Source organism: Rhodamnia argentea, chromosome 7, assembly GCF_020921035.1.
Source record: "Rhodamnia argentea isolate NSW1041297 chromosome 7, ASM2092103v1, whole genome shotgun sequence".
NCBI lineage: Eukaryota > Viridiplantae > Streptophyta > Magnoliopsida > Myrtales > Myrtaceae > Rhodamnia > Rhodamnia argentea.
This window is the reverse complement of record NC_063156.1, coordinates 20,642,702-20,714,790: the sequence shown is the minus strand read 5'-3', so window position 1 is coordinate 20,714,790 and position 72,089 is coordinate 20,642,702. Positions and strand designations below refer to the sequence as shown.

The 72,089-nt window shown below is 39.4% G+C and overlaps 4 protein-coding genes across 5 annotated transcripts; 2 read left to right on the top strand and 2 right to left on the bottom strand.

Moving 5' to 3' along the window:
- The first annotated feature begins 17,981 nt into the window (after positions 1–17,981).
- LOC115734671 (phosphatidylinositol:ceramide inositolphosphotransferase 1) lies at positions 17,982–24,737 on the top strand. Of its 2 annotated transcripts, XR_007199101.1 has the most exons (13): positions 17,982–18,223; positions 18,379–18,468; positions 19,285–19,371; positions 19,458–19,526; positions 19,872–19,952; positions 20,112–20,183; positions 20,309–20,369; positions 20,454–20,556; positions 21,174–21,269; positions 21,355–21,401; positions 21,496–21,620; positions 21,715–21,846; positions 24,496–24,737. XR_007199101.1 is itself a non-coding variant. In XM_030665554.2 (12 exons), exons 1-12 carry the CDS (start codon positions 18,191–18,193, stop codon positions 21,793–21,795), a joined length of 945 nt encoding a protein of 314 aa, XP_030521414.1. In that variant the 5' UTR covers positions 17,982–18,190; the 3' UTR covers positions 21,796–22,053. The 2 variants fall into 2 exon arrangements, 1 of the variants encoding a protein (XP_030521414.1); XM_030665554.2 differs by lacking the exon at positions 24,496–24,737 and having other exon boundaries at positions 21,715–22,053.
- A 9,752-nt stretch (positions 24,738–34,489) lies between these two features.
- On the top strand, positions 34,490–41,483 carry LOC115734810 (serine/threonine-protein kinase BSK6-like). Its single transcript, XM_048281713.1, has 10 exons — positions 34,490–34,709; positions 34,821–35,053; positions 35,171–35,306; positions 35,697–35,830; positions 35,908–36,013; positions 37,040–37,125; positions 38,444–38,632; positions 39,106–39,267; positions 40,608–40,721; positions 41,110–41,483. The coding sequence occupies exons 1-10, from the start codon at positions 34,610–34,612 to the stop codon at positions 41,350–41,352; spliced, it is 1,503 nt and encodes a 500-aa protein (XP_048137670.1). The 5' UTR covers positions 34,490–34,609; the 3' UTR covers positions 41,353–41,483.
- A 106-nt stretch (positions 41,484–41,589) lies between these two features.
- Positions 41,590–45,600, bottom strand: LOC115734809. Its single transcript, XM_030665746.2, has 2 exons — positions 44,511–45,600; positions 41,590–42,283 (listed from the first exon to the last, which is right to left on the bottom strand). The coding sequence occupies exons 1-2, from the start codon at positions 44,963–44,965 to the stop codon at positions 42,043–42,045; spliced, it is 696 nt and encodes a 231-aa protein (XP_030521606.1). The 5' UTR covers positions 44,966–45,600; the 3' UTR covers positions 41,590–42,042.
- A 12,451-nt stretch (positions 45,601–58,051) lies between these two features.
- Positions 58,052–61,854, bottom strand: LOC115734827 (transcription factor MYB1). The gene is made up of 2 exons (XM_030665778.2): positions 61,429–61,854; positions 58,052–59,283 (listed from the first exon to the last, which is right to left on the bottom strand). Exons 1-2 carry the CDS (start codon positions 61,742–61,744, stop codon positions 58,538–58,540), a joined length of 1,062 nt encoding a protein of 353 aa, XP_030521638.1. The 5' UTR covers positions 61,745–61,854; the 3' UTR covers positions 58,052–58,537.
- Positions 61,855–72,089: the final 10,235 nt, after the last annotated feature.

Sequence of the window (72,089 nt, the reverse complement as noted above, 5' to 3'; positions counted from 1 at the left end):
TTGATAATTTAGTCCTTTTGATCAATTTTGCCTAGAAATTTCTAATATGGTGGTCCGATCGGCGTCGATTATTCTATGTGGCATGATTAGCGCCGACGTGACCATTTTTTATAATTTCTATTTTATTAAAATTTTCGTTGTTTTTCTTTTTTTGCCAATCCTAAGCCAACTTGCTCGCATCTAGGCAAGGGTCGCGACCCTTGCTTGTGTCCGCCGATGGTCGAGCGGGACCTTAGAGCTCTAAGTTGGAAAATAAAAAATTAAAATAAAATATAACTAAAACATAAAAACTATCAACATTAGTATTAGTTGTACCACGTAGGATGATCGACGCTGCCTAGACTATCATATTAGCAATTCTTGGTCTAAATTGGCGTAAATAACTAAATTGGCATATTGACAAAAAGTTTAGGACTAAATTGGCCAAATTGAAATGTTTAAGGCTAAATTGACACAAGATTTATGATTTTTTTGGTAATTTTCCCAATATTAATATTTTCTAAGCAAATCTAGCATTCATTACTTAAATTCATAACCGATACCAAAAAACAAAATCCTGCATATAATTATACTTGTAAGTATCACTTCAACCATGGTTTATATCATAAGTACTTAGACATGGCCATGGGCCGATTTGGGCCCCGAACCAACCCGGATCAAAATCGTAATCGGCCCGTTGACCGAGTCTATCGGGCCCAAATCGAAATTGGCCCGTGTCATAGGGGCCGGTTACGGGTCCCTCAGAAGTTGAACCGAAAAAGAGCCAATACAAAAAAATAAAACAAAAAAAAAAGGAGAACAGACTCTTTCCCCAAAGCAACGGTCACTCCCCCTCCCCCCTTTTTTTCTTTCTTTATTAATTTGTAAATTCTATCCTAACCATTATAAATACCCCTTCCATCTCTCATTTTTTTTCACGATCTCTCTCAATTCTCTCAATCCTCTTAAGTGGAAGCAGAACTAATGACAAATGCAAGAACAAGATGGGTGAATCCGATTATCCTTGTGATTCTCATGATTATGCATGTTGGGAATTCGATGTTGATGATATCAACATTATTCCCAATGCAGAGCACATCCTAACTCAAGAAAATCTTCATCCTCCTACCGGTATCGAAGAAATGTCAACAACAAATGAGCCGGAACGAGAGTTTACATCCGACATATGGGACCACTTCACGAAGAAAGAAATATTTGATATTGGTCCGTAAAAGTATGATGTAGTTTGTAAACATTGTGGAATAATATACAAATATACAGGTGGAGCCCGATATGGAACATTTAAATGGCATCTTAAGGCGAAACATCCAACCCAAATGGGAATTGACACCAAACAACAACAAATTTTCGAGTACGCCAATCCTAACACTCCTCCTTTATTTCGTTATAATGAAAAAACTTATAAAGAAAAATTAGGTAAATTTATTTTCGTTGAACATTTATCATTTAGTTTTGGTGAAAGATTTGATTCTAATCAATTTATACAAAATGCATGTGCTTCACAAGCAAAATGTGTTCCGAGAAATACACTTAAACGCGTAGTTTTTTATCTTTGTAAAAATGGAAAAAAAAATTTACAAAACTTTTTTATGAATTTTAATGGACGTGTGCATATAGGTAGAGATATTTGAAGTGATCATTGGCAAACTCATTCTTATATGAGTATAACATGTCATTGGATAGATGATGATTTGAAGATTCAAAAAAGAGTTATTGCATTTAGAATTTTTTATATAGGCATACGGCAAATAATATTTATAAAATAATTATGCAAATTTTAGAAGAATATTATTTACTTAATCAAAAAATTTCAATTTTTTTGATAATACCGCGACAAATACCGCTTCAATGGCCAATTTAGAAAAGATTTGTAAATCCGCTTTTGGTGGAAACTTTTTTCACTTTAGATGTACTTGTCATGTTTTAAATTTATGTGTACAAGATGGTTTAAAAACTCTTGATATTTTTCTCAAGCCAATAAAAATATTAATTGAAATTTTATGGAAACATTCCCAAATAATGAAAGAATGGTGCAGATTTTGTAAAATAAATGGAAAAAGATAAAAAAAAATTTCAAGAGATGTTCCAAATCACTGGAATTCTACTTGCAAGTTGCTTAATGAATCTTTTGCATATAAAGATTTATTATGTGCATTCATTTCGGATAATATTACTCAAATTAATTTATATCCACAAGAGTGAGATATTTGCAAAAAAAAATTAGATATTTTAAAAGTTTGTAATGATGCAACTTATACTTTATCTGTGTTTATTATCCTACTATGCATTTATTTTTAATAGAGTGTATTAATATTGTTGGAGTTTTAGAAGAACATGAAAATGATGATAAATTACGTGACACTATCATAGCAATGCGAATAAAATGGCTACATTATTATACCGAAATTCTTATTATTTATTTAGTTGCTTGTGTTTTTTATCCACATTGCAAATTAGATGGTTTAGGTGATTATTTGAATACGTATTATGAATGTTTACATTTAATTGAAATGGTAAATGTTAGAGCTATACAAATAATGGTTAAAAACACAATAGTAGAATTATATAATGAATTTTGTAGTAAATATAATCTAGGTGATAGTGGATCTTTTCAATCTAGTGACATACAAAGCGGAAACCTAGGTAAAATTAGTAGAGAGTACAAACTTCTGTTGAATAGGCAAAAAAAGCAAAAAGGAGCAATAGGAAATATTTCTAAAATAGAAAGCTATCTAACCATTTCTTTTGAGTTTAATGAATCTGGAGGCAGCACAAATTTCACAATATTAGATTGGTGGAAGAGGCATTCAACCCAATACCCAATTCTCGCTCTCATTGCAAAACAAGTTTTAGTAACCCCTTGTTTAATAGTTACTGTTAAAGAAGCATTTAGCGCTGGAGGCAAGATTTTGGACGAACGACGTTCAAGATTAGCTCCGAATTCGGTAGAGGCTCAAACTTGTATCGATGATTGGACAAAGGCACAACATCAACAACAAGAGATAAATCGCAACAATGAAGCCGAATTCTTTGATGATGGCGATACCACACGCCACGGTATCGATGCCGAAACGGGTAGAGACGATTAACGATGAGGTAAGTATAGGATTATCAAAGGTAAAAGAACTACATGGATTTTGATTCTTATATCCCCAAAAAGATATGTAGGCGCTTAATGATAATTCATTAAGTTCGAGCCCCTCCCCCCTTCCTTTTTTTCCCCCCAAATTTGATTACAATTTACAATTTGATTACAATTTGTATTTGATAATTTATTATTTCATAATTCATTATTTTTTTTTATTTCATAATTCATTATTTAAAAATTAAATTCAAAAATCAAAATCGAAACTCGCAGTTCCATCTTCGATTTTGAACCTAAATCGGGCTTGAAATCGGCCAGGAATCACCGAGTTCAAAATCGAACCGGAATTGCCCCTTAAGGGCTTGGTTCCGGTTCCCCCATGGCCACGAATCGGAACCGCCGGCTCCGGCCAATGGCCATGCCTAGAAGTACTCATTCAATTAACCTATCGAAGCAAACATCAAATCGTTCACTATGGGTCGACAAAAAAGGCCACGCAATCATCAAACTTGTTGCAACGAACAGCACAACAAGCTCATAATACGAGGCGAATTTTGGTGCATCATATTTCTTTTGATTGAACTCCGATTCAAGTGAACTTATAGTCAAAAGAAAGCTCTTTTGTACTAGAAAACCCAAGGATCCTCCGACTCAAAATCTGGCTGGCGACTAATAGAAATTCGACACGGAACACTGGAAGTCATAGTTACCGTTATAGTAGTTTTGAAAAGTTTCGAATAATTAATTTCTCTCAAACGGGGAGCTCGAACCGCAATCGGAAAAGTTCTACGCGTTCCTTGGGATGTTAGGGACCTAATTGTCACTATCGGGCAACCCGAATGGCTTCTCTTTCAGCTGCGCAAAGTGGAAGAGGAGCTCAATTTTTCTCTTTTGATTTCACCAGATGGGCCGAGGGGCTGAGTTGGGCCTTTGATGGGCCCAACAAGCTCTCTTGTTTTTTTAAATTTCTATCGCGTTTTGGGCCTTCGATACTTTTGAAAGGCAATCGGAACTTCTTAAAAATAAAAAATAAAATTGGGACGTTTGCCATTCGGAGTCATTGCTGACGTATAAAAGATTACTTGGGCTTCTTCACCAAGATGCTTGCTTAAAAAGCTCAAGCCCAAATTGAATCCCTCCCTCATAAGAAAAGCAAAGCCCAAGTCAACTCCGCATTCTAGAATCATCAGATTCCTAACTTCACTTCTTTTATATATTTTTCAAGCTTTTGCGTGTTTGACTACAAATCGCTATGTTTTGTTCCTTTTAATCCCGTCAAAGGATTGATGAACTCTAATAAAATCGAATCGATGAGCCGTTCCCAACCCTCGATGAGACAAACCGAATAAACTTTCGACTTGATACGCTTAAAAATCCCTAATCGGTACCTCGGTGATGACATTCACTTCAAGTTAATTTTCCTCTCGCAAAGAATCGTAAGTCGATATCCAAAGGAGGGTAGATTCTGCTCGAGAGATTTTTCACGAGAGGAAACTTAGTGTGGGAGCGAATGTTCCGTGGGGCATTTTAGTTTAGGTTTTTCCGGGTGATGAAAATTATTTCTAGAAAATATTTAATAACGTCGATGTAGGATTTTTTTAAAACAAAACGACACGAATGGTCCTTGAATTTTGATCCAATGTGCAATGGGGTCCCCGACCTATTAATTTGTTCAATGTTGTTCTTGAACTTTAGCTCAATGTAATGCCCGAACTTTTAGTTTGTTCGATGCAGCCTCCGAACTTTTGGTACATGTCAATTTAGTAGTCCCTAGATTATATGAAAATGTTCAATGTTGTCTCTGACATTAAATTAATAAAATGACGAAATTGAATACTTTCATATAGTTCGGAGAGTACATCGAACATGTACTCATAATCCAAGCGAACAAATTAAAAGTTCAAGGATCACATTACACATCACATTGCTCATTGGGCTAAAGTGCAAGGATTGTACTGAATAAAATAAAATTTGATAATCACATTGTATATTGGACCAAAGTTTACGAATCGATTGTGTTATTAGCCCAATTTTAAACAGTGCTAACCTAATTTCCCCAACGGGACACTCCTTTGACGGATTCATTGTTCCAACAAGTCCTGCAATTGAATTCACATGGACCCCACATACCCCGTTGGCAACGCCCAAATCTTCGACACTCGGCATCAATTGGCGTGAGCAATTTAACACGAAACTGAAAAAGGCCACAAAAAAAAAAATCAAAACTCGTCAATTTAATTAATCCAATTAAGGACCGGAAATCGTTTAGCCTAAGCGCGAGGGTGCCGAAAGCAATATGCGAAACGCGGAGGCCCCTCCCCGTAAAACGACGAGCTCGTAAGGCGACTTGAAAACGACGCGAGGGCCGAAAGAGAAGCTTCGCCAAAGGCGTTGCCGTTCTGTACGGCTTTGAACGCGGAACGACACGTCGTCGTCGCGTTCAAGAGGGGGGCCGCCTTCGGCCGTTTTCCACTCATCCTCATCTCGCACTCCCGAAATTCGCTTTGCCAATCGGCATTGAGATATTGACATCTCTTTCCCCACATTCGGTATAGTTGCGGTCGAAATGTAATTATACCATAATACTTCCGTTTAAGAAACTTTTAGTTGCGATTTAAGGTAACGTTCGAGATTACATAGGTTCGGAGTATAAAAAATATTTGGAACCTTTCGGAGTTCGTCCCGCCGCTTTTCTCGTGAATCGAAAAAGCTACGGGGTTCCAAATAGAATCAAGAATGCGAATGTCGCATGTGAAGCAAAAACGATTCCATACACGAGTAAAATCAGTCGTTATCACTAGAGGTAACCATTAGGCGAGTCGAAAGTAATGCCAAAACCTACTCTTGAAATAGGATTCACATGTCAAAAAACACTTGAACGGCCAACCCCAAGCCCTTGATAAAAGTTAGGTAGGGACTCTCGCCCGTGCCCAACTATTTAACACAATTGAAATAGCTAAATAACTTCTCAATTTCGCATTGTCTAGCAATACTTGAGCTTGAAAATATCGCTGCTCTTCAATTACTCGCCGATGTGAGTATGGATGACTTCATTCCTACATAACTGATGTTTGCTCTCACAAGTTGCACGTCGATATCAATGACTTCATCCCGGATAACCGATATTTAGCAGCACTTATCTTTTTTTTTTGGGGGAAGGGGGGGTCTAAAGCAGCACACTTATCTAAGAGCTCAAAAATACTATTACTCATCAGCTACATGTCGATATTATCCATATCTATGAAATTTGTTGTTCACCGAACTCTGCTAGTAACGACTAAGTTTATCATTTGTCGATTATGAGGGAAAAAAAAAATCGATCATGACCAATTCAAAAAACTTGTGAGGTGACGTCTTTCTCCTAATGCGATTCTTTTGAAAGTTCAAAATTCAAAACAAAAGCACCCCCACATACACATCATGTGATTTTTAAAACTCGCCACCTCTTACTTTAAGTTGGAAACTGGCGTGTTGGTTTTCAAACACTTCTTTATTTTCTCCTTTTATAAATTTGAAATTAATTACGATTTATTGAATTAACGTATGGTTTTTTTTTTTTCTCCCTCCATTTGACAACGAAATCAAAAGGAAAGGAAAGGAACGAAGAGAGGACCGTCTCGTTGACCGGAGAAGTACAGAAGAACGTGGGACTCCCCGACGATGTCGGAAACTGGCGGTGGCCCCCTCCCCCAACAAGCGGCGCTTGACCCAATCCCTATCGCCTCGTCGGCAAAAGCGACTTTGACCATTGACTCCACCTTCCATTCATTCATTCATTTAAAAAAATAATAATATTCAAAGGAAAAGTCCAATCTGGGATGCTCCCTCTCCATTTGGCCAAATCTCATCATGTTCTCCACGTCACCATCCAATGCAATTTCCCTTTTTCTTTTTCAACCTCACTTAACACAATCACCTAAAAATCTGGACCCCTCATGTCGATGGACGTAATTGCCCCCTTGCACAGTGCCCGTTAACGAGAGTACGCTATCAATAAGTTAGTTAACAAGCATTGTGCGAAGCACGGACCGACAAAGTAGTAGCTGAAACTCCGATGATTCACTTCAAGCGCAAATCGCTATTATATGAACATGCCCGGTAATAGCTATCCAAAAATGATATGAAGTCTTCTTGCCCTACCTGCACCCCTCAAATTGAAAGAAAATATTTTTCTTCTCTTTATCTCAGGAAATATCCCGTAATTTTACAACCTATAATTCATAGAAAGTTTCGACCCAAAAAAAAAAAATTCATATAAAGTAGTTTATAGACTTTCTCTCTGGACCCCTCATGTGGATTGACGTAATTGCCCCTCGCTCTTAGTTTCTCATTATTATTACAATTATGATTTTTTTTTACCTCTTCCCCCTTTGTGGTTTTTAATTTATTTTTGGGTGATGGTAGAAAGTATTTCGTTTTCTGAGGTTAGTGGTACCTGGGCATGGTTGTCTCGATGCTTGGCTTTCAGGACAAAACATGGTGAAGGTACGGATCGCTTGTCTGGTGCAAGTTCTTTCTCTCTCTGGGTCAATAAGTCAACAGCCTCTCTCGACTTAGGTGAAATCACGGTGGAAAACTCCCCTTTGGTAGTAAGTGATGAACACAAATTGCACTAGAAGCGATGTGAATCGTAAATAGCACCCATAGGTATGCATTATTTATAAATAGAAACTTTAGCATTAGTACATAATCCTTCCACAAGAAGAAATCTTGACTTGGTGCATGAATGGACCCCCTTTCTCTATTTGATTAGCAAAATATGGCAGAGACTCGATACGTGGGTCATGCAAGAGTTAATGATAAAAGGGTAATTGAACCCCCGAAATAGAGAATGGCGATGACATAAATGGGTCTACGATTTTTGGATCTCATGCGCAACGTTGTCCCTAAACTTTCAATTTATTCAATACGGTCCCCGAGATATTGATAATTGTTTGATACGACAAATTGGATGTTATGTGTTGGCGTGGATTATTCTATGTTGAGTTGAATTAAGAACGATGGATCGGCATGTACATCTTTCTATCCATCTACTTTGAAAAAAATGTAAAATGAAGGAAAAGGAAAATTGAGGCGTTGTCCATGTAGATTATTATATCCCAATTTGAGTAATTAATCCACATGTAACTATTTTGCAGTCCACCGTTCAAAACTTAGCGGATTGAAAGTCACATCCGGAGATTTCGTTAACTCGGATGAATGGAAAGACGGTATCAAACATTTCTTATAGCTTGGGTTGAACAACTACTAATAATTTAGGAGCTGCATTGAACAAAATAAAAAATTCATGGACGATATTACACATTGGATCAAAGACCACCGGCCCATCGTGTCATTTTCCCAAATAGAAAAGGATAAAAGACAAGAGTGACGAAGGGTCGATGGCCAAATTGACAAATGTCACCATCGTCTAGAAGGGCACATGATCAAACAACCCAATTCTTCATGACCCTGTTGACAAATTGGCTACGCCTGCTTTACTCCTCACCTAGATTTATTAAATTCGAGGAGATTAGTAAATAGAAAACACGACCAATCGTATGAAAGTCGAATGGGAGATTATTGAACGTGTCCTCATCGGCAGTTGGTGAGGAAAGAGGCGTGGATACGAAATCGATGGGAAAGCACGTGGATTTTCAGGAGCCAATCCAGCGGAAAGAAAGGTGGGGTGCTAAAGGTGAACTAATTCATCGCACGACGGTGCCCCCATGTGAAAACTGTCACGAGCATGACAAGTTGCGACTTAAGATGTGCTTTTTTTTCTCAATAGTAAATGATTTCCACGGGCCCTTCTCTAAAAGTATCGGACAAAGTAAGTTTTGTCGCCGTAATTTTGTGATCATTCACTTAAGTAGCCGTTGTCCATGCACGAATATGACAATAAAGGACATCCGAAATTTATGTTGAGTCTCTTGTAATTTCTTGAACTTACTGATAGTGTAAGAGTTTCCTAACATGGATTTACATGGGGTTGGTCTATTAAGGTTAGGTATATATATAAATTCTTAATTAGTTTAATATGAGGCTTGCTGGTATGAGCCGAGTTGGGTCCGGCCTGTAATGAGAGGGCATGCGGCCGAAAACTTTATAAACATGGATCAAGTCTATCCTCTAACCCTCTAACACACAAATCGTCTCACATAAGGAAGAACTTATCGATTCGTGAGCAACACTCCGGTTGGCCGGTGTTTCGGCGAGGGAATAGAGGGTAAACACTTGAGTTTCAAATCGTCGTTGTTCCGTATCATGTTCGATGGATTCCAAAATGGGTGTGCCAATCTCCTTTCATTTATTGTATTGTGTTTCTGATTCAGGTTATGGTGTTCCCGGGGTGTGCCACATTCGTGGCCTAACATTTTGTATCAAAGCAAGCTTCTAGACAGTGGTACTTAAAGTTTCACAAGAATGTTACTTCATTTGGTTATGTTGAAATAAAATGGATCGATGTTTTATGTAAATGATATCTTACTTGCAAATAGTTATATTGGATTATTGCATGAGATGAAGAGGTTGTCTTCAAAGCATTTGACACGAAGAACCTTGATGATGCATCTTTTGTCATAGGCATTGAGATCCATAGGGATCGTTCGAGCCGTGTATTGGGTTTGTCTCAGAAGGCATATGTTAATTGTATTTTGGACAGATTCGATATGTAGGATTGCAAGCCATGAATTGCTCTTGTCATTAAAGGTGATAAACTGAATTTGTCGAAATATCCTCATTTAGATATTGAGAAAGCCTAAATGAAGGGTGTACCTTATGCTAGTGCAATTTGATGTATCGTGTATGCTTAAGTTTGCACTAGACTAAACTTTATTTTTGCAACAAGACTTCTAAGCAGATATAAATTAAATTTGGGATATGATCACTAGGTTGCTACCAAGAAGGTTTTGGGATACTTAAAGAAGACAAATGACTATATGATGATTTGCATAAATGTTCGGGACCTGCAGCTGTTAGGGGATTCGGATGCAGTCTTTGCTGACTGTCAAGATGACTTGATGTCGACAACATGATACATTTTCATGTTAACAAGAGGTGGTGTATCATGGAAAAGCGAGAAACATAAATTTATATCATCTTCTACCATGTAAGCGGAGTTTATAGCACGCGTTTTGGCTTCTACTCGGGCTATATGGCTCCAAAATCTCATTAGGGGGTTGGCCATATTTGATTATGTGAAAAGACCCATATAATTGTATTGTGACAATAAATATACAATGTTATTTATTAACAACAATAGAGGTGTATAGGGGTATAAACATATGGTGGTCAAGTTTTTGACCATAAAAGAAACAGTTGAGAATGGTAACATTTCAGTAGAGCATATTTTCACAGATGATATGGTTGTTGACCCGCTAACTAAAAATGTCCACTTTTGTGTATTTGAACGGTATGTCGTTAACATGGGCTTAGAAGCATCATTCATGTTCTTATTCAGTGGGAGCTGTTTTGGTTTTGCTCCAATAAAGAGTACATATATGTTTGTTACATTCGTAACATTTTGATATGTATCAACTCTTTTGTATTACTAGACACAAAAAAAAAAAAAAACTCTTTTGCATTATTGGACCAAAAAAAGAACTTTTTTGCATTTAATAAAGTATTTTTGAATATATTGTTATCTAGTTGAATACACATATCCGGAGAAAATTTCAAGGCATTGTGTAAACCTTGAGTAAAGGTTAGGGGTATTTAGTTATTAGCCTTGAGAATATGTCTTGTTACACATAAAGTGAAGTGAACTATAAGAATAAGACATACGTAGGTTCGTTGGAACCATAAAAGAGATTCTCTAGTGGCACATTAGGTTTCATGACATATAAAGAGAGAGAGAATATGATTGACAAATGAGATGACACATAAAGGATCACTATTTTGTGAGGTATTATCCATTTGCCACGCTACCAAGTTGAATCCATATCGGTAGAGTTAAAGACATTCGTGACCATGGATGGCTATGTATCTATTGATGTAGTTGCGTAATAGTTCGGTGTTTAAAAATTTATGGGATCGGATTGATTGTTAAGAATATTTTTAAACCAACATAAATGTGTGCACACACAATACAGTTTCAGCCCAAGTTGGAAAATATAAGAGTTTTCCCAATGTGGGTTTATAATAATTGAAAATTATATTTATCATTTAACGGAGTTGGTCTATTAAGGTTAGATATATAAATTATTAATTAGTTCAATATGGGACTGGCTAGTGTGGGATGAGTTGGACCCGACCCGTGATAAGAGGGCTTGCAATCAAAAACTCTATAAATAGGGATCAAGTCCCTCCTCCAATCCTCTAACACACAAATTGTCTCACATAAGGAAGAACGTATCATTCTGTGAGCGCCACTCTCATTAGCCGGTGTTCCGACGAGGGGAACAAATGAGAAGCACCCGAGTTTCGAATCGTCGTTCCACATCAAAGTTCGATGGATTCTAAACCAGGCGTGCCAATCTCCTTTCCTCTGTTGTATTATTTTCCCGATTCTAGTTATGGTGTTCGTGGGGTGTGCCACATTTGTGGCTTGACAGATAGGGCTAAGGCCGGATGTTTATCGCGGGCAACGGCGCATGCGCACGACCTATTTAGGGATGACCTCGGGTTAGTGGTAGGAATCCGACTCAGCCCTATCGGTAGGGATGTTTTAGAGAATTTTGACTCGGTAAGGCTAAAAAATAAAATAAAATTGCTCATTAAGAAAGGCCTAGCATCCTCTACCACTAAACCTCTTGTCGCAATTTTGACGTCGCGTCCTTTGTGATGCATGATCACTTACCGTTGGCCCGTGTTCTCATGACTTGAAGCCAATTTGCTGATCCCACTACAACGGGGTTTTTCTCACGGCAAGATGATCACCCTCACTTGCCATCCTAATCAAATCCTCATGAATGCCTCCCTTGTTATTTACTTGGGTTAAGACGCTGTCGTATTACTTGCCATGCTATTGTCAGGCTTTGGTACTTCCATGCACCAAAACACTTCGTAAAATATATTTTTCTCTCATGGAATTCCTCCTTCTAGATTCTTTCCTAGAGCACGAGATCTTTGGTGGGAGTGGTGATTGGAAATTACAATTGCGGTCTGAACTTAACATCTGGATGTTGTTAACAGATGTTTTCGGAGCGGTGACGAAGCTAATTGAAAAAAATGGCGAGAACGCATGTGCGGATTTTTTGAATATTTTTGAAACGAAAAGCAACACACGCATTCTCGAGAGTAATTGAATCGATCGAAATTTTCATCGTATGATCAGTGAGACTCATCAATCAGCGTCTCGAAGACACTTTTTACGTAGCTCTTCCCATTTCGAATACACATCAAATTTATCGTACCGTGTCATCACGTCGGCGATTTGTGTTATAGCCCGCAAATCGTCATTCGAATAGAGCAAGGGAAAGAAAGAAAAAGAAGGCGCTTTGCGCTTTTTCTCTCTTATTGTCTAAAAGCAACGACCACGCTCATTAGGTAGCACGATTTAGGATCATCATTGGGACAACTAAGATGAAACCCCATAAAAATTTCAAACTTGAGAATATCGAGAGCCGCACCAATTATTTTTAAGGTTAAGACTCCATCCGTCTTGCGAAAAATAAATAATTTACAAAATATTTACTTGAAAACAATGCTTAAATTGTTCGAAATAATTGGCCAAAGAAATTTTTTTTCACTGTCGATAAGAACTTATCTATAAATATTTTTATGGAAGATAAAAATAATATTTATTTATTTTTATAAGTAATATAAGTGATTTTTTTTTTGAAAAATAGCTTGTAAATTATTATTATTATTTCGCGGAATATATGAAGAAGATCCATTATTTATTACTTAATGCCAGAGAATCCTAATGACAGGGTCGTTAGTCGGAACGAAGATCCCTTGACGATAGTACGAATCAATCTGGAAAAATGATTTTTTCCCTCAGGAGATGGAGCCCACTACGCAAATCTTTTTTTTTTATTGTTTTTTTTTTAAATTTTCTGGCCTTCATTTGATTTTTTTTTTTTTTTAAAAAGAAAATTTGAAAGCAAAAAAACTTTTTCAAAAAATTGAAAAGTCAGACGAGGGAGTCAGTTAGCCTCGTTATCCGAGCCGCCCCCGTGACTCGGTCCCTGTAACTCTACCCCCCCGTCCCAGAGAGTCACGATTTTCAATCGCCTTTCGAGCGGGAGGGGGAATGTCGAGGGCATTTTCGTCATTTCGCGGTTACATTTTCCCTTCAAATTTCTTCAACCGCTCCAAGTTGGATGGTCCCACTCCCATGCGCCGGAACCCCGATCCCATAAACGAGCTCTTTTTCTTTTCGTGGGAGGAATCAGAAGGAAATCATACATAAAATCTCGGGGAAAGTAAAAAATAAAAATTGGACGGTACTAATTCAGTTCTCACCCTTTTAATTGGACCAATTCAGTCTTATTTTTTAATATTTATATCAATTCAGTTCATCCGATCAATTTTGATCGAAAATTACTAAAGTGGACTGGCACGACCATCAACGATGTAAACTTTTTTTTAAGGAAAAATTCAAATCAAGGGTCCGAAGTGGTCATTGTTTCAAATAAGTACCTGAAGCACTCTCCACGTTTCAAATAATGGCATGAAGTGATTATGTCTATTTCAAATTAGGGGTGAGCAAATCGGATCGCCTAGACCGGACCGGGATCCGTGGGCCGGTTCCTGGTTCTAGAGGGAGCGGTCAAGTTCCTTATTCTAGGGTTCGTCGGGATAGGATCGATCGAATTTTTTTTTTTTTTTGATAAAGAAAACTCCATGCGCATGGAGTTTTCTCGATCTTGCCTTTTTAGTCCCCAAACGAAATCCCCATCTTGATCTTGCCTTAGCTGGTTCCCGGGCCGTTTTTGACCCGAAGGGAGATTGTTTCTGCTTGAATCCCATGTGCATTTTGGAAATAATCTTGCAAAAAGTTCTCGACTTTGCTTTGAAAAATCCGTTTCAGGAAATGAACTCAAAATTTTTTTATGTCCAACTTCTATATTTGCTGGACTAGGACTGTCCGAGAATGGTGCATTTTTTTTTTTTTGCATGTGTTCGATCCAATGGAACCGCCTAGGAACCAGACCGGGAACCGATAACCCCTATTTTAAATAAGGGCATCGCCTCTCCGGTTGGGCGATCGGGAGCATTTTTGTCAAAATTCAATTTTTAGTTAAATTAAATTAAAAAATAAAAAACTAAAAATTCAAATACAAACAAACGAAAAAAAGAGAGAGGAAACACAGCGGGGAGACGATGTGTTTTTTTTTTTTTAGTTTTAGAAAACTAAAAGTGCAATAAACAAAGCAAGAAATAAAAATTTAAAAAAAGTTAATGACAAAAATGCCCCTAATCAATTGGTGAGAGATCCTTTTTTGAGACCGATATGGCCACTTCATGCTTTTATTCAAAACAATATTCACTTCAAGCCTTTATTTAAAACAAGATCCATTTCAATCTCTTATTTGAGAAAATGAAAGCAATTCGTGACCCTTAATTTGAGTTTTTCTTCTTTTTTATATCAAAATTTAAAGAATAAAATTTTAGAATTTTTTTATTGTTTTTCATTTTCTATTCTTTTGCTGAGGGCCCACGAGGGCGACCATAAGTAAGGGCATCCTGGCCCTCAGGAAAAGAAGAAGTAGTAAAGCATAGAAAAGGAAAAATTTTCAAAATGTTATTTGAAATGTCTACTTCAGCCCTTATCGTGTCACGTAGGACGATCGTCCTCCATGTCAACAATTTATTGTCAAAATTAGTGGGATGAACTCAATTGACATCAATGCAAAAATATTCAAAACTGAATTGATTCAATTGTAGGGTTTTGGATTACATTGATACCAATATAATATGATTACAACATTTTAATTTTAATAATTTCATTTTCAACATGTGATATCTGACTTTTTTTTTCCAAATATCGGCTACTTCGAATTTTCTGAAAATCTACAAAAGCGGGTATTTAACATAATCTAAAAACAGGCGATGTTTTAATTATTTAGTAACTTTCCGGCTTTGTCCAATTTTGATTTCTCCAGTAACGAGGTCGTAAGAACTTTGCCTGAAAATTGCGGGATAAACGCGTTTACGTTCTCGAAAATCACGATCTGGAATAGAAATACAAAATAATGTTTATGTTCTAAATATATTTCCAAAAACAGAAACGTTACCATATATAGCCTTAATATCCACGTCGGGGCGATAGTTACCATGTCCGATGGCATATGATCAACTTCCGTAATCTTTTGGTGCTTGAACGCCGCCACGTGGACCTGTTAAAAAAAATGTTCGAACTTTATCAATTTTTTTTTCTAAATCAAATAGACAAGAAAAACAAATCAGTTTTCGGAAAAAAAAAAGGCATTATCCTTAAATAAGACGGCGGCGATTACGATGAAGTGATAAACCCAACTTCGTAGCTGCTCACCGAAGAAGACAAGGCTTTGAATCTGAGGAATGATTGGGGAGGAGGATGAGTTTCGTTCGACCTGAATTCTCGTTGTGCTGCCGACACGTGTCCGGTCGGACTATTTGCTCTTCCGATTATGCTAGGTCTCGAGAAAACAGAAGTTAAAATAAAAATAATAGCAGTGATAGATGTCGCCCTCCCGACAAATCGTAGTACTTTCCACCTAGGGAATATATGCTTTCCCCTCGCTCCGCAAATTAAAAAAAAAAAAAAAGAAGAAGAAGAAAGCTATACATTATGATATAAACGATCCACGTATTTTTGTCATGATTGTCTTTGTTAATAAGTGTCTCGAATGCACTGATTAAAACTCGGTAAAATAGAAATGTTCATACTTTCATAGCACTGATAACCGAGCAGTTATCTTATGGAATTAAATAATTACTCGACGTTTTTCATAAACCGATGTAGAGACCCAATTATCTGGAAATTCATAGAACCAAACAAATCGATTAACTTTTCTTGTCTCATGATTGGTTAATGCTGTGGAAGATAAGCAAAAAGCAATACCGTGAAGTGCTTAATGTATTTTCCGAGCGATTCCTGACATGATTGTAACCTATAAGGGTAATGTTAACAAGTTGTGACGCTTGTTAAGTATACTTGATTAGAAAAATAAATAATTTCAAATGCGCTGGTTGTCCGTAACACGATGTCAATCACGTGCATTGGAAACTACAAAAGTTTCCTCGCTTAATTGCCTTAATAAGTGTGCTCGAGATACTTGTTAACAAAAATGAGTAATGCTGGAGATGCTCCGTTTCATATACTACACGAAAATGATGTGACAAATGTCGAGTAGTAATTTAATTCCATAGGTCATTTTAAATAACCAATAGAAAATATGCCACATCTTTTGTCAATCCATTCAATTTCGGGATCTTGGTATCCCTAATATAATTTCCACGAAATCCTTATAATGCACGACATTTTCGAGACTCGGCGTACTTGACTAATCCTCAATAAAATCCCTACAGGCCGTCACGCATAATTGTCCCGTGACACCGAAGTAAGATAAAAAACGATACTAATGCAAGTGACCACATTTCGAAAATCGAAATAGAAACATCATTCAAGAAAACGGTGTATAACTAATGAACCTCAAACAAGCACAAAGTGCGCATCCGGTTGTTGTGATTACAACCAAAATTGAGGGTTTTTTTTTTTAGGGGGGCGAAAACTCAAGTAAAAGATGCTTAATTAAGGGCGTGTCTTCATAAACTTTTCGTTTAATTTAACTTTGTGACGAAAGCATTTCGACTTCCTCAACCCGGATTATATGTAAATTCACATATTTTCTGTTGTTTAGATAACAATTTAAAATCGGGGAAGAAAAGCAAAATTTAACTTTTTGCCTTTTAAAAGGCTTGGGACGCGAATGACAACCATTCTCATACCGTGCTCTATTTCTATTCTATGGACGAGTTTGTGAGCAATGAAATAAAATTTCTATTCCCCGAAATAGAAATTCGTTTAACATCAACATAAAATTTCTATGGTTGAGTGAACAGCCAATGGCGCTCGAAGGCCGACGAATGGAGACTAGCGGCTAGCGGAGGGCGACTAGCGAGCGGATATCAAAGAACGGTGACCGGCGGCAACGACGCAAGAGAGGAGGCCAATGGATCGCGACGGGCGACAGTAACTTGAGAGAGAGAGAGTGAGCAATGAGAAGAGTTATTTTTGTTTCATAAATAAATAAAAAAAGTAGGCAATTTCTACTTCCAATTTTTGTTCAAAATCTAATTCTAGACAAAGAATTCGCCCCAAAATAAAATAAAATAAAAATGAAATTGCGTTATCGGGCGAATTTATGTTCCAAATCCGTTCTTCGAAATAGGAAAATAGAAACATTGTCGAGGGCGGGGTCGTAAAAACTCAAGTAATCACGAAGATGCTTCAAGGATCGAGTACTTACAACTTGCAAGAGGAGGTCACTAGCGGCGAACTTTCTCGCCATTTTCTTTTTTTTTTCATTTTTCGTTTTATATATTATTATTTTTTTTTTTTTTTTGGGGTTGGGGGCGAGTGGGGTGATTGATGTTATATAAAGAAGCCCTGCTCCTCTGCCCCGTTCCTCCTTCAACTGTCTCTCCGTGTAAAACTCGCGTTTCAGCAGACAAACAAAAAAACAAAAACAGGGCCGAGAAAGCACATTGAAATCGCAGCCGAGCCCTCCTTCTCTCTCTCTCTGCTCTCGATTCGTCATCCAAGCCACGCGTTTCTCGGTTCTGCCATAGTCGTCGTCGCCATTCTCCTTTCCTCCTCCTTGGACAATTCGTCATCCTCTCGCTCGCTCCTCCTCGCCCCGCCCCGCCCCGGCCCGCCACCAGATCCTGATCTCTCCCCCCCCACAGATCGTGCTCCCATTCGCGGTTCGTGTCGGAGTTCGAGCCACCGCACCCTACCCGGGATCTTTAGATACGCTTCGGGTCTCGTTTTCTTTCTTTCGGGTGGGTTTTTTCTTTTTCTTTTTTCCCCTCGGGGGAGAGCGGTCGGAGTTCCGGATGGGTGCTTGAAAATTGAGGTCGCGGTGATGTGTGGTGTGGTGGACCTCGGAAACATGGTTGTGAGGGCAATATGGAACTTGTAGTTAGTTACTCGACCACGACAACGACGACGAGAGGAAGAAGGGGAAGAAGATGACGATTTACATTGGTCGCGAGGCTTCGAAGGTCTCTCTCTCTTTCTCTCTCTCTCTTACATTTTTGTCTGATGTCTTCGTGCATGTTGGTTTGCGATGTTCATGGATGTTTGAACTCTGGATTGATGTGATTTTTTTTTTTTTTTTGTGTGTGTCTCTGCGCTTTTGACCATTGCGTTCGAGAAGCTATGGAAGAGAATTTCCGCGGAGATAACCACAGAGATCAACCTCCTCGCAGAGAACTGGAGATACATTCTTGCCGGTCTCATTTTTCAGGTTCTAATCGCTTGTAATTGCTCAACTCTTTACCGAATCTGATGATGCAGACTATCTTTTTTTAATACTTAGATTGCGTTTTCGTGTTCCTTTTCCCAAATCTGATTGTCGAATGTCCCAAGTTAAATTTGTCAAAGTTTTGAAGAATGTTGGGGTGGGGTGTTAAAAAGGTATGCTTTTGGGGTCACCCTTTTCGTTCAAATTTGGCCAGTACTCTGTTCGGCATACCGGCACCAATTCCTCGCATTTGAACATTGATGTTGCCGGGAATTGTCCACCGGCCTTTTCCGAAAGGTAATGAATGAGCGAGAGAAGCATAGGATTTGGTAATGTGTTACAATTGCTTTCTGTTACTTCAAGGGAACTCCTGTAGTCCATGCTTTTCACTTAAGGGAGAGTCATCTGCTTGCATTAGTGGCCTTCTTCAATGAAAAGGACTTGGTCTACATGTATCTGAAGATTCAGTTGCTGGGATTTGTGTTTCTTTTTGGTTTTGCTGGATTAGAATTTGGTGTTGGGTCTCAGAGTTCTTATCATGGACATGTTTCCACTTAGTTGCATAATGCCATAGTAATATATCAAGATTGACAGACTATTGTTTCTTTCTAGCATTGCTTAATGAGGTTACTTTAATTCTCTGTTTTAGGTGAAATTAAGAACTCAACGGCGTTTCTTTACTCTCAATTTGTTGGCCATTAAATTTCATTGACTAAAGCTCTCTACACGGATTTTCACTTTGATTTTTTATTTTCAAATTTCAACGAGGCTCGATTTTTTTTCTTACCTTATTTTTGATTTATTATTTGTCTTCTGCAGTACATACATGGTCTGGCAGCTCGTGGAGTACATTATTTACATAGGCCTGGTCCCACACTTCAGGATGTTGGATTCCTTCTGCTTCCGGTTGGTTCAAAATCACTCTTGTATGATATAGTCCTTTGATTCTCTGAATCACATGTTTTGCTTAGAGTTTGTTTTTGTGTGTACAGGAGCTTGGCCAGGACAAAGCTTACATCAGCGAGACTGTATTCACTTTCGTCTTCATATCTTTCGTATTGGTAACCTTTTTGTTTTTCAAGTCTCAAGTAGCTTGATCATTTTTTTATCCATTTATCCGAACATTGGAACTGCTTAGTAATTTGTTGGCATCTCGGGGAAGATGCAAAACCATAATGGCACACTGGATGAATCTCGAATGTTTGTTACTTTACGCCTTTAGTAATATGAATTCTAGTGATGCCTAATATCACCGAGGAGATGTGAATAGAATGCAAATCTTGATTATCAATCGAAAGGAGTATGGTCTGCAATTGTTCTTGTGCATAAATAGATTGAAGAAGGCTAGTCTTTGTTTGTTTTCTTTCGTGGTGGACATGAACTAATGTGGGCCATATTTTTTGCAGTGGACCTTCCATCCTTTCATTCTGAAGACCAAAAAAATCTACACTGTTCTTGTCTGGTGCAGGGTCTTAGCTTTTCTTGTTGTAAGTGCTGTTTTCATTTAAATTGTCTCATTTACATTAGTGTGCGCATTTTTTCGATTGTAAGAGTGATTGGGATGTCAAATGGGAAAGATCAAGCAGTTAGCTCTTATTGCATTGTTATTGCTAAACCTAAATTTTATTTTTTGACAAATAATGCAGGCTTGTCAAATTCTTCGGATCATCACATTTTACTCTACACAGCTTCCAGGTCCAAACTACCACTGCCGTGAGGTAGAGTCTCTCATCTTTCATAGAAGTTTGTTCCAGCTATTCACAAATGTTTGTTATTTAGAGCCAAGGAATCATTTACTTTGTTGATCTACACTTTGTTGACTTCTTGGTGCAATACTATTCAGGGATCGAAACTTGCCAGATTACCTCGTCCGCATAGTGTAGCAGAAGTTCTTCTAATCAACTGTGAGTGACTTCATTTTTATGGCTTTCATAGGCATTATCCTAAGTTGTTAATATTCTTACTCCTTTCGTGTGCTAAATATGCAGTTCCTCGGGGAGTGATATATGGTTGTGGTGATCTGATATTCTCATCTCACATGATATTTACCTTGGTCTTTGTGCTCACGTACCAGAAATATGGCACAAAGAGGTAAGGCATCTTAATTTTGGAAGGAATTTGTTTTGCAAGCTGCCATAAACCTATAACCACTTCCATTTAATTTTCCCGCGACTACTTTAGTGACCTCAGTAATTTTCTGACTGGTGTTATTGTTACAAATACAATTGCCAAGGGCACAGATGCAGTTGGTCTCTGAGATGTTAGCTAAAAAATAATAGTGATGTGTTACATACATACATCTACATATATATATATATATATATATATATATATATATATATATGTAGGTCTTGGAACTTAATTGAGTTCTAAGGAGCAAGGAGAAAGTCTCTTATACATCTACTTCTTCCTCATAAATCTGATTTTACAGCAGCCACACAGCCTCTTTGAATTCTTTTCACACTGGGCAGAAAATTGGAGGAATATTTTCAGGATTCGCAATTTTAGTGGGTACTATAACACTGGGACTGGGAAATGGCCTCTGGATATTTTGGTGGAAGATGTTTGGTCATGGCTAATTTTTTAGTGGATTAGTTTTTATGAGTCGGACATGTAATTGTCAAGTATCCTCTAAATCCATATTGATGAGTTTGAACGTTCTACGAACTTGTATTTACACGTCAAATTCATATCTGCTTTTGTTGCAGGTTTATAAAGCAGTTTGCTTGGTTGATTGCTGCGGTACAGAGCTTCTTGATTGTTGCATCGCGAAAACATTACACAGTTGATGTCGTTGTTGCATGGTAAAATTCTGTCTTATTGTCAGTATCTCTCTTCAGCACTGCTGATGCATTTCTTGCTGAAGCTCTTATTGTGCTTAATCCGCAGGTATACTGTCAATTTGGTGGTATTCTTCATTGACAAGACATTTCCAGGTTAGCCTGTGTAACCTTTGCATCTATCTGTGTCTTTTGTCAATGCAACAGGGCAGTAGATATATTGTAATGATTTCTTCTTTTGTTCATGCAGAACTTCCTGACCGGACTGGTGGCTCATCACTGTTCCTACCAGTGAGCACCAAAGATAAAGATGCTAGAAGCAAAGAAGAGAATCACAAGCTCTTGAATGGGCATGGCGGAGACCCTGCTGATTGGGTAAATTCAAGTGAAAAAAAGGATAACCTCCAACTCCCGACTGCACATATCGTGCATTAACTGGAATTGACATGTCCTCTTGATCTTTGTTCAGAGACCGAGAACACAAGTCAATGGCAAGATTATGGAAGATGGCAATGCTGTCCTTGCTGATAATGCAATGAACGGCGCGTAGATGATAGGAAACTGCCACTGGAGCCGACTTGAAGAACTCCAGCGCCTGGAGGTGATGAAAATCAATCCCTAAGACGTGCAGTTGATATTGGAGCATGGTTGGCTCTTATTTTGAAGATGGGTAAACATGATTTTTATTGTAGTGAAGGTGGAATTCGGCTTAAGCTTTTATGTTTTGGCCATCGTGCGCTACCATGCATGGTTTAAGACCATGGCATGCACATTGGGAATTTTCAGCAATCTTATATCCATTTCTCAATCCGGCGAAAGCTGTCTTGGTTTTTTTTCCTTCCGCTGGCACTGTTTCGATGTGGGTCAAATATTCTTCTTTGGTCTTGTATGGTGGTTATCAATACTATATATCTGTTATGCGAATAAAAGACTAACGAAGCGAGAAAATGCTTGCAGATGCAATTCTCATGCTTTCGGTCAGAAATTCGACTCTTTAATTGTTAGCACTGCCAAAGATCTTGCCAGACAGAGGGGAAACAGATTAGCTTCTATTTGTTAAAGATGGATGACATCGCATGCACCTTTTATGCCTGCCACTGATTGAATGTCCTTTTGCCTGTGTTATAAGATTCTTGTGCTGGGCAACGAGCATCCCCATACACATGATATAACAGGTGGTGCTGGATTTTAAACTTTGTACTGTTTGTCTGTCGTCGACATCTTTCTTGTTTTTATGTGTGGTTTTTCCAAATCCATCTTAGAATCTTTTTTTGGTCATGGTTTAGTTCCTGTCATATGCAAAAAGTCTTGTGAGGGACCTCTACCTATGACCGAACGAAAAGCTCATGACATGATCCGATATTCAAAAGAAGAGACAGGGATGGTACAGCTAATGTTGGGTGTGGCCATGTGGGCATTATTTGAGTGGTGCAGCAGACAGGACACGGCCCCATTGGTCCCATGCTCGCTTGTCCATCTTTGTGGAAAAGGAGGGAGGGGGGGCTAAAGTGGGCAAATGTCCCCACCACCTGCGGCTCACTGCATGCTGAGCAAAGATCCTCCCCACCACTAACCCCGCTGGAGCTGCACAATACACATACAAATTTAAACGAAAATCCATGGAGAGAGAGAGAGAGAGAGAGAGAGAGAGAGAGAGAGAGAGATTGCTTTGTTTGTCTGGGGGGTGAATCGAGCGATGGTCATGAGTTAGAAAGGAGTCATTGGCACGAGAAGAGGGCAAGGTCCCAGTGTCCAACCTCGCTTCTTCCTTTTTCTCAGTGAAGCAAAGTCCCTCTCTTTTACCTCTTGTCTGCGATGTACCGGCTTTTCCGACTGGCATTTTTGACCAATTCAAGGTAAAAAAATATACCACGTGACGATGGTCTGATCTTTTCACGTGCTCGAGGAGTCAGAGTTCGCGGTTAGACTGTCATGAGTGTAGCGAGTGAGATGAGGGCGCGCAGCAGCAGCCATGTCTCTGGAAGATAAGGGGATTGAATAAACCAATGGTTGTATTGCATTACAAGTGTGAGAGAGCAAAATAAGTTGGCGTGTGCTATTCTTGTTGATTAGGGGCCTAAACCCATTGGCCATGACATCACATGATCATCGAACTAAATTTCAAAGTCGGGTTTCAAATAAGCATTTGGAATAAGGTTGATTTACAAAATCGTCGCACTAAAACTCCGTTTGTTTCCCTGAAAACAACTTTGAGAAAAGCATTTTTCAGATTTTCCGGTGTTCGGTTCACGGAAAACATTTTCCACCTATGAAAAAAACACATTCAAAAGTGGAGAAAATGATTTTTTTTTTTTTAGAAGAGAAAAACATTTTTCCTCATCTTTCCTCCCTCTGCTCCTTCACATTCCTTTTTTAATTCATTTATATTTATATTTTATTTTACTTTCTTTCTTTTTATTTTTGATTTTTTTATATATTTTATAATTTTTTATTTTTATCTTTATTTTATTTTTTCTGTTTTGTCTTGTTCTATCAATCGTCGGCCATAGGAGAGGCTCGGCCTCACTCGATGTGACATCCCAAGGCGTCGCCTTACTAATCGCGGTCTTCTTTAATCTGATATTATACCAATAATAGTAGAGGGCGTATATGGAAGCTTGATCAATTAAAAACAATCAACAGCTATACATGACACAAGTGCTTGTAAAAAGAAATGGCAAGCACGCCTAATAGGGTATGGCCTTTCATAGGGTTCGCGAACTTGTACTTATCATACAATCACACAATCCACATACAAGAATCTCTGATTTTATACATACACACGAGCACGCATGCACAAACACGCACACGCCGGTTAGTTAAATCCCCATCTCATCAAAACAAAATCACAAATTACACTGGGAGGATTTCAAAGGAAGAACTACTCTAGAGTACTATCTGTTGTCTCCATCGGCGTGCTCCAACGCTACCATCCATGTCCACTACTTCACAAACGGGAAGCTTATCCGAAAAAGGGTTACATCAACGAGAGTGAGCTATAGGCTCAGCAAATAAACATCTAGCCGAACGACTAGGCGGTTCATTCAATCATTCAGTTAAGCCAATCATAGCAGACCACAAGTTGACTGAATACCCAATAGAAGGCAACACAAAATACAAACACGAAAGGTTCACAAAACACAAAACACAAAAAAAAAAAAAACATGAAGGAACTAGATGAATGTAATGATCCTTCCTTTCCCTAAGACGTGAAGGAGACAGCCGACTTGAAGAACTCCAGTGCCTGGAGGTGATGAAAATCAATCCCTAAGACGTGCAGTTGACACTGCAGCATGGTCGGCTCTTATTTTGAAGATGGGTAAACATGATTTTTATTGTAGTGAAGGTGGAATTCGGCTTAAGTTTTTATGTTTTGGCCATCGTGCTCTACCATGCATGGTTTAAGACCATGGCATGCACATTGGGAATTTTCAGCAATCTTATATCCATTTCTCAATCCGGCGAAAGCTGTCTTGGTTTTTTTTCCTTCCACTGGCACTGTTTCGATGCGGGTCAAATATTCTTCTTTGGTCTTGTATGGTGGTTATCAATACTATATATCTGTTACGCACAAAAAAGACTAACGAAGCGAGAAAATGCTCGCAGATGCAATTCTCATGCTTTCGGTCGGAAATTCGACTCTTTGATTGTTAGCACTGCCAAAGATCTTGCCAGACAGAGGGGAAACAGATTAGCTTCTATTTGTTAAAGATGGATCACATCGCATGCACCCTTTATGCCTGCCACTGATTGAATGTCCTTTTGCCCATTGTATAAGATTCTTGCGCAGAGCAACGAGCATCCCCATGCACATGACATAACAGGTGGTGCTGGATTTTAAACTTTGTACTGTTTGTCTGTCGTCGACATCTTTCTTGTTTTTATGTGTGGTTTTCCAAATCCATCTTAGAACTACTCCAGAGTACTATCCGCTGTCTCCATCGGCATGCTCCAACGCTACCATCCATGTCCATTACTTCACAAACGGGAAGCTTATCTGAAAAAGGGTTACATCAACGAGAGTGAGCTATAGGCTCAACAAATAAACATCTAGTCGAACAACTAGGCAGTTCATTCAATCATTCAGTCAAGCCAATCATAGCAGACCACAAGTTGATTGAATACCCAACAGAAGGCAACACAAAATACAAGCACGAAAGGATCACAAAAAAAAAAAAAAAAAACAAAACATGAAGGAACTAAATGAATCTAATGATCCTTCCTTTCCACCTTAGGGCTGAAACTCATATAATCTCGCTTTCTATCCATGTCGATCTAATGACTTGCCAGGCAATTCGACTATAATTTCAACCTCCCTCAAATCAGATAGTAACCATGTAACCACTGAACTCACTTCGCTCGAATTCCGAACCTCACAAATCCTTTCCTCAATCCTCAAGGCTGGACTTCCCCCTATTTGGTCCCACTTCAATTCATCAAGGACTATCGACAACCAAGACGATTAGCTCACATATTTCACTTACCTAAGCCCTAGAGATGTCGATTTAAGCAATGGATCGCACATGTAACCTCATCTTCCAAGATCCACGCCCAAACCGATGATCCAAGACCCATTTCGATTCCTCACAAATCAACGGCAATCCAGACGATCCACACATACATTCAGCCTACCCATGATCCGGAGATACCAAGTCAAGCTGAAGTCGAGGCTTGTGAGCTTGTGGATTGCCGACGTTGACTTGAGGGATTGCTGGTGCAAGAACAAGAGGGAGAGGGCGAAATGAAAGAGGGAGCTCGGTGGGTGGCGAAGGCTGTCCATGAGAGAGAGAGAGAGAGAGAGAGAGAGAGAGAGGCTTTTATGGTGGGGGTGAGAGGCATAGGTTGGTGGCTTAGGGGCTGAGGCGGTGGCTTCGTGCTCAAATCGCGAACCGATTTCGCTCCGGACCGATATCGCTCCACCAAGTAAACCACAAACAATCCTAATAAATTTTCCATTCCCAACTATGATATCGCAATTTATAATCCACCACACCAAAATATTAAATCCCCAAGTTCATGTTTGCCACTAATCCAAGCCAACTATTACTTATTCCGCTTATAATTCCATTTGGCAAAAAAATCAGGTCTTCACAACTCTCCTCTCCTTAGGAAATTTCGTCCTCATTCCCGCTTCCTATGCTCGTGTTGCACTATTCCGATATCTAATTCTCCGAGAATAACTACATCTCGCAATCTTAACCATTATTTAAGGTCATCTCCAACCTTACTAACTCATCGCTTATCCGGCAATTCCACTAGGCCATCAACTCACAATTTGCCAATTCCAAATGGCTCACAATGAACCCAAAAGTCCAATATATGTGCAAGCAGACTTTTCATCACCACTTAGGATGTATCAAATTCTATCGATTCTCGATGTCAAATCCATATGCCATACATGTGGTTCCGTTGGTTACTGCCTTTACATATTTCACACCCTACCATGACACTGTCGAGTCGTTAGCCGGCTAACTCATGCGGGTTTCATCTCATTTCAAGGTTACCCCGATCACATAGTAGGGGCCCTCTCCGACCATAGTGGAGGCACAACCAACCGACTTTCACCAACTTTCCACAAGGCATTCCAGGCATTTCCTCATTCATGGCATCATATTCTTTTATTCACCGTAACGCAATGCAATGCCATGTATTTTCGATTTACATTTTGAGAATTGTTCCAATTTTAAAATAATGTAGTTTTCAAAACAAGTCGGACTCGAGACAACGCCTATACCCACTTTTCAATGGTGGCTTAGTTCATTCCTATCCCCATCACCATTTTAGAAGCCTACTAGGAGCTGTTTCTTGTTTAGGTCTCTTTGCCCCGGCATCACTCCCCGCTCTCATCAGACCGGGTAGTTACAAGTCCACCAGCTTTTCCCTAGTTCGTCCCTAAGTCGGGAACCTTCTAAAATGGTCCCATTCAACATGTCCCATACCATGTCCATTACGGTTTGTAGGCATCTCATACAACTTGTCCCACACCAAACTGGCATCTCATGCACATTTCTCAAAATTTCATTATACTGCACCAAATTCGTGCAATACATGAACGGCTTCAATTGCACCTCACGTATCAATCACTCTCACATTATCAGCTCCTTATCTTAAATCGAAGCGACACCACGAGTGACCATTAGATCAAATATCAATTGCCTAAAATCGATCAATAACACTCTTTCTTGATCGCTGTCGATTCGAAATCAAAATCATATAATCAAACCGGCCCTTCGTTCAAAGCCAATCACTAAACCTCAAAGCACAAGTTCAAATCCATGCCTAAAATTTCACAATCCTCATTTGCTTTCTTACGAACTTCATATTATAATCAGAGCTACCAATAAGGATCAACATCTAGAACCTCAAATATACAAACATAGATTCATTCCTAGAATCCTCAAACATCAATCACCTCATTGTGATCTCATAAACCATCACTATCCGAACTTATCATCTAATCCACTCGTTAATCACCATACTATATTCACAAATAACCACAAAAATCATCAATTCCTAAGGCAGTGATCAATGAACCTCTTATCTAACAAGTGTCATGAGCTACTACCAATCCCCTAACAATCACAAAGCACATGTACTTGTAAGTTTTAACGTGTACTTGCATACTAAACACTTCATCCATTAGCACACCTTAATACTTCACTAACCTGCTCTAATACCACCTTAACGGGATGTGACGACCAAGGGCGTCACCTTACTAATCCCGATCTTCTTTAATCCGATATTATACCTATAATAGTAAAAGGCACACGCGAAAGCTTGATTAACTAAAAACAATCAGCATCCATACATGACACAAGTGCATGTAGAAAGAAATGGCAGACACGCCTAATAGGGTATGGCCTTTCATAGGGTTCGCTAACTTGTACCTATCATACAATCACATAATCCACATATCGGAATCTCTAAATACACACACACACACACACACACACACACACACACACACACACACACACACACACACACACACACAAGTTAGTTACATCCCCATTTCATCAAACGAAACCACAAATTACATTGGGAGGATTTCAAAGGAAGAACAACTCTAGAGTACTATCCGTCGTCTCCATCGGCATGCTCCAACGCCACTATCCATGTCCACTACTTCACAAAAGGAAAGCTTATCCGAAAAAAAGGTTACATCAACGACAATAAGCTGTAGGTTCAGCAAATAAACATCTAGCCAAACAATTAGGCGATCCATTCAATCATTCGGATAAGCTAATCATAGCATACCACAAGTCAACAGAATACCCAATAGAATGCAACACAAAATACAAGCACGTAACGTTCACAAAACACAAAAAGAAATATGAACGAACTTGATGAATCTAGTGATTCTTCCTTTCACACCTTAGGCTGAAGCTCATATAATCTCGCTTTCCATCCACGCCGATCTAACGACTTGCTAGGCGATCCGACAATTTCAACCTCCCCCAAGTTAGATAGTAACCATATAACCATCGAACTTACCTCGCTCGAATTCCGAACTCTCACAAATCCTTTCCCCAATCCTCAAGGCCGAACTTCCCCTTATTTGACCCCACTTCAATTCATCAAGAACTATCGAGAACCAAGAGGATCATCTCACATATTCCACTTACTCAAGACCCGGAGATGCCGATTTAAGTAATGGATTGCACATGCAACCTCATCTTCCAAGCCCAAGCCCAAATTGACAATCCAAGACCCATTTCGATTCCTCACGAATCAACGACGATCCAGATGATCCACACACACATTCTGGCGACCCATGACCCAAAGATACCAAGTCAAGCAATGGATCGTACATGAAACACCAATTTCCCCGCCATGCAAGTTTAACCATCCATATGTATACCTAGACATGGCCGGTTCACCGGAACAGGCGATTCGGGCCCGATTCTCCGGCCGATTCCGGTTCTGTTTTTTAATTTTAATTTTTAAAATAACAAATAATAAAATAAACATAATAAATTATAAATTATAAATTATAATCAAATTGTACATTGTAATAAAATATGGGGGGAAAAAAGAGAGAGGAGGAATGGGCTTGAACTTAATGAATTATCATTAAGCGCCTACATATCTTTTTGGGGATAGAAGAATGAAAGCCCATGTAGTTCTTTTACCTTTGATAACCCAAACTTACCTCATCGTCAATCGTCGCTACCCGTGACCGTGGTGTCTCCACAATTTTCACTAAAAAATTTGTGTTTTCGATCCAACTTTTGGTGTCGATATTTAGCTTTCGTGCAATCGTCGACACAAGCTTGAACTTCTACAAACTACGGGCTTAATCTTGAACGGCAAGAGTCCAAAACTAATCCTCCAGCGCTAAATGTTTGTTCAACTACAACCGTTGAAGAAGAGGTTGCTAATATCCGGCGAGCGATGAGGGCGAGAACTGGGTAATCGATTTGGTGACTCTTCCACCACTTTAAAATTTTGAAATCTATACTATGTTCCGCATCACGAAACTCAAATTGGGTGATTAAATATTTTTGTAATTCAGAAATACTACATGTTGCCCCTTTTTATTTTTATTTTTTGCCTACTCTTGAGCATATTGTACCCTCTACTAAGTGAACTACCAGCTTCGCTACGTGAGGTAGTAGATTGTAAAGATCCAGAATCACTTAAACCATATCTACTACAAAATTCTCCATATAATACTATTATAGATTCTTTAACATGTCATTGTATATTTGAAATATCTATTGAATCTTCCAAATGTAAACAATCATGATAATACACATTCAAATAATCTAGTAAACCGTCTAATTTAATACGTGGATCAAAAACAATACCAACTAAATAGATAAGAAGAATTTGGAAATAATAATTTAACCATTTTTCTCGCATTACTAAAATAGTCCGATCTAATTCAGTATCTTTTTCATATTCACTAAAAACGCTACCAATATTAACACACTCTATTAAAAATAAATGCGTAGTATGATAATAAATACCAGATAAAGTATTAGTAACATCATTAAAAATTTTCAAAAAATCTAAATTTTTTTTTGCAAACGTCCCAATATTGTGGAAGTAAAGTAATTTCGCGAATATTTTGTGAAATAAACATACATAATAAATCTTTGTAATCAAAAGTTTGACGAAGCAACTCGTAGGTAGAATTCCAACGAGTCGCAATATCTTTTGGAAACCTTTTTTTCCTTCTCCTATGTTGTTTACAAAATTTTTCCTATGCTTTCATAAAATGTGCACGACTCTATAAAAATTTAATTGCACCCTTTATTGGGGCGAGAGAAGTGTTAAGAGTTTGTAAACCATCTTGTACACATAAATTTAAAACATGACAAGCACATCTAATGTGAAAAAATTATTCGTCAAAAGAGGGTTTGCAAATATTTTCTAATTCGGGAATGGACGCGGTATTTGCGGCGGCATTATCAAAATCAATTGAAAATACTTTATTTATCAAATTATATTCTTCTAAAACTTGCCTAATTATTCTATAAATATTATGAGCCAAATGTTTTTCATAAAAAACTCGAAATGCAATAAGTCTTTTTTGAATGGTCAAGTCGTCACCTATCCAATGACACGTGACACCCATATAAGAATGAATTTATCAAGGATCACTCCAAATATTGCTACCTAAATGCACACGTCCATTAAATTCCGCAAAAAAATTTGCTAAAGGTTTTTTTTCCTTTTTTATAAAAATTAAAAATTTCGCGTTTAAGAGTATTTTTTGGAATAGTCGGTGCTTGCGGAACCAACGCAGTATTTATCAAATATTTCAAATTAAAATTTTCACCAGTAGTAAACGGAGCATGATCAAGGGCAACACATTCAGCTAATGTTTGTTTATAAAGTGTATAAGTGTAATGAAATAAAGGATGATGATTAGGATTGGTGTACCCGGAAATTTGTTGTCGCGTAATGTCGATCCCCGCTTGCGTTGGATGTTTTTTCGTCGGATGCCGACGGAATGTTCCGTAGCCATCTCCTTTCGTAAATTTATACGTTTGCGAACAATATTTACAATTTATATTATACTTACCTTCGCCTTCATCACGTACCTTGTCGAAGTGCAGCCACAAGTCGGATATATTATCTTGGCCCTTCCGTTCCGGCTCATTTGCCGTCGACGTCTTTTAGACACGAGTAGGAGGATGAAGACTTTCTTGTGTTGGGATGTACTCGGCATTCGAAATCGGAATAACGTTGATATTATCGTCGTTGTCTTCTCAACATGCATACTTACGAGGATCATATTCAGGAATGAGATACTCGGAATCTCCCATAGTTGTCTTGCCCTTTCCAGTATTTCTACTTTCACTTGCCATTTTTGAGAGAATTGATCGGAAATCCGATTGAGAGAGAATTGAGGCGGGATTGAGAGAATTGAGCGGATTGAGAGAATTTGAAAGAATTGTCGAGATGATTTGTGAGAAAAATGAAAGGAAGAGGATAGGTATTTATAGAGAAGAATTAAAAACAAATCAATTTTTTTTTTAAAGAAGCAACGGCTCTTTGGGCCATTGCCCAAAGAGTTGTTGCTCTTTTTTTGGTGGGCCGGGGGGCCTGGGCAAAGAGCCATGGGCTCTTTGCCCCACCGACCCGTCCCGATTCGAGGCTTTTTTTTTAATATAATAAATGGGTCGGAACCGTGGGCCCGGTTCCGGGCCCCGGTTCCAATGTGGCCATGTCTACGTATACCCATTTCCAAAACCAACGTTCGCGCTAAACAAACAGTAAATGGATAGTCTAGTGATAAGGATAGATATCTACTTGCCTCAAGTTGCTGCACGAAGAAAACGGAACTCGATTCGCCAAAGAAACGAGCTTGAACGACCCTTTTTCCTCCTAAGCACCTCGTAGTTCAAGTGTGGTCAAACAGCGAGACGGGCATACGAAGGGGTTGAGGTCGAGGCTTGTGAGCTCGTGGATTGCCGGCGTTGACTTGAGGAATTTCTGGTGCAAGAACAAGAGGGAGAAGGCGGAACAAATGAGGGAGCTACGTAGGGGGGGGGCTGTCCACGAGAGAGAGAGAGAGAGAGAGAGAGAGAGAGGCCATCATAGTGGGGGTGAGATGTATAGGTCGGTGGCTTAGGGGTTGAGGTGGTGGCTTTGAGCTCAAATCGAGAACCGATTTCGCTCCAAACCGATATCGAATACCAACGCTCCATCAAGTAAATCACAAATGGTCCTAATAAACTGACCATGCCCAACTATGATATCGCACTTTATAATCTACCGCACCAAAATATTAAATCCCCAAGTACACATTTGCCACTAATCCAAGCCCAACATTACTTATTCCACTAATAATTCCATTTGACGAAAAAATCATGTCTTCACATCCGAGGCCAGCAAGGGGAGCCTTGGCCTCGTCTGAGGCCGAGCATTGCCGGATCTGGAGAGGTGAAGCTCGGCCCTGAGCTCACCCGTCCTCGCCTCACTAGCTATAGTGACGCTCGGCCTTGCTTGAGGCCGGTGAGGCGAACCTCGACCTTGCTCGAGGTTGAGCATTGTTGGATCTCGCGAGGTGAGGCTTGTCGGAATCTGGTGAGCTCGAGTCTTGGCTGCGGCCGGCGGCCAACCGAAGCGTAATGGGAAAAAATAAAAAGAAAAGAGATAAAATAAAAATTATTAAAAACTTTATTTTTTAATGCAAAAAAATTAAAAATAATAATAGAAAATCATTAAGAGGAGTGCATAGAGGAAATTGATTTTCCTTGTCGGACTACAGAGAAAATCTTTCAGTATTTTTTCAGGTTTCAGCCAACTATCGAAAAATAGTGTTATTTTCTCGAAAAAATACTTGATTTTCCGTGAAACGAACGGAACCTAAGTGACAAGGCAAGTTCCTAATCAACATTTGAATTATTATGTTGTATTCAACGATGAATTAAATCTTACCACAATTAGCGATACACTAATTTCATAAAATCGACCATAGCATATTTCGAGTTGTTCTTACATAGATAGAAGCTCATTTCATCGCACCTTTGACAATTGAAGAAATTGTCCGATAAGTCATAAATCTATCATATGAAAGCTAATTCAGTGTGAAACCTTTCGATTTTGTCAATTTAGTCCCCAATCTTTACGCGAAATTTCAATTTAATCTTTTTGGTCAATTTTTACCCGACATCATTGACGTAGCAGTGTGCCACGTCGGATGATTCCCAATGACCGGACCGCCACGTTGGCCGGAAGTACCGCATCGAAATTTCACGCGAGGGTCTAACACTAAATTGGCAAGATTGAAAAGTTCACTACTAACTTGGTATCCCGTGTAATAAGTTTAGGGCGGGTCGGATAATTTCTCCTCTCCCTTTGATGGTGCATAGGAAAAAGCTTGTTTTCAGTGTGAACAAAGCTATGGAAATGGTCTTTATCTAACTAACGTCGGTATATAATCAATTGCGAGTGGGGCGGGGTAAGAAAATAAACACAAGGACTTTGTCAAAACTTCGAGAATGTCTCAACGATCACAAATTCCACATCGTCGGTCAACGGGTCAAAACCTCCGCAAAATCCCCCGCGTTACCCATTGGCCTTCCCTGCAAATTAAACTCTTTTCATAAAATTTTAGACGAGGTCATGCATTCCCATTCTTACGTCCGTGATATGACCTGCCAAGGAAAAGAACATATCTGATTTGGACGTAAGTATTACGTGAACAATGATTTCCCGCATCTTAATTTGATTCCTAGTCTTGCCTAATCCAAATCAAGGATGATTACGTATAATAAGGTTTGGGTTAACACACGTTATCCCAATTGCTTGACTTTGACCCCCTTACATAATGATTACGGTAATGGGTACCGGCAAATGCGAAATTAAACATAAATCGAAAAGAATACATTTATTTTTTAAGTCATATTCGAAAAGAATTTGAAGTGCATAGCATTGCGATGGCACGAATTCATAATCCAAATTTGACCCGTGACTAAGAATCGCCCGGCTTCACTTTCATTGCAGAACTTTCTTTCGATACGATACAAATAAATGAGGAAAATATGAAGGACCGGTAAAGTCAAGAGGTCGGTTTGATAGAAATATACTGACTTTTGCTCTGACGTTTAGGAGATAATTCGATCCATAAAACGGGGTCATTTCCTTTAACATCACGTATGGCGACAAAGGTAACAAAGGCCAGAATTTTCCTATGCATGTGCCCTTTTTTTTGTGGGGGCGCAGTTGTAGTAAAATAAAAGGTTTACTCTCTCTTTTTGATATTAGACCATTTACAAAGGGCCGAGTAGGAATTAGACCAAAGTTCCGATCCCAAAGACGAAAGCCCGAATCGCAAATTGATTCAAAAAGAGCGCGCACAACGCTGACCGTCCGATCATTCTGTGTACCGTCGATTCAACTCCCCAATGGCGGGTCGTTGCTCCGAATTCTCCTTCTGCTGCTTCGCGCCACGTCGCCGACCACCCGCCAGCTTTGAATCGCCTCCGTCCTCGGCCGATCTCCGCCGTAACGACCGCCCTCCCTTCCTTCACGTTCACCGATTCTTCATTTCGTGTTTGACTTTTCTTTTTTTTTTGGGAAAGAAAACTAATATGCGCGAAGAGATATTTTGAGCAGAGAACGGGGGCGAAGGCGAGCGGGAATCATGCCCGAGCTTCACCGAGTTCCGCTTCGAGCAACTCGAAGCCGCGACGTGCGGATTCTCTCGGGAGAACATCTTGTCGGACCCCGACCGCGCGGGCCTCGGAGTCCCGAGCGACGTCGTCTACAGAGGCGAGCTCGAGGATGGCCGCTCGATCGCCGTCAAGCGCTACGAGAGGGGCGCTTGGCCCGATCCTCAGTATTTCCTCGTGCGTTGACTGTTTGAACTCGGCGCCCTGTTAGATGTTTCTGTTTAGTTTTTAGTTGGGTTCGTTTAGGGCAGTGATCGATCAGCGCCGCTCTGAATTTGGAGGTGATTTTCGTAGGAGGAGGCGAAATCGGTTGGGAGTTTGAGGAGCGAGCGTCTGGCGAATCTGATAGGATGCTGCTGCGAAGGCGATGAGAGATTGCTGGTGGCTGATTTCATGCCCAATGAGACGCTTGCCAAGCATCTTTTCCTCTGTGAGTCTTTTTTACTTTCCTTCTGCTTTAATACTCAATCCTGATGTTCGGCATATTTGAAATTTCTCGTTAGGTAATGGAGTCAAAGTTGAAACTAGGTCATGTGTTCAACTCAATGCTAATTTAGCTTAAAGAGAAGTAATTGACTGCGGATGTCTATGTGAAGTTGAGGTTGCCCGTGATATCTCTTAGTATCAAGTTATACATGCGGTTCGGCGTATGTTGCTGGCATAGGATTGCGATATTAGTCTGAAAAACAATGTCATGTAATAAAGAAGAAACACGGTTGCAGTTGAATTGCTAGTGCTGTTCTTCAAGCAAAGTCATTAGCTTGAACACAACTGTTTGTCTTGGTTTCTGTTTGAATCTACAAGTTTGTTGATGTTCTAGGGAAGACCTCGCCAATGAAATGGGCAATGAGACTGCGGGTAGCATATTATTTGGCCCAAGCGTTAGAGTACTGTAGCAGCAAAGGGAAGCCATTGTACCATGATTTGCATGCATACAGGGTCTTGTTTGATCAGGTACTTGTATTTATGCAGCTTTGCCTCAGTGTCATGCATTAAATTCTCTTCTAAATGGCTTGATCTAATAATGGCAGGATGGCAATCCCAGGTTGTCCTGTTTCGGCCTTGCGAAGAACAATGTAGATTGGAGGAAGAACCGCACTAAATTAGCTTTTCCACCCCCAGAATATTTCAAAACAGGTGGATACCCGACACACAAGTATCTGAGTTGTGTTACCATTCATTGTGCTATTATTGGGCAGGTGATACACATTGGTGGACTACAAACATGATCTAAATCTTTTCTTAGCAATTAAGAATTATATGTTTCATTCGTCTCTTCATTTGTCATGGTGTGGCACTTTATAATGCTGCATAAGCATTGATTAAAGAGAAGATACAATATGGAAATTCTTTGGTGAGAGAGTAGTTGCTTTTTAGTTTATGGCAATTTGTCTATGTGGAGTGTCTTCGTCTAGAGCCTAGAGATGATTGAGGTAGAAGATCTCTGCAAAACTGCTTAGGCAATAACTGTGTTGCCAGTTTTAAAACTTTTGGGTTCCAATCTGGAAAAATTTATCTCTCGTTTCCAAAATACAAAATGAGAGCAATACTTGCTTAGAAATTTGAATTTGATTATGCTGATTGTACTATACGTATAGTTCAACAACTGGAGCTTCTTTTAGATGCAAATTATCAGTGCTAATTTTGTATAATTCATCATAGCATTCATATGACACCCCATGGATTTTGAGACAGAATAGTCTTCAAGCTTTCGGATCTTCTTTCCCTTTTTCACAAAACACAGTTTACATGGAGGGCACCAATCAACTGTGTGCCAACACAATTAGATATGCTTCCAACAATTGGGCAGATAGTATTGGTAACTGGAACTTTACTTGGTATCTGTTTTTTGTTAAGTCATCTTGGAAAGCGTTAATCCTGAAAATATGGAAGCACTTACGCTTTATATCTTTGGTTTGTCCTAAAATTGATATGGTACTGCACAAGTAATGTCTACAGGTCTTAACAATACGCAAACAGCTGTGACCTTGATGTGTAAAATATTAACAAAGAGCGAAATATTACTGCCAATCTTGACTGGTCTAAATTTGCTTGTAATTATCTCCATATCAGGATTTGCTAGGAAACAATTTTGAAATTTGTGCGCTTGTTTGTGAAATGGATCTAAGTTATAAATACTAGAAAATGACCTTATTTTGGCAGGTACTATGGGGGCAACAAGTGCGATTTACAGTTTTGGTACCATGTTGCTCGATCTACTTAGTGGCAAAAACACTCCCCCCGCACATGTATGTCTCATTCAGATATTTCAAGTGCAACTGGAAATTTGTACTACTCTGCACACTTTGTATTTGGTAAAGAATTTACCTTATATAAGCAATCGTTAAGAATCACTCTTAATCAGAAGATTGCAGAATTAAACTTATTCATTGGAACTCAGCCTCAACAATTCTCAAGATTCAAGACAGGTATACCTATACCTGCATTTGTACTATACATAAGGTTTGTGTCTGTTATGGTATAATCTAAACCAAGTACTACATGACTAAAATATACAAACTACAGACACCTATAGCAACAAATACATGGCCCCCACGTGATGTAGGCTTCCCTTATACACATATATGCATAGTTAATGAACACACATGTTTAGCTTTACCTCTGCATAAGCACTGAAATAAAGGACAATGCGTAGTCCTTCACCTAGGATGCAAAATTGAGGATTCAACCCAGATTTATTTCTCACCCTTATCAAATAAAGCAGCTGCTTCAGCCAATTAGAGGATCAGTTGTATTCGAAATATTAAAATGCTATGCCTATGTAATGCCAAGAAAGCCTAATCTGTAAGATTCGGTCACTTATCATGGCTAGCAAATGATGGAGTTAGAAGTGTGATGTTGTTTGAATTGGAGTATCTAGAATTCAAAAAATTAATAATATGAATATCTTCTTTAAGCTTTGATAGAGTAACTATGGTCCTACCACAGTGTCTTTGTGAGCTTTCTTTTGAATAGGATCTCCAATTATACCAGCCACAATGAGCTACTATGCTTGTTTCTTCAAGGAACCATTTGTGTATCCTACTATCAAGTGAGAAGTTGCCATGATAGATATAGCTATGACGATGCAATAAAAATACTGGCTTAATTAGCTTTTCTGCATGGTAGACAATCTAGTTCCTCTCCGCTATTTATGCCAATCAATATGCTTTTTACATTGTTGCCCCATTTATGGCAGCTTTATCTTTTTGAAGAGGTAGTCTATCTAATAAGATATCAGAGTAGAAGTCAGGAGCGATCCTGGGGCTCATTATCTTAAAACATTTCCTTTATTCTTATGTCTCAAGTGTAAGGCTTGGTTTATATGCTCAGGGAAGTGTTAAATGATAAGGGTTTTGTTAACGAGGCACTATCAAATAAGGAAACTTTATAGTTTCCAATGCTTACCCTTGTGTTATGCAAATCAGTGTTGTGAAAATTGAATATTCAAAATAAAATTATACCTAACAAATGCTTCTGGGACACTCATTGAAAACACTCAAATAATTAAAGAACGATTTGCTTGACAATTTAAATGACCACGCTTTCCCTTGTTTCACTTTTCAGGCACTTGACCAAATACGAAGCAAGAATTTCTCAATGTTAATGGATTCTGCTTTGGAGGGTCAATTTTTGAGCTCAGATGCTATTGAGTTGTTTCGCTTAGCTTCCCGTTGTTTGCAGGATGAAGCTGGCGAGAGGCCAAATGCTAAGTCACTTGTTACGATTCTCAGATCACTACAGAAAGAAGCAGAGGTGTGCAGAATAGTTCATGCTCTTCTTTCTCTTATCAGGGTTCTTAACATATAAAATGCCACACTTAAACTTTTAAAGATGTTTGGCAGTTGAGGCATTCATCTGCTCATAATTCTCCTTTTATCTGTACTTTATCCACAAACATCAGCTGGGCTATCCCTTCATGCATAACTCTTCTTATGTCGTCATGAACACAGCTCTCTTTCATGACCCACATGAACTTCTTAGCAGGACCAAATTTCTGCTCAACCTGATATGTACATTAATTGAACAATGTAGGTGTTCAAATTCTACAAATCATTCTTGGATTATGGTTTTTTGCTTTGTTTAGGCCAAGGTGCTTTGTACTTGTTTCTTAGTACCATGCCTTTCTAAATGGTTTCAACTTACAATTATGTTGCTTGCAGTAGATACTACACTGTTGACCAGATGAACTTCTTTGAAGGAGTTACTTATTGATCAGTGAAAAGCAGGTTCCGTCACATGTTCTGCTGGGTATCAAAGAGGATGTCTCCACGGCAGAAGCACTTCTTCGAACACCCTTAGGACAAGCTTGTTCGAGAATGGATCTCACTACCATTCATGAGATCCTAGAGACGAATGGATACAAGGGTGATGAGGGAATTGGCACTGAGGTCTGTCTTTATGCTTTCATACTTCTAATATTTTCTAGATGGAGTAAAGTCGTATCATAGTTAATTTGTCCACGGGGATCAATGTACCTATAATTTGTCTTTGAAAGGTAAGAAGACAGGAATTGAGCTCAAAGTATCCTACTTAACTTTGATAAGGAATCTTGCCCTAAAAACCGAATTTCATAGTGAGAGGGAATCCTCTGTTTTGCTCTTACCTGCCACAAATGTGTTTTCGAAGAACATTGTTACTAATAAGGACTTCAATGGAGTTAGAACCAGCAAAGCAGAGGGAAAGGAGAAATACGTAAACAGGTCTTTGATACTGAACTGAACAAAACTGAATTTTGATTATTCGATTCAATTTGGTTCCAAGAGAACTAGACCAAATTGGCACACTTTTCTTTCAAAAAATTGTTTCTATTGAACTTTCATAATTCCTATTAGTCCTAGGACAGTAACAGATATAGTTGGACAGTGGCGAACGGCCAAGTAACAAAAGAACAGCAACAAATGTCAAGCTGGCAACAGAAAAACTTCAAAAAGTAGGCAAAAATTTAAAAAGTGGTCATGAAGAGGCTAGAACGGTGGATCTTTTAACTGATAAATTGCCACAGTTCTCCTTTAGATCCTAACTTGATTAACTTTGGAAAACCTTTTAAACATCCACCTTCACACCAAAGAAACATGTGAAGGCAAATAGAAAAGTTTAGTTTCTTGGCAGCTTGGATATCCTTCGCAAATAATAAGATTGTACCAGATAGGATGGCCATGAACTGGTTCGGTTTGGTTTGTGAACTGAATTTTTTTGTCCTCTCTGAATTGAACGGAATTGAAATGAAACTTTTAGTTCGGTTCAGTGGTCAAACCATATGATCCCAACCCTAAGTGAGTAAATACAAAACCTCTCTCTTCATCCCTTTGTTCTGAGATGCAATTGATGGTTAATAAATTTCTGAACAACAAGAGTTCCTTTCGGGATAAGGAAGGTGCTATTAGGTTTGGATGTCAAAGTGATCTTCTATTAAGTGAGCTGCATTTAGAGCTACTATTGGACTCCGAAGGTACGTGCTGAAGTCAATTGTTGCTCAGAAAACTGGTGCAAATGTATTTGTTTTTTTTTTTTTTAAGTTTTCCCTCCTTTCATAGGCGATAAGTTCGTCAATATGCATCTGACTGTCAAAGTAATCGGCTGTTGGAAATTCAATTGTTCGATTACCAAGTAGAAGCGAAATTTATTTCTTCCTGCATGTTGATGTTATCCCTTAATTAAAACCACAGAAATGTTCTTTCGTTCATCATGATCTGTCTCTAACACCTTTCAAATGATTATCCCATTGCAGTTGTCCTTCCAGATGTGGACTCATAAAATGCGGGAGACCTTGAATTCTAAGACGCGTGGAGATGCTTGTTTTAAAGCTAAAGAATTTGCAGTTGCCATCGATTGCTATACACAAGTGAGTCTTGTATTAAGTTGGCGTAGCTTCACGAACGTGTGACAACTGGGAATTATCTACTTGTAATGCATACTTACCCCAGTGTTAGATTCTTGTAGATTCATACAAAGAACATACGTTGTTCAGATCCTCTTGCATAGGCCAACGCTATCTAAAAGTTCTGAAACAAGAAATTGATTAGATACTATCTAATTTATGTGAGTAGCGTGCTTTCCCATAAATAAATAAAAAATGTGAGTAGGGTGCAATTTGCGTAATGGTAGAAGGCTAAATTTCTAGTTACGGAAGGTGTAGTCTAGTCTAATGTGTAGGGGCATTTATGGGTTCCTAGTTCCTCCGAATGTCGACAGAAGGAAGTTTCAACGTCTCTTATTGTGTTTTCATGCAGTTCATTGGGGGCGGTTTGATGGCGTCGCCCACGGTCTACGCGAGACGATGTTTCTCTTACATGATGAATGACATGCCAAAAGAAGCTCTTGGCGATGCCGTGCAAGCCCTGGTGATTTTCCCCGATTGGCCGACAGCTTTGTACCTTCAAGCTGTCTGCCTGTTGAGCCTTGGCTTGGAAGCTCAGGCCAACCGGTGTCTTAGAGATGGTGCAAGTTTAGAAGCCAAAACAAATAGACATTGAAAAGCATATGTTCTTCGTGTGTTTTAGTTAGTGCTTATTTTGCGTTTCTTCTTTGTCTGTAATAGAGTTCACATCAATCAAAGTCCCTGTGAACTGAGTCATCTGACAAAGATGGTAGGCTTGATCCCTTTCATGTTTGTGATTTGTAATGTTGAATTGAATTAATCGATTTCAAATGACAAACTTGGAAAATGATACAAAATGCCACTACCGCTTAAAATCAGATCTATCGGGTGCTTCGAGAACACTAGATCCTCCTTTCTCTTACTCGTACCAGAAATAGAGTCAAAATACAGGAGCACACAAACTCGGGTTGCGGAGAAAAAGAACATAATAACACAAGATCACCTGCTCTGCAGAATGTTTTGTGGAGATATTATCTTATTTACAACTCCACCCAAGACTCAAATTGGGTTGACAGCGGAAGTAGATCAAGTTCGTACCCTGATGATTATGAACCTATATATTCTGGGGGAATGGTTGCATGGACGAATAAGTCGGACAATGACAATTACGAAAAAGCACATGAAATCACACGATGACCCACGTAAACACCGAGAAGCTCATGGCTAACCTATACTCAAGCACCAACTACCTTGAAACGCGCCCTGCAGGCTCTTTTTACAACTCACTCAATCTCTTTCTCCCTTTTCTTTGTACTATGTCCTTGAAAGAACCAGATACATAAATTCACGAGGATGGCATTCTGAAGTGGAAGAGCCATGATATGACAAATGCAAATACCATGCAAGCGAGCAGAAAATTTAGCAGTCGATGGCCATGCCAGAAGCTTTGGGTTTCAGAAGGAGGTATCGGGGCCAAGACTGCAGATGTAGCTGTGGCACTATGGGTTTCATTCGACTGCTCTGTCATCTCTATCTCACTTGCACCAGACACATTACGTGCAACCGACTGGCAGATCTCACAGGTCCTGTAATACGCAGAATGAGATTGAATGTAAAGGCAAGTAAAGAGCAAAAATTGCGCAGGCAGAGAAACGGCCCTTGGAGTTTGGAAAAAGAGTTATCAAGCATAATGACAGTGCAGTAGAATCATAAACTTCGAGTAATGCAATCAGAACAAATAATTAGAATCAGAACAACAGTTTACCACAGGCCAACGGATAAGCCAAGTAGACATTTGATGTTTCAAGACAATAGAGGTTCTTGTAATACACACTATTACATGAAGAGACAGTAGAGACAACTGTCAGTTTCTGATCGTGTCCAAACAATGGTTGAGGTTGGCTTAAGAAATGGCACACCAAGGCTGTCATAATACAGAACATCATATAGAAGAGACAATAGAGAATTGAAAGTTTCTGATAGCGTGAGCCAAAGAACAAACTAGGTTGGCTTCGGAAATGCCATACCAACACCGCAAGATCCTTGCAATGCATTTGTCGACATGACACACTAACAAGTCAGCTCTTGTGGATTCTACTATGGTACAATGGCCTAGGCTTGCTTTGAGAGATAAAAAGGTGCAAAAACAGAAAAAATCTTACTGTTTCAGCCCTAATGAACCTGATCTCAGATTGCCTAAAGGACATTATGCATCAAACAGATTGATCTGATTCAGCATGTCAATGCGGGCAGGGTAAGAGAGAGAAATTGGCCAAAGGAAAAAGTAAGGATAAAATACACTTCAGTTTTCTTTCTGAAGCTCAACGTAGATCAGCTCTCAGATTGTTTCTACCCTTCTCTTTTATAAATAGGCTCTAGCATTCTTCTATCTTGTCCCTCCCTTTTCCCTTTTCCATCAACTTTGCTGTGCCGATACCAGTACTTAGTGAAACCTTGACTGGTGTCTTTTCACGAGTAAAAGGAATTTCTGCAACAAACAGGTGATGATTCCTTTCCTTTTCAGTGCTACACATAGCCTAGTCTGGACCACTCCCGTTATAGTACGAAAATGGAATGAGGAGCATCGTTCAAAAACATTATGACATGAGCAGCTGCTTCAGATTGTTAAGTGGGAATGGTATAAAAGAAGTAGCTAAACTTTGTAAGTGCATTAGAAGTCCTAAAATGTCTCTGTGGAGTGCAGTTCAATCCTAAAAGTTTTCAACGAACAAATTAAGTCTTAAAACTTTGAACAAAATTTCAATCAAGTCCTGCTGTAGAAACTTTGACGGAAATTCTATAGGTGGTGGCTATGCCATTCACAACGACGTGGCACCGCCATGTAGGATTTCCATAAATTTGATAGACAAAGTTAAACAGGAGGACTAGTTTGATCATTCTTCTAAACTTTTAGGACTAAGATCGCTCCATCAGAAAACTGAGACTGAGTTGCACACAAGTTTTCAGATTTGCCATGCACTTATACCTGTTTTTTTTTTTTTTTTCAGTCATGGTAAAATTATTTCAATAAACTAGATAGAAGCATTATGGATAGGGAACTAAAGCACAAGAGGTCATGGGGTTCTCTGCAGACATTCAAGAATGCCAACTTCTATCAGGAACTGCCTACAGAAACATACATCAAACTTCTGCAGTTCGAGCAAGTTCCAAGGCGAGAAGCTGAGAAGAGTAAGACATAAGAACATGGAATTTTTTTCTTGCAAGTTAAGATAATAAAACCGCGCTATATTTAAAAAAAAATTGAAAAAAGCTGCTATGAGATGCAAAGACAAACGCAAATAATTTGCCAGAGAATGAATATGGACAACTAGGAATCAGCCGCCCTCGTAGTTAAAAGCAGACGGCCACAAGAAAGAGGCAACAGTGGAGATTCCAACTCAATTCAGGAAAAAGAGACAAGGCAACAAGGAATCATCAGCCCAGATGGACACACTTCATCACGCTTCTCTCTCTCCCTTTCTCTCTCTCTCTAACTTTACCAGAACCAGCTCTAATCTCATTTCACCTCCCCTTTAATATCGACTTTGCGTCTAAGCTCATCAACCTGCCACAAAGTATCTGCATTTAATCCACACTAATTCTTCCAGGATGAATACTCACACTTCAAATATAGTAAATCATAAATTGTCGGAAACTAGCGTCAACTGACAAAACAGAGACTCATCATCTGGAACCAAACCAAATCCGTGTGCAGTTTTGTGCATGCCCAAACGACATCAATAAAAGCCTCACGGAAGTTTACGGAAATTGAAGGAACCAGACGATAAGTGTGAATTGGGTATTGTGACTCACTTGTTGCCCTTGATCTTGAACCACGTCTCGGCACAGTTCTTGTGCGCAGTAGCCAAATCGTCCTTGCAAGCACAACCCAATTCGATGGCGACACCGGACTCGTGGCTGTTGCTCTCCAAACCCAAGTGGCAAATCCTGCAATCCCTCTCCTCCTTCCCCAAATGTACATTCGCTTCTCTCTCCACCACCTCGATCTCCACCGACCGCTCCGACCCGGAGGATGGGCCCCCCGCTCCCGAGGCCGTCGCCTCGCGATCTGAGGCGCAGGCAAAGCTGTACTCGTCGTAGGACCCGCCGGCGGTGGAGTAGAACTGGGAGCGGCGTGAGCCGGAGCCGGAGCCGTCGCCATCCTCGGCGTCTGAGAAGCACGCGCTCTCGTCGTCTTCGGCGCTCGAGCCACTGCGACGACGACACCCCTGTTCCAAATCGTCGTGGGAAATATCTCGGTTCCTCATTTTTCTTTTTCTTAAGAACCCAGAAGCGAGGAAGCGGATTATGAGCTCCGACGAAGCATCGCAAGGCTTAAAACTCGAAGCTTTAGCAGTTGCCGCGCCCGAGCAGATTCCGGGGTTTGGTCCAAGATAGATTAGATTTTCCTTTTTATTGATGTTTGTTCGGCGGAGACTAGGACATCTGACATTGTAGGACTTTTTACAGCGAGTGAAGTTGCAGAATTTACAAGCCCAACTCAGCGAGAAGATGGTGGAAAGAAGAAGTAAACGGAGCTAATTCAGACGAGAACTGTTTGATGAAGACGGAGGGTGGGTGTCTGAAGAAAGAGACTCTGGTCTGGTCTTAGAGAGAGAGAGAGAGAGAGAGAGACGCATGTCTCTGTCTAATTGCAGATCGGAGATGAGAGAGACTTTTATGTGAACGGGAACAACTGGAGACTGCAGAACCCATCAACATCAACGAGCTCTGGGGTTCACTCCGCAGAGGTTCTGAGGAGACGAGACTGTTTCTGCGTATCGTGAAGCGGCAGGTTGGGACCGTATCATGAGCCCGACAGGGGACGTTCGATGGATCATTCGGCGTACACCCTGGGGAGAAATTACACAAAAGGGAAAATCACGGAAGACATTTTTGCACTTTTGCCCCCATTTTGGTCACCATTCGAAAACAATTTTCTCATCTTTCCATCCGAAAATACGACCCTCCCATGCTTAAATCTCATAGAGAGAAGATTCTTGACTCGCACCATATCGCTATTTTTTTTTTTTTTTTTTGAGCAATGGGCACGGGGCTCGCGATCTCACTGCCTCTCTATGCTCGGCTCGGGGATTTCGGCGAGGCAGGGACGATAATAAGCCTTTCCCACCCTGTTTACATGTAATTTTTTTTTTAAACTGTATTTTAGATACTTATGTGATTAATGTGAATGGTAATTATAAATAATATATTGATATAGATTAGCAATATAGCTCGTGATATCGGAATTATCCATTTAAAATTACAATTGAATCTTTTCATATCTAAAGTGCATTTCATGCAACTTTATGATTAATTTGTATGTTACAATAAAATGTACTTTCCAAGGCCTAAATTGGCATATCTCTAGCATTGGTTTATCTGTAACTATACTACCATGAAGGAAAGAAGGATTTCTACCTTTATGAAGAAAAAATCACTGAAATTCCATTAACGGCAATGGTCGTGGTGAATTATGTATTTCCTTAAGAGAAATAGTATGCACAGGATACTAATCTGGCATATATCTATAGAAAAGTATTGGGGAAAATTATAAATAAAAAAAAATCCTAAACCTATTACAATTGTACCAAATTCAATTCTAAATCTTTTGCATTTGTGTCAATTTAGTCATTCCAATCAATTTTGACCAATGGACGCCGACGTGGATAATTTTTAATATTATTTTAATGTTCTTCAAAAAAATTTCCTTTTTTCTTTTCTTTTCTTTTTCCTTTTGTTTTCTTCTCCTCCTTCATCCGGCTAGCCGGCAGCCGGCGAGGTTGGCCTTGCCCAGGATGAGCCTCGCCACCGTTTGTAAGGCCCAAGACGTCCTATTGCGTTACCTTACTAATCAAGTTCTGTTTTAATCTTTCATTACTTATAATAGGGCGCATACGAAAAACTGAACAAAAATTAAAGTGCATGCGAAACAAAGGCATGCACGATGCCCTATAGGGTATGGCCTTATTAATAGGACTCCCCAACCTATAGAGTCACATAGCCAGCAACAATTTTTGAAAATATTTATCTTTATATACAATATACGGTTTAGATACATCTTTTAAAGCCAAAATAAGAAAAATACAAGAACAAAGGCTTGGGAACAATATCAAAAAGTAACCGCTCCTAGAGATGGCCACGGGTCGGAACCGGCCGGTTTCGGTTCGTGGCCATGGGTGAACCGAAACCGGAACCGGAACCTTAAGGGGCCGTTTCGGTTCCCGTTTTGAACAGGCGGTTTCGGGCCGGTTCAAGGCCCGGTCCGATTCAAAGCCAAAAATGGAACCGCCGATTCTGGTTCTCGTTACGATTTTTAAATTTAAGTTTTAAACAATGAATTATGAAATTAAAAAAATAATAAATTATGAAATTATGAAATAATAAATTATCAAACACAAATTGTAATCAAATTTGGGGGGAGGGAGGGGGAAGAGGCTTGAACTTAATGAATTAGCATTAAGTGCTTACATATCTTCTTGGGTATATAAGAATCAAAGTTCATGTAGTTCTTTTACCTTAATAACTTCATACTTACTTCATCGTCAATCGTCTCTACCCTTTCGGTACCGAGTACCTATGGCGGTGGTATTTCCATCATCGAAGAATTCGGCTTCATTATCGCGATCCATATCTTATTGTTGATATTGAGTCTTTGTCCAATCATCGACACAAGCTTAAGCCTTCACCGAATCCGGAGCTAATCTTAAACATTGGTCATGCAAAATGTTGCCTCCAGCACTAAATGCTTGTTCAATCGCAACTGTTGAACAATGAGATGCTAAAATCTGTTTTGCAATGAGAACGAGAATTGGGAATTGGGTTGAATACCTCTTCCACCAATCTAGAATTATGAAATCCGTGTCGCCTTCGGATTCACCAAACTTTAAAAAAATGGTTAAATAAGTCTCTATTTTAGAAATATTTCCTATTGCTCATTTTATTTTATTTTTTTGCTTATTCATCAAAAGTTTGAGCCCTCTACTAATTTTACCTGCGTCCCCACTTTGTATCTCACTAGGTTGGAAAGATCCACTATCATCTAGATTATATTTACTACAAAATTCATTACACAATTCTACTACCACTATTTGTATAACTCTAACATTTAATATTTCAATCAAATATAAATATTCATAATATGTAGTCAAATAATCACCCAAATTATCTAATTTGATACGTGGATCGAAAACAGTATCAACCAAATAAATAAGAGAAATTTCGATAGAATAATGCAGCCATTTTGTTCGCATTGCTATAATAGTCGAACGTAATTGATTATCTTTTTCATTTTCTTCAAAACACCAGCAATATTAATACACTCTATTAAAAATAAATGTGTAGTAGGATAATAAACACCGGATAAAGTATAAGTTGCATCATTAAAAAATTTTAAAAAATCTATTTTTTTTTTTGCAAATATCCCACTCTTGTGGGAATAAATTAATTTGAGAAACATTATTCGAAATAAATGTACATAATAAATCTTTATATTCAAAAGATTGATTAAGCAACTCGTGCGTAGAATTCCAACGAGTTGGAACATCTCTTGAAAACCTTTTTGTTCTTCTTCTATTTACTTTACAAAATCTGCCCCATTCTTTTATAATTTGAGGATGATTCTATAAAAATTGAATTGTTGTTTTTATTGGGGTGAGAAAAACATGAAGAGTTTTTAAACCATCTTAAACATGGCATGCACATCTAATGTGAAAAAAATTATCTACCAAAAGCAGCTTTACAAATCTTTTCGAACTCGGGAATTGAAGCGGTATTTGCCGAGGCATTATCAAAACCAACTGAAAAAATTTTATTAAGCAAAAATATTCTTTTAAACCTTGCCTAATTATTCTATAAATATTGTTTGTCGTATGCCTATCATCAAAAACTCGAAATGCAATAATTTTTTTTAATGTTCCAATTATCATCTATCCAATGACATGTAATACTCATATAAGAATTAATTTGCCAAGGATCACTCCAAATATCGCTACCTATATGCACACGTCCATTAAAATTCATATTTTTTTTAACTTCTTTTTCTCTTTTAAAAAGATCAAAAAGTTGGCATTTAAGCGTATTTCTCAAAATAGATTTTTCTTGTGGAGTACATGCGGTTTGTATAAAATGATTAACACAAGATTTTTCACAAAAATTAAAAGATAAACGTTTAACGGCAACACATCTAGCTAGTTCTTCTTTATAAACTTTGTCACCGTAATGAAATAAAGGAGGAGTGTTAGGATTGGCATACCCGAAAATTTGTTATTGGCTGGTATCGGTCTCCGCTTGCGTTGGATGTTTAACCTCGGATGCCATTTAAATGTTTCATAGCCACCTCCACCTGTTAATTTGTTTGTTGCCCCATAATACTTACATATTACCTAATACTTGTGTGCACCTAAATGTTCCTTCGTGAAGTGTTCTCATATGTCGGATGTAACCTCCCATTTCGGCTCCTTTGTTGTTGACATTTTTTCGATACCGGTAGGAGGATGAAGACTTTCTTGTGTTGGGACGTGCTCGACTTTGAGAATAATGTTGATATCATTAACATTGTCTCCCTAATATGCAAAATCACGAGGATCATATGGATAATTGGATTTCTCCGTCGGGCTCTTTCCTCTGTCACTAGCTTTACTTCTATTTGCCATTTTTCAAGAAAATTGAGCAGAAAGCGAATTCAGAAAATTGAGAAAATTGAGCTGCTTTGATAGGAATTGTAAGAAAAAATGAAAGATGGAAAGGGGTATTTATAATAGGATAGAATTAATAAAGAAAAAAAAGAGGGTGAGGGAACCGGCCATTGCTTTGGAATGGTCAAGAAAAGAGCCGAACCACTATTTTTTATTTTTTATTTTTTTTCAAACGGCTATAAAGCCGGTCCGGTTCCACGAAACATGGACTCAGAATCGGCTCATATGAGACGGGCCGGTTACGGGTTTAACCCGGCCAGGTTCCAGGCCAATTCCGGGCCCAAATCGGCACGTGGCCACCATTGACCGCTCCCATCTAGCTAGCACAATTCATGTGCTGCACCACCGCTACTATCTCGACTACCGCATAGCCCAACATCCAAAAAGTAGCTGCTGTGGCACTCCATCGCCAAAATACCTATCTATACAACCGGGCCTTCAATATCGGCTACTCCACGCCGCCATCACTATCATCACTCTCGTCCGCCCCCAGGTGCATAGTAAGGAAGAAGTCCGAACAACCAGCAGGAGAGCCACGCATAAACAGATATAAACCCGAGGGCTATCAACTCCATAGACGACCCTACATCAATCAAGAGCACGACGATGTGCTTGAGGAAGCACACCTCAAGGAACTCGGGCGCATCGTGCTCCTCTCAAATAACGGAATAGCTTAAAGGGATGCCGTAACAGGTGAAAGGGGTCACAGGTGAAATCGATATGGCTGTCAACCGAGACAGCAAATCCCCAAGGGGTGAGTATATAACTGAGCAGTAGAACTTCTAACCTAAACAACTAAGCCAACTAATGACACGCAAACCAATGAGAATTCACCACGACAAGCTGCAAGGTGTACAAAAAGTAGATCATTACGGGAAAGGGCATAATAATCTAGGTTATAATGGAGCGAAGATCAATCGGCGTACTACAATAAAGAAAACTACCACCCAAACATAGCATAGAAATTTCAAATCCAATGACTACTCCCTACCCCATAGCCTAACACAAAGGGATGGTGTATCTCCATTTCGCATCGCTTTAACTTGAAATCTCCAGCAGTTGTCTTGAGCCTCAACTAGTCGGGATCCCTAGCTCCATTTCAAACCATCGAACCATTGCGCAATGCTTAATGGCAAACGCTTCCATGGACTTCTTTGATCGAACACTCCTTCACCATGTTGAGCTCAATTCGCATCGATTCGACAATTTTCACAACAATCAATCAATAGATTCTAGCTACCCACAGCAAACCCTACCTCAAGGCTACTTTCTAAGACCACACCAAAGATATCAATTCGGGGTCGGGGTTAACACTACTCCAAGCTACTCCATAAAGAGACCAACGTCCACGTTCATAATTCAGATCCAGTATACCGCTATTCCATAGCTAAAGACTTGAAAAATGGTTAACAACAACAAGTGAGATATAAAATCTCCGTGAATCAACGCCTAAGACTAAGTAGGGCGCTGATTCGTTCAGAGCGACTTAAATATGCAAGACAAGTGTCGATAACATATCAATAGCGTGCGACTATCGCCACACTTTATCTACTAAATGATTAGGCATATCCCAATAACCAATCATCAATCATATGCAATCTTACCTCACCTTGGTACATGCACCGCATAGTCTATAAGATGGCAATCAATTGCACACAATCCAAGGTATACAACCGTAACACTCATCACAACTTGGGGATAAGTACACCATGAGTACCATAACTTGTGTACGGCGTTTACTTGAGTGCCATAACTTTCAAAACTTTCACTTAAGTGCCATAATTTTGAAAAATCGTTCACTTGAGTGCCACATTGGAGAAAAATCGTTTACTTGAGTGCTACATCAGTTTTTTTGGCGTGTCATGTCGGCTTTTCGGGGTGCTACGTCGGCTTTCCTACTGCCACATCAGATTTTTCGACGTCCACGTCAACATGGCACTCAAGTGAACGATTTTTGAAAGTTACGGCACTTAAGTAAACGTTTTGAAAGTTATGGCACTCAATTGAACGCCGTACGGAGGTTATGACACTTCTAGTGTATTTTTCCCTCATAACTTGTATGCACAATGCACCATATGTGTTCTAATTATTACGGCTAGTCGGGCACGCCGTCCTTACATGGGGGTCTTCCAACTCTAACAAACATTTATCCATTCGATCAATTACGGCCGAGTGAAGGCACGCCTGTCTTCATACGGGAGTCTTCCAACTTATCCAGATATTTATCCATTCGATCAATTACGATCAATCGAGAGCACGACCGTCTTCATGCGGAGGTCTTCCCGCTTATCCCGGTATTTTTAGAATTAATGCAACTCTCATGCTAAAAATGCAGTAAATAAGTCCTATGTGACCGCATTCACGTAATTAAATCATCAAACTTTCCATACTACACTACCCAAACATTCTTGCCCTATTTAACTCATAAATTTTGATATATAAACTCAACACCACCTTGGGGTTTACCATTCATATGCCCACAATTCTTTCTTTGAATATTGCCGTTCAATTTATTTAACTATACAAGTCAATTTATATGACTGTTCCCAACATCGACATCACAATTCATTATTAAAAACTACACAAAATTACTAACGAAATATAAAATTTATTTATTTAATAAGAAAGTATTAATTATCAAATAATCCGATAGTTTATTGCCTAAATAACAATAACTTATCACTAATAACGCCGATAGCTTATCGCATTCTTGATAACCTATCAAGTCCACTTATTGCTTATCAAGATAACTCATTAACTAATCCCTAATTAATTAGCACTAAGCATACTTAGCCTAATCTAGTCTCATTCTAGTTAAGTTTAACATACTAATCAAGGGATTATGGCGAAAACTCACCTTAATTAATTAGCCCGATTCCGGTTAATTAGCACATCAATGTACAATCAACTTGACTTGAGATAAATAAACCGACCACGATTAATTAAAGTAACTAGAGTTAAATAAATTAACCATGATTGGTCATAAAGTAACTGCGGTTAACAAAACGTAACTACAGATAACTAAAAGTAACTACGATTAACGAAAAGTAACTACAGTTAACAAAAATTAACTACGGCTACTTTAACTAACCAGGATTGACTTAAACTAACCGTAGTCAACTAACTTAACCATAGTCACTAATCTAACTCGACCACGATTAACTAAACTAAACCATCATTAAACTAATGTAACTCACGATTAACACTAATTAAACTAATCATAAGTGTAATTAACAACCTAATAAAAGATTAGGGGTTAACTCACAAACTCAACAGTCGGCGACGACTCTAGCACGACCACGAGAGCGGCTCGTGGGCACAGCGGCGACACACGAATGCGAGCGGCGAACGGCACAGGCTTGCAGGACGGCAGGTTCGGGTTGGGCTCTCATGGCTCGACTACGGACCGGCAGTGGCTTGCGGATCCACAGGCGGAGGTCAGGCCGGCTCGGGCGACGCGGGTTGCACGCGGGACTCTCGGCGACTAAAACGAATGGTGCGCGGAGGACGGTGGGTCGCGGATCTAAGATGCGGGTCGGAGCTCACGAGAGCAAGGTCATGAGTTATGTGCGGAGACCACGGACTGCGCAGTGCGAGGGTGACCGACGACTACAAAGCTCAGCGTGGTGGCGGCAGAGCTTGGGGGTGGCGACTAAGGAGGAGAATGGGAGGATGGTGAGGAAAAAATGAAGAAGAGGGAGGAAATGGGGGAGGGGGGGGGCTTCGGTCGTGGGGGAGGTGAGGGGGAGAGATAAGAGAGAGAGATTTGACTTGTAATAAATGGGGTGGGGCCTATGGTCAAATCATACTATTCACTAATTCGTCCTATATGCATAATATCTAGGGACAAAACGGTAGTTTGGCTCACGGGATTAAATTAATCTACCGATACTAATAACTGAGGGTAATTTGGTATTTTCATAATTAGGATTTGGTCAGGACTAGGTTCAGGCGCGAAGGGTTTCGATACTACGACGCGACAGCTCAACTACCCGGGCTTGATGTCTTTGACCGACACCTTAGGATAATCCAACATCCATTCAAAACAAATAAATCAACATCCAATAATTGTCCCTTAATTCTCAAAAATGCAATATTATTTACCAGGCTGAAATTCGTGGTTAAAATTTGTCGGATTCATTTATCTTGTAGACGTCAAAATTTCGAGACGTCACATCCGAAAACTTTGTTCAACTCCTTCTATTATATAAATGATTGGCCTTTATCGAGAACTTTCGTCAAATCACCAGCCTTCCTATAACGCCAAAATGTACTACCACCGTGGTCGTTCATTCCTATGTAAAGGCTAGAGGCATGCTGCTGCTTTTAAAAAATCAGGACTTTTTCTCGTTGGATGTACTATATATTTCCAAGGAGATTTAGTCAACCAAAAAAGTATTTTAGTATAAATCAGCAAAAGAAGTTTTGCAAAAGGATGTTTTAAATATTGCATCAAAACAGATTTTCGCCAGATGAGAAGCTATATTATTTGTTTTTTATGTTGAATATTGAATTCATAACTGATTCTTCAAATTCATTATCGGATTTTCTCACAAAGAGAATTTTTACGGCGGACACATACATGCCACCAAAACCTTCCAAAAAGGACAAAGGTAAAGCCATTATCGAATCCTCAGAAATCATATCACCGGCCAAACCAACGACCCCAATCAAGACATGGTCACAGGCAGTCCAACCGAAACACCATGACCAAAACAAAACTCATCACCATCAGAAGCATTGACTCAAATACAAGCCCTTTCACAATTGGCCTCCATATTACCTAAAGAAACTCTAAAGCTCTTGGCTCCCTCATGACAGAACCCAACCAAAGAAGAGCCACAACAATCGATAGATATAACCATAAGCCCATCACCACTTGCTTCATAGAGGCAAAAAGGAACTACAAAAATTCAAAACGAATTTCCAACGAGGTGGTTATTAGGCCACTGGCAGCCCCCTCCAACAATCTAGATAGGCAGGTCAAATTCTTTTATAAAAAATTGTATTTCCAAATATCTTTATAGTAGAAGATAGGTTGTACCATGAAGACCCAAATTTTTTTGCAAAAATCCTGGAAATTGGTATTTTACGCCTCCTGATAAGCATAAACCAATTGCTTATTATGAACAAATTCTGTCTGAAATGGGGTCCATGAAATTCAAACATTTTCCAAATCCAAATAACTCAAATAATATTACACATTCAACAGCCACCATATGCCAGATAATCCATCCTTTCAAATGGAGCTCATCACTTGATACCCCAATCAAATTTGAGAGTAGATTGACCCAAGTATTACCATATCAGTCCTATTTTTACATATTTCGATTTCAAACAAGCCTGTTGGAATGCCTCCTTTAGGCTAAACACCAATGAAAAACATACTGGTTTCACCAATGGTGGGGACATTTTGGTCCAAAAACTGAAATACTACATCCTATGGTTCAAACCAATTACAAGATGTTCTCAGATCACTTCTTACCATCACCACGTATGTACGAGGCACGTTTTCCATGTCTCGCGCATTTTTTCATCTACTTCCGAGTATCCTGGGTATCACCCTGAGGATTTGATTACAAAAGTTCTTCCCAAAATCCCAGTATCCCAAATTTGGTCAGAAAATATTAGACTAGATGGTGGGATGGTTTTAAATTCTTCGATCAAGTTTCACTTGCTTCTGCTTTCTCTCTATACTTGAATCACCTTCAGTTCCATTCATCTTCTCTTCGGGCATCTTTCCTCAGCCACTTTCTTCCCAGTCTACCCAATGGGATCAACCAACCATTCAATCATGCGTTTAAGATGCCTCTTCCTCCAACCTGTCTTTGCCAACAAAAACACTGGGCACTTTTTCCATCTGCGGCTCCACAGGAATCGCCACTTCCTTTTCCCTCAGAATTTTCATGACCAGACCACAAATAGGACAACTTTCCCAATTTATTTTTTAGGGTGTTTTTCCTTGCATGAAAGATAAATTATTCGAAAAATGTATTCCTAATGTTTTCTCATAAATTACTATCGATAATGATATTATTTTTTATTAACTAATTATTTCTAGCAATATAAACTTTTATTTTTAAAAAAATATTTTTCAAATTCTTCATTCTCGCGAAACAAATAATGCCTTGATAACCGAAACTTCTGAATCCCGATTTCTCTTTGCCCTTTTGTTTGTGCGTTTCTTCGATGAGAGGGGTTGAGTGAAATCTTAGGTATTGTAGAACTGATAGACAGGTCTTGAAAAGACCCAGACACACCAAAAAAGGCAAAAACAAGAGTTGCGAGGAAGGTGTTTTCTAAGGCACACAAAAGTTCTACTTATTTGGTAATTTGCAAATGCATATATTTCTTCGAAGCGACGTAATGCATTACAACTGTAATGATATGATTCTATGGGGACAAAAGAGTGATAGTTAGGTTGAGATGGCCTGGACAAGATGCGACTCCTGATAGATTTACAGGACGATGAAGGGGCCAAGAGTGAATTGAATTGCATGAGGGAAAACGTTCCTAAATTATTCAAGTGAAACTAGAATTAGTTTTCAAGAATAGCCTTTTGTTGTAACGACCCGGTTTAACATTAAATACTCTAATATTGAACATGCCCAGGTGAGAGCAGAATGGACAACCTCCTAAAATAATGTTCATTTGTATGCGAAAGGACAAAACCAAGACTTTGTATGAAACAATACAACACGCACAATGTCTCAAGTAAATTTAGGGACGACATTGTTGGTGAATTATTTGGTTTCATATTTCGAGCACAGTAAGACAAAACTCATGGGTGCTTGATGCTTGGGTCTTGGGCCAGCACGTGACATGTCACAGGCTGGTGTCACGGGCCGGTTCAACCTTGTGTTCCCCCGACACCGTGCGGCACTCAAGACACGCTCTTGAGTCAGCCTCAACACCACCGCCACTCACCCACGCTCAACTCACGCACACACCCGAACACAAAACGGGAGAGAGAGTGAGGAGAAGCCTTTTCTCATTCAAAAATTCTGAGTGTCAATTACAAGGGGTTCATGCCCCATATATACACAAGAGGGTCGGCCAAAATGGCCCCCACGGATCAATCGGTCTAATCCCGTCTATTGTTCGCCGGCCACTGTTCATGTCCGACGAACACTATTCATGTTAGCCGCCTCGGCCCGGGCCATGCCCGTGTCGACCATCTCAATCCAGTCATTATCCATGTCAGCTGCCAACTCCACCAGCCCACATCGCCTTAGTCACCAACTCACACCAACCGGTCAAATCATGTGGGTCGGTGTGCCCCTGGCGAGTCCACGTCGATCGCCGGGTGATCCACCCGACCGCCCGGGTCGAACGGTGGTCGAGCGCCGATCGAGCGCCGGGCGGGCGCCGGTCGATCGCTTGGTCGATCGTGGGTCGATCCCGCATCGGCCCTTGGTCGTTCGTGGGATCGAGCGTCACGATCCGTGGATCGATCGTCCGGCCATTCGTGGCCCATGGATCGATCCGCGGATCGATCGCTCAATCGATCATCCGTTCGCCCGCTCGGCCGCCCGGCTCGGCCCGGGCACCGTTCCTCACGATCTCTTGGATCGCCCGAGGGTCGGTCGTCTGACCGCCTGTCTGATCGAGCCGCTCGATCCGTGGATCGATCGCCCGGTCGGTCGGCATAGCCCGGGGATCGATCCGCGGATCGATCACTCGATCGCCCGCTCGATCACCCCGCACGATCCGCGGGTCGATCACCCGATCGTCGGGGGTTGTTCTCCGCTTGGCCGCTTGGGCGCCCCGCACGATCCGCGGGTCGATCACCCGGTCGTGCGGGGTCGATCATGGATCGACCGCTCGGCCGCCCTGCACGATCCGCGGGTCGATCACCCGGCCGTGCGGGGTCACTCATGGATCGGCCAGCCGGCCGTCCCGCATGATCCGCCGGTCGTGCTTTCTCGGTCATGGGTCGATTCGCTGGCTGTCCCGGATCATAGCGTCGGTCACCCTTAGCTTCTCTCGGGCACATTTCCTCATGATCCAAGGGTCGATCGATCGGTCGACCCGAGGGATGGATCGCAATCAAATTTTCATCGAAATTGAACGGACCGTGATACTGGCACATCACGGTCCGCCACTTCAATCGGCGGGGCGGGGCTGGCCGCTACCGATGTTTTCCCCTTTCCTTACTGTCCTCCGAACAAGAATAACATCAGATACCAAGTCTGCTTTCTCACAGAAGATCTCCTCGGTCAAAGAAAATGTAGCCACATCAATGGAGGAACACAGATGGGAATGACGTACGGTGAAGGTTAAGGGTAAAGCTTCTTCTGAGAACGATCCAAAGAAAGATCATCCCCGAAAAACGCAGACAAGAAAAAGCAGCGAGAATGTAGGAAGAATAGAAACTTCAATGCCAATGGACAAGACGGACACGCTCGTGAATCGGACACATGGAACAATCTTATCAGAGTAGTCCTCTCACAAGACCCACCACACCCTAAGACTCCTATACTAACACCATGCGGTCTGAACACCAGATTGATCGAAGAATTCCAGAGAGAACAAGGATAGAAGTTGCATGGATGTCTGCGTCCCTACTAGTGATGTTAGAGACCTCTTTGAGTTCCACAAGAAAAGAAAAAATAGCCAGGATAAACAGAGTATAAACAAAGAGATTCCGCCTGTCGACAAAAGCAACGGATGAATCGAGATCAAACTGTGAGATACAGCATAAACAAAACATTTCACTAGGTACTCGTGCATCAGTTACTGCAGTTCGAAACTTTGTGTGCTTGCCTCATTTTTTAAGGCCTCTGAGAATAAACATGCAAGAGCTTATCCTGTATCGACAAAAGGAGATCCAACAGTACCATAAAGCATCTACAATAGGTCCTACAACACATTGAAATAAAATAAGGGCTTCTTGAATTTCCGGTATAAATATTGCAAGAACCATTTTTGTATTCCTCTTTCAATGTTCACTTTTTACCTGAATCTAGCCGGTCCTAGCAGAAAACCCACTTGCCCAAGGTTGACTGTGAATTCACAGTCATCTTCCTTGACGCGCGGTTTCCCTGTTCGATAACAAAATAGTTCCTTCTTTCTCTACTCTTATAATGAAGCCTTGTCTGGCCTTCAGATGCCTGAGAGATCTGACCTAGGAATCAGAAGAATCTAACGCCCAGCTCTATCGTCTTTCGTCCTTACACTGTTATTGTCCAGTCCACTACGAAGCCATGCGAGATTGCTTATATCTGCAGCTATTGATGCCAATTCATAATTTGGAAAAGACTGGGGCTCCAAGTAATCCACAAATTCTGGGCCCAGTAAGGAATTCTGACCACCACTAGCATTGTCACCATCGCAACAACCATAACCACAATTGTGAGGCACCAATCTTTCACCATAAACGTCATCAAGCAACCTAGAGAAACCATGATCCTGTTTCAAAGCTTGACCGAAGTGTTCCGAAGCAGGAACTGAGCCTATGGATGGCAATGCAGGTTGTGGACCTTCCGAGCGATTGTACACATTGAATGCACTTACACGTGCAACAGGTCGGTACAGAGTAGGCTGATCCTTTGGATTGAACTGATCCTTTTGTATTGACTTTTCTTCATATTGGTTGCTTGTGTTTTCCAGAGAACTGACATCTTTTCCCTCCGGGGACTTCGGTGAATTGGCTTCTCCACATGAAAGTGTTTCTTCAGATGATGCTTTTACTCTGTCCAAGCTAGCATCGTCAACTGTGTTAGTACATTCCACCTTAATCTTTTCAAGTTCCGTACTCCGGCGCCTAAGGGTGGAATTCCAATGGTTCTTGATGGCGTTGTCTGTTCTCCCCGGGAGAAGTCTTGCTATTGATGCCCACTTGTTTCCATGAACCGCATGGGCTGCAATTATGATCCGATCCTCTTCGTCTGCAACAAACATAGATATATGCAACATAAATCAACAAATGAAGATAATAAGATCTCACTCTAGAGCTTTCCAATTTATCTAGATCACAGATGTAGAAGCTAGAAGCAGATAGCGAAGCAATAAACATGATCACCATGAGGGAACTCTTGGAGTGGCTTATCCATGATTTACTCTGAACCAGGGACTTTAACGTAAACCACTCGGCTACTTCTAAAATGTCCATGATATTAGGTGAAACTTGCTCAACAGTCAGTAGGAATATACGCATTTGAAATGACTAGTCTTAGGTTCATTTCCATCATTCTAAGCACTGTGAAATAAAGGACATCAACTGTAAAGGCTAACTCAGCTACATCTGCTACATCATTTATAAACTATTTCTTCTATTTCTTTCCCAGACTGTACGAATGGGAAAACGATAGATCAGGCACCAAACATTTGCATAGCAATAATAGTAACCAAGAGTCAGAAAAGAAAAAACTTATACATGAACGCCATGCAGGTGCCAACAGGATCACTTGCAATTATGAATATAAAATCAAAAGAAAGCCGTCCACATGCCTCACTTTGCCAAATTTACTTTATTTAACAAGGTAAAGATTCAATCACTAGTAGTGGACATGACAAACAGAGGATCAGTCTACATCCAGCCTTCATACTTTTAGGAACTTTGAAGATTGAGGATATCATGTTTAAATCCTTAAGTTCGAACCTTTCTGCGTAGAAATGCAGTGCCTGTTGTCTGCGCTCAGTATTTCTTAGTATAAGAATCAACAACCAACATAGATTCTACTCCCTTAACAGTCACAGTCAGTACCACATAAATGAAATATAACTGAAATATGTGAATTCACTGATGGCTTCAGAGAAGCATGCAAATAAAGTTCCAACTCCTCCTTTTTCTACAAAACCAGATTGTTCGACATCCCTACAAAATACAGCTCCCAGTACTACAGTGAAACGATGATGATCATCCCCTTTTTTTATCGAGAAACCATCTAAATCCACATTGAGCGCCCTCAAGCATGGTTCTCAGATTATTCCATCGAACCCGATCCAGTTAGTTCATGATTTACCCGGTTCCTTAACTGAAAGTACTATGTTTAGACCTTGTAAAGATGGAACAAAACCTACACAAGCCATTCTGATTATACAATCTCTTGAAATGCTTACAGTAAGAGGCTTTCACAAGGCAATACATCGCCGCATCCCAGGATATTAGATAGATCATTGCTGCAGCCTGTCTTCGCAATACATTGGACAAAAGTTTGAAACTGCAACATATTCATATCCTTTGTCTTTCTGGCGCACACTAACAATTCTCATCCAAAGGTAGCATTTTTGTAGCCAATTTTGACCAGAGCTGTGTTAAATTTTTTGTTCCATATATCATGGGCAACATATTCAAAAGAAGACAATGACCAGTATCTCATATCAAAATCTTCATCAATCACAAAGGCAAAGGTTATTTGTCAATCGATCAGATAAAAAATACATTCACTTATGACATGGAAGAAAGTACACGTAGCTTAGCACAAAGACTCCAGAAAAACTTTCATTTGCTATCGTGTTTCTTGTCTTGTAGTTCATGATAGGCACCGTATATATCGCAATTAGACCACTTTATTGAATCAATCATTCGCGGATAACAATTTGCGTTTCTTTTCAACAATTATTAACCAACTATCTTGTTCGTGAACAAAATGATTATGATGCAGAACTTGTTCAACAATCCTTCATTAGAATTTGGACATCCACATCATCTAGTCAAACTAAATTGACTACAAGTTCAGAAGGCCGTGCAAGATGCAAACTACCCATAACGAAAATAAGAGAAACCAACTCCCAGAAACATTCGTCGAAAAAACAAAATCCAGAAACACAGGGCACGCATTTTGTTTTATTTTATTTTCAGGAAAGACCACGTGCACAACTCTCACGAAATGAAGCACAGAATAAGCCCTAACGAGAAAATCACCGGATAAACCAGAAAATCGACAAAGATCAAATTTTGACACCAAGAAATGGAAAAAGAAAACTCAAACCAAGGACAAAGCTCAAGATCAACAATCAAGTTCACAAAAAGAACATTTTTTTTTCTCCGTTTCATCACGGGAATGCGGAAGAAGAGCGAAAAGAATTACCAGTGAAGGGCTTGCGCTTCACGGCGGGGTCGAGCTGATTGCACCACCGGAGGCGGCAAGACTTGCCGGATCGCCCGGCGATCCCGCGGGCGATCAAGCTCCAATTCCTCGGCCCGAACTTGCTGACGAGGTCGCTCAGGATCGCGTCCTCTTCGGGTGACCAAGGCCCCTTCACTCTGTCCCTCCCCGCTTTCCCACCGCTGCTCCCGCTCCCGTCGTTCCCCGCCGCCGCCGCCTCGTCGCCGCTCTTGGCGTCCTCACCGCCATCAGCGCCGTCGATCTCATTGGCGGTCGGATCCTCCGCTTCCGGTTCCATCTCCCTCACTCTCTCTCTCTCTCTCTCGCCTCGCTCGCTCGTTCGCAGTCGCGGTCACTGTGTTTCGGGGGAGAGTGTGTTGTGCTGGGGGTTCGTTGGAAAGTACATATCTGACTAACTGCAATCTATTTTGCTCTTCAAGACAGCTTATAATATATCAAATTCTGAATAAAATAAGTTTTAGGGCAAAGTCCTTGTTTTTTTTTTTTTACTTATTCACATTTTGGCCAACACACTTTTTCCTAATTTCTCTCCCGCCCCGTAATTTTCCAAATTATACTTTGTAGGAGACTAGGAGTGGATTTTGATTTCATAATAATTGCTCCTCTCATTGCCCAAAATCAATGAATAAATAATTGCTCCTCTCTTTTCCAACTACAAGCTAGTTTTCTTATTTTGGCCGGTCGTCCAAGCTCCTCTTGGCTTCTTATTTTCGGATAGGGAAACTATTAGAGCATTTCCAGCATGTTAAAATTGTACATACATTTATGGAAGGAAATTCATGTGCGGATTGATTAGCAAATTGGGTCACTTAATTTGGTGATGACGCTTATTCACTTCCTTTGTTGGTAGAAGATTAGACTGGATCAAGTTTTGCTAGCAAATTGGTAAGGAAATTCATCTGCAGATTGGTTAGCAAATTGGATCATTCAATCTTGTGATGTGAATGACATTCTAGTATTAAATAGGCTACTGAGAGATTTATTTCCTTTGTTGAAAGGAGATTAGACCGGATCAAGATTTGCTAGCAAATTGGGAAGGAAACTCATATGCAAATTGGTTAGCAATATTGTGATGTTAAATGACGCTCTAGTACTAGATAGGCCACCTAAAGATATATTACTTCAGTTGGTAAGAGATTAGACTGGATCGAGTTTTGCTAGCAAATTAGGAAGGAAACTCATGTGCGGATTGATTAGCAAATTAGGTCATTCAATTTTGTGATGTAAATGACGCTCTACATTAAATAGGCTAACAGGAGATTTACTTCCTTTTTTTTTTTTTTTTTGTCAAAGATTTACTTCCTTTGTTCATAGGAGAGTATACTGGATTAAGTTTTTGCTAGTAAATTGGGAATGAATCTCACTTGCAGATTGGTCAACAAAGAAATGACACACTACATTAAATAGGTTACTGAGAGATTTACTTCCTTTGTTAATTTTTTTTCACCAAAAAACAAATTGGGAAGGAAACTCATGTATGGTTAGCAAATTGGGTCATTCAATCTTGTGATGTAAAATTCGACCAAAAAAAAAAAATCTTGTGATGTAAATGACGCTATAGCATTAAATAGGCCACCAAGAGATATATTTCCTTTGTTCATAGGAGATTAGACTAGATCAAGTTTTGCTAGCAAATTCAGAAAGAAACTCATGTACGTATTGGTTAGCAAATTGGGTTATCCAATGGCCATCAAGATATTTAACTACTTTGTTGATAGGAGATTAGACTGGATCCTGTTTTGCTAGCAAATTGAGAAGGAAACTTATATGGATAGCAATAGATAGGCCACCGATAGATTTACTTCCTAGTTGATAAGAGTTCAGATCGGATCAAGTTTTGCTAGCAAATTGAGAAGGAAACTAATATACCTATTGGTTAGCAAATTGGCTTATTCAATTTTGTGATGCAAATGACACCCTAGCATTAGATAGGCCACCAAGAGATTTACTTTCTTTGTTGATAAGATATTAGTTTGCATTAAGTTTTGCTAGCAAATTGGGAAGGAAACTCATGTGCAGATTGGTTGGCAAATTGAGTGATACAATCTTGTGATGTAAATGACACTCTAACATTAGATAAGCCACCGAGAGATTTACTTTCCTTTATTTGATAAGAGATTACACTGGATAAAATTTTACTAGCAAATTGGAAAGGAAACTTATATGGTTAGGAAATTGGGTCATTTAACCTTGTGATGTAAATGACATTCTGACCTTAGAACGGTTATAGAGAGATTTACTTACTTTGGTGATAGGAATTAGAATGTGTCGAGTTTTGCTAGCATAGTAATAGTGCAACACCTGGCTTTGCCCCTTTTCTTAGAAAGAGAGAAAAAAAAGAGATGTAGAATCTAGAAATTCACGTAATTATCAATACTTTCATCACTCCTCTGTACACAATCCTTTCATCACATTAGTTTAGAAATTTGCATGTTCCAAACTAATTTCTAATTTATAGATATCGTTTTGATTAATAATTAAACAAATTTATATATGAAACAAATTAGACCTTTTCATAAACTGTTGATCACGTTTATGTGAAATTTTGCTTATGCAGAAATTCTAGTCAATCATTAAAGCTATGTGGCACAATTATTTTGGTCATTGTCTCGGCCGACTATAGAAAAACAAGTAAGGCAAAAAAAAAATAAAAAATTATGATTAAATTGTCACAACCGCAATAAATTTAGGACTTTTGTGGTAATTTTTCCAAAAGGGCGGCGTTGTTTTCACCACATATAAAGGATTGCAAATAGCATAAGGCAATAAGAAAATTATATATTGCTTATCTTTGAAGGGAAAAATACAACTAAGAATTTTGTCATGTGCATCTAGAAATATTCCCCTAATCCTAGATCCCTTATTATCTAAATCAACAATAAAGAACCAAATTTAGTATACTCCCAATCCTACATTTCACGTCTTCATTTTTTAAATTTGTTTCTGGTTATTAATCCTTCCTTGATTATCAAGACTCGTTTGGTAAAAAAAAAAAAATTTTGAATCAATGGAAAGTAAATAACCAGAAACCGAAAAAAAAAAAAAAGGAATCCGAAATGTAATTAATTTCTAGGTTGTGTTATTTTCTAGTAATTTTTTCGAATTGGATACATGACAGTGAATTTTACACACAACGATTTGATCAAATGACCTCATATAATATGCTTACCGTATCAAGTTTTCTTCCGAAGAAAAGTTGTCAAATTAGAGTATTAATTATCCATATGTTTTTAGATTCAACATGCTTGTTTCTCATTCGTGTTTTCTCACGACGCATTAACAAGTTAATCCTGTTTCCGATCCAAAAAAAAAAAAGTTAATCCTGGAGTGGACTGTGCACTAATTTAATAATATAAAAAAAGGTCCAAGAGTGGTAAAACGAAAAATTGGCATGGAAGGGCCCAATGCTGGGAATCCGAAGCCCATGAGGCCTGGTTGAATAGGCCGATGCTCGAGCATCTTTTTCCGGGCGGGCCTCGATAACGTTAGTTAATTACAAAGACGGGCTTTGATAGGTTTATACGTGAAGTTTTTCTTACGAGAGGCCTTGGACGAGGAATTTTGCCTGACCAAACAGCCCGACATGTTCCGGAACCCGTCTAATGATCACGTCTATTTTGAGGATATCGGATAGTTATCAAAATACATTAATCGTGCTTCACCAGATGACCACAAAAAGAAAGATGATTGAATGTCGTATTCGAACTTTGAATGAAAAAATAACTGTGCCACTCCAGTAACCTCATCGGTTCGCTCTGCTATTGGTCATCTAAGCTTTGCTCCGAGAGACCTTGCCATCTCCTGGCCCTAAAACTATGTTTTCCTTACGAGAATTCCGGGAAAAGACTGACGCTAGGAAAATTACTTATCCACGGGAGTTTTCTCGGTCGGCTACACGTGATGCTCCTTGTTTGATTACAAATCAAAGCATTCTTAGCGAGTAGGTACGAAAGGCCAGCATTTTCTTCCCCGAGACCCCAATTGGCAATGGAAACAAGCATTAATATGTCATCAATGATCCAATGCCAAAACATCTTCCGCCTCCAATCTCGAAAATTGGATCGTTTCCTTTGCCCGTGTTCCAACTGAATCGGTCAACAAGTGACTTTTTGGGTAGAAAATTGAAAAATCAGCCTCACGTATTTTTTACTCTCTTTTTTTTAATAGGTCAAAAAGGGAAAAGAGCGAGTTTCGCCCCAAATTTTTTTTTTTTTCCTTAAAGGGTGCAGTCATGAGTCGCATCATGGGCCCTTTTGACTTGCACGATCGTTCTTCACGCACCAGATCCGAACTGGCGGGGCGCGAAATTTAAACAAATTCAAATTTAAAAATTAGCTGGAAATTAAATTCATTTAGAATGCAAAATTTATTTAAAATAAAATTAAAAATAAGCTAAAAAATAATAATAAAAAAAATCTTAAACTTAAAATAAAAAAAAAATTGGTGCAGAACCACAGCCGTCGCGGCCTTCAAACGTTCACCTTTTTTTTCTTGAGATTTTACTTTTTTTTTTTAAATGTAACATAATTTTTCAAATTATTTTGAAAAAACAATTTGTTTTTTTTTTGTAAGCTAATTAAGTTTTTATTTTTATTTTTAGTGTTTTTTAAATTTTTACCTTTTTTAATTGCTGATTGGACCTTGCTTGTACCACGTCGCCTTCAAACAATAATAAAATAAGGCCACGTTAGATTTTCGACGGAGCAAATCGGACTTTGCACTAAAACGATCGTTTTTAAAAAGACTTGTTACTAAAATAATCCGATTAAAACTTTTGGCACTAAAGTAATTTCCGTACACAACTTTTGGCACTAAAAGTGTACTTTTCCCCAACTACCGGCATTGTTTGATAATAGTCATTTTCTTATTTCAATGCAAGTTTTGTCACTTGGAGCGTATATTGCTTCATACTCCCGCCTACACGTGTCTCATTATCCCTTTTATTTAAACTATTGACATTGAAAAATGACCGAATTTTATGGATCAATGTGATGTCGATCGAATGATTACATAGGTCAGATTTAATTGCGTATTGATTAGCCAATAAGTTATCGATGACGAACACGCTTGTCAATGACTATGATCATCGATGACCATAATACACCCATCGACATATGATGGCGATTGGTCGGCTACTATTGCTGGCTGGATGTTGAATATAGAGAAACCGAAAAGAAGAATATGCTAATGGAAGGTGAAGATACCATTAGATGGTTATGTCCAATGGCGATTGAGGAGTTGTAACAGCTTGTTAGATGAGACTGATGTATGAACATGGGGCCTCGAGTTATGAAAATGTGATCGTAACTATCAATTTGCATCCTGCTTGAGCATGATCCTATCTCCAAATGGGCCCGGCCGACCTTGCATGACCCTATGGCCATTGCTCCGTACAACTTATGTTAGTTTCCCAAGGCCATTGTTCGTCTATGAAAAACTTGATGTTAAGTGGATCATACATTTCTTCGATTTTGGTCAAATGAGATCCTCCACTTTAGGGGTGCATTAAACTGAATACTGATGGTGCAAGGGTTTATTTAGAAATGAATGGGATGACTAATTTGGTGGTTTTGCAGCATTCGTAGGAACATGTTCATCTACACAAGCAGAACTTTAACTTTGTGGTTGGTATTCAACTTCACAAAATAACTTAGATTTTCATAGGGTCATCATTAGTTTTGTGTTGATAAACTTTGGTACGCTAAGCATCCGCCTACTGCGATTGGATTAGACTCCTCTTTAGCGTGTGTTGGGTCTCAAGATCCTCCAAAAGTCCTGCTAAGTATCCCTATTTCCCAAGTCTTCTGTTCCTCCTCCTGTTTTGGAAGTAACCAAAACCATCACCCACGGAAAGAGCTGTCGTGCTTAGAAAGGAAAACGCCATTGGAAGGAAAGACAAAATTGAAGGCTACATGAACACCATTTGTTCATGTTTCATGGATTTTTTGACTGGTTCCACTGGCTAGAAATTATCAAATTCCAACATCCTGGACATCATATCAAAACAGAAGATCAAACCTTGACGTGCTCCGCATCACATTGGCCGGCGTAGAGCTGTAGTTCATACGGCCTTTGTGGGAAAGTTCATACGTAGGGCGTGTTTGTTTGAATGAAAGTGTTTTTCAAGATTTTTTTTTTTTTGGAAATTCACCCATTTAGTTCGCTGAAAATGATTCAGTCAACGAAAAACACTTTCCGATCGACGAAAAATTTATGCTCAAAATTAGAAAAGTGAATTACTAAATCTAAAAAGGTGAAAACGTTTTCTGAAACTGATTCTCTTGAATTTTTTATAGTTATATTATATCATTTTTTTTCTTCTATTATCTTTTTCTTTTCTTTTCTTTCTTTTTCGTTTTTCTTCTACCTCTACCAGTCGTCGGGCATTGACGACGGCTAGTGGGCCAGCGAGTTCAAGCTCGATCGAGGCTGGTGAGCCTAAAGCTTGCTTGTGGCTGCCGCCACCCGATCGCAATGGAGGACGTCGCGACGAAGGAAGAAGGAAGAAAGAAAATAAAAAAGCATGTAAAAATTTGATTTTTTTTTGTCTCAAATAAAATCTTAAAGTTGAAATCATTTTTCAAATGAGATCCAAACATCAGAAAATATTTCCGATCAAATATCACCAAATAAAGGAAAACTAACAATTTTGCTTGAAAAGTAATTTCTTGGACAGTATTTTCTTTTACCAAGAATTTTCGTGAAAAAAACGGACCCTTAGATACATAACGGATTTCAACTACACGGGACATCCATCTAACATTGGCTGTGCAAGTTATTCTTTTAATGAGATACTGAACCTAATGATGGTCCGAATTTTTATTTCCCATGGAACTTTTTTCTTCGAGTGTCCGATCGGGTGATTTTTGAGCTAACTAAATTTTGCATTCAGACTAACCCTGCCTCTTCAATCCCGTCAATTCGACAGGCCCACGTCTCCCGCTCCGAAACTCGTAAAGAACCACTTCATCGCAAATGGAAAATCGGCTACCTCATACTTCTCGAAGCGTAAGGTTCCATCGGTTGGTCACTCTTTTAACTGGATAGCAGGGCCTCAAACGCGCAGGTCGAGCCGGATCGAAAATGGCCGACCCAAATTGATTCATTTAATTCGATTTGACTTATTTATATGCAATGTAAATTCAGCGATTCATACCCAACTTGACACATACACTTACTCATACCCGATTCACCCGCATTATTACATATAGAAACTGTTATGCTCTGCGTATAGTGTATAAAAGAGAACAATTTAGTAGTTTATAAGGTTCCAAAGAAGATTTTCGACTTGTTTTGCTACTTTTTATTTATTGCAAATTTCTCAAGTTCAACAATGAAATATCCGGCATCTCTTAAAATCAATAAATTCTAAAACTTGAAAGATAATATTTTTTTACTATTGTATAATTTTGCAAATAAGATTATCATTAAATAGATAAAATTAGAAACTAAAGACTCACATGACAACAGTTTTATTTTTCTGTTTTTCTAATTTTTTTTTTTGGGGATTGTGTTTGGAACAGAAATCATTTTGGTAACGAAATTTCATTCCATAATAGATTTTTGGCTAAGAAATATGTTTGAAACAAAAACAAGAAGTAGAAATTTTCTACTTTTTTATTTCTTGAACAGAAATAGAAATAAGAATTCTGCTAATTGCTCGCTCCCTCTCTCTCACGTGCAGTCTTCTTCTCTCGTGTCGCCGTTGTTGGTTGCCGTCCACTAGCCACTGTCCGCCGGTTGCCCGCCGCCGCCTCTCGGTCCCTAGCCGTTGGTCTCCGTCCATCGTTTGCCTTCCGTTGGTCGCCGTTCGCTATCCACGGATCTCCGGCTTCCACTCGCCCTACATCATTTGTCATCAATTGGTCGCCGCCCGCCGGTTAGCAACCGCCGGTCTACGGTCCGTCAGACGCCGACCAACGCCCAACGGCCAACAACCACAGAAATTTTTTATGATTATCAAACTAATTTCTGTTCCGGGAACATAAAATTTGTGTTATTATTAAACGCGTGTCTTTGCTCAGAAACTCGTCTAAGGAGTAGAGATAGAAAAATCTATTTCCGGCTAGAATAGAGCCTGGAAAGAGAATGGTTGTCATTCCGCCCTAAGTTGTCCCACCCAAAAAACCCCAACTAAAACCTAAAGACAAGCGAAGAGGGATCGAAGGTGGGTTGAGCTTTACACCCATTAAAAACCCTCATTTTATTGGATTTCATTACTCAAACCCATATCAGTCATTGAACAAAATTCACCTAACTCATCCATGACTCGACCCATCACATATGAGTTAATAAATGGGTTTTCAATCCATTTTCACATAACAGAGTTCATAGACGTTGTGAAATCTTTGAAACCCGGAGGAAATGCACAGTGTCTGCTCCTCACGTCGATACCTAATGCACACACACAGCATATGTTTATACGTTTTCGGCAGTGTCGTTTTCAAGAACTGGTTTTGTAGGCGGTCCGTTTTTTTGTTGGTGAACCTATATTGTTGATAGGCCCGCAAAGGACAAATTATAAGATCCATAGTCCTAATATTATCGTACTTTAGTTGATCAGCTTGTCAGCCGTTAAAGCTAACTCTTGAGAAGAGGGGTCGGTCTAAAGCTCAAATGTTGTCAGATACAAAATTCTTAGTCTCTCGAATATTGAACCGTTATGGTTTGGTAAACTATATAGAAACGGAAACCATATGATTATAATTAGTAGATAATTCCCAGGAAGAGCAACTATTTTGGGCTGCTATGGAACATTTTATTCTTCAATTTCCTAATTTCTCATCAACCATAATGACGTTTAGCTACATGGTTTATATAGTTTGTAGTTCTTCGTAATAGTGTAGAAGTACATCAAGTATGGATATTATTTGCATCGAATTCAAATAATAGTCAGATTTTGCTCAGGCTAAATGTCATATCCGAAATAAGGGTTGATATCCGTTAATGTTTATTCACATATAGATTCCCAAAATCTGCCATACGAAACTCGAAAAGCTGAAGAAAATCTTAATTTCCACTTTCTGAATTAGGAGGCTTGGTTTTGATGACTTGACCTTTTGGGACCCTATTGATGATTAAGTAAGATGAGAAATTGGGGTTCTAGTTACAATCCTCGGAATTTGCCTTATTTCCATCGTTTTAATTTGAACGATTTGACCTATTCTCATCGTTTTAACCGCGGGCGTAATCCTTGAAGTCCACGAAAAAAAATCCACCGACACATTTTACTCGGGAAAGAAAGATCTTGTCCGGCCCCGTGGCTTTCTCGTTCGACACGGGAGATGAGATGCCATCGCCAACTAATCCAAATTAGGGTTTACAGTTTCAAAAGAGAGTGTGGGAACGGCTTGACTCGTGGATCAATTCCATGTAAATCATATCGTGCAAATCATCTCGATCGAGGCAAGTGGCCAACCCTTATCCATCGGCTGAAAAATGCTCGTTTATAAGTCAAACCGCTACCTAATCCATAACGAATTCCTCAACTCCGAAACGCCCCTCCGATTTCCCAAAATTTACGAAAGTAGAACAAAGCCATTCCTAATTCGGAGAAGGGAGATTCGTGCAGCATGATTGGGAGGCTTGGGACAACATTAACAAACTATACGTTTGTTTGGGGGAAAACTCCATTTGAAAAGAAAATCCAGGAAAATGGTTTGTTTTCCTTTATTTGGTAATACGTGATCAAAAGCTTTTTTTGGTCTTTGGATCTCATTTGGGAAATGATTTCAATCTCATCACTTTAAGGCAAAAAACAAAAATTTGATTTTTTAAATAACTTTTGCTTTATTCTTTTTTGTTATACTTTTTACTTTATTATTATTTTTCCTTCTTCCTCCACTGGTTGTTGGACCTCGGCGACTTGCCGGCGACCGACCATAGGAGGTCGAGCCTCACCATATCCGGCGAGATCAACCCTCATCGACCGTCGCGGACGCCTTGTGACCTATGGAGGAAGCAAAAAAAAAGTATAAATAATTTAAAAAAAGTTTAAGAAAAAGTTAAAAAATTTTAAGATAAGCAATTTCAAAAAGTAATTTTACCTCTTTAGATTTAGGAATTCACTTTCCTAATTTTATGCATGAATTTTCTGTTGACTAAGTCAGTTTTGGCAAACCAAACCGATGAAAATTCAAAAAACCAATTCTCGAAAAATACTTTCACTCAAACAAACGCTTCCTAAGGAAACCATTACATCCAGAGTCGTGCAATCTCCATATGTGCGCACCATGAGAAACCTTAAGTAAACATCAAATCAAACCCTTTTTTTTTTCTTGGTTCCTTTTGAATTATTTTTCCTTTCTTGTCTTGCAAGGGCTCTTGACATGCAACATATGGAATGATTCTATCATGGTATGGCCGGCATTATTATCTCCAAGCAAAAAATTACAAAAGTTGTCGGAAGTGAGATTTGATAGCAATGCAAGATTCAAGAATATGTACAGAAACTCAGTTCTTTGGAAGCGAGGAAAATGGAGGAGAGGACTAAAGGGTAGGAAGGAGTCCATCTTTGAATTTTCAGCTGCTCTCTAGGGAAAATTGACTTGGCTAATTACCTACACCTCACCTCGTCGACAATAATATTTCATTTCTCGGATTCCGGGCGTTCCTTGGAAATT

Coding starts and splice junctions, on each gene's coding strand:
- LOC115734671 (XM_030665554.2), top strand. CDS start 18,191: ATGACGATTTACATTGGTCGCGAGGCTTCGAAG. Junction 20,557..21,173: donor CAGAAATATGGCACAAAGAG/GTAAGGCATCTT, acceptor CTTTTGTTGCAG/GTTTATAAAGCAGTTTGCTT. Junction 21,621..21,714: donor GCGGAGACCCTGCTGATTGG/GTAAATTCAAGT, acceptor ATCTTTGTTCAG/AGACCGAGAACACAAGTCAA.
- LOC115734810 (XM_048281713.1), top strand. CDS start 34,610: ATGGCGGGTCGTTGCTCCGAATTCTCCTTCTGCTGCTTCGCGCCACGT. Junction 35,054..35,170: donor CCGATCCTCAGTATTTCCTC/GTGCGTTGACTG, acceptor TGATTTTCGTAG/GAGGAGGCGAAATCGGTTGG. Junction 35,831..35,907: donor ACAGGGTCTTGTTTGATCAG/GTACTTGTATTT, acceptor TAATAATGGCAG/GATGGCAATCCCAGGTTGTC.
- LOC115734809 (XM_030665746.2), bottom strand. CDS start 44,965: ATGAGGAACCGAGATATTTCCCACGACGATTTGGAACAGGGGTGTCGT. Junction 42,284..44,510: donor TTCAAGATCAAGGGCAACAA/GTGAGTCACAAT, acceptor TGCGTATTACAG/GACCTGTGAGATCTGCCAGT.
- LOC115734827 (XM_030665778.2), bottom strand. CDS start 61,744: ATGGAACCGGAAGCGGAGGATCCGACCGCCAATGAGATCGACGGCGCT. Junction 59,284..61,428: donor GAAGCGCAAGCCCTTCACTG/GTAATTCTTTTC, acceptor TGTTTGTTGCAG/ACGAAGAGGATCGGATCATA.